Source organism: Schistocerca gregaria, unplaced genomic scaffold (assembly GCF_023897955.1).
Source record: "Schistocerca gregaria isolate iqSchGreg1 unplaced genomic scaffold, iqSchGreg1.2 ptg000177l, whole genome shotgun sequence".
Taxonomy (NCBI): Eukaryota; Metazoa; Arthropoda; class Insecta; order Orthoptera; family Acrididae; genus Schistocerca; species Schistocerca gregaria.
The window spans coordinates 376,264-448,352 of NW_026061727.1; positions in this window are offsets into that span (position 1 = coordinate 376,264).

Consider the following 72,089-nt stretch of genomic DNA (forward strand, 5'->3'; position numbering starts at 1 on the left):
TGCACTGAAAATCGTTCTGCTAAGGCCCCTCCACACGCACTATTATATCTGTCGGCCGACCGACCAACGGACCAATTTCGTAACCGCTTGCACAACGCAATCACGGTGCCTCATGTGATTTGCTCGTATGATAAATATCTACGCGATTCCGGTTGGTTTTACAAAGGAACAGAAACTGGAGTTTGCCAGCATTTATCTAGCATTTTCTGGCCTTGTTACTCAAAGCCAAGGCAAAGATGCGACTAATTGCAGGAATGAAATTTAACTACGTTGTTACTTAGACGGTAGCTAATGATATTCGTAATTATTTAAGAACTGCTGAGCATCAAACCGTTTTTAACCAAAAATGAATTCATCATAGGTTGTAAGCTCCGAGGAGAAACATCTCGCTACATTGCGATTTCTAGCCAATGGTAGGGTTTGAGCGCACCTCAAATTCAGGGCTGTTGTATCCCTACAATTGACTAAAGTGATTCATTTCCCTGCAAAGCGATTTATACTTGACTGAAGAAGTACAGCACGGTTAAGCAAAATAAAAGACGTTGACATAAACGTCATCAATTCCAATAAACAATGCGAAAGTAACTTACATACTTCGTAAGACAAATTACTACAGCAATTGTTATAAACAAATGCAAAAAGTATTTAACAGCTATACATTCATCAGGATATAATACTTATTAATACACCCTCACACCTTTTTATAAGGTTCTATCCTGCAGCCCTTTTTCCTGGGCGTAGACCGGTGACGAGAGATATGAAATCCTGTCGATTTGATTTCGGAGTTCTCTTCTCTACAGCCAACACAGTGATGCTTGACAGTGTCATTTGTCATTGTGTTGTGGAAGTAGGCTTTAACGCGTTTCAACGTACTCACGCTTGTTTTGCAAGACACGGTGGTTCGTGGAATTGCAAGAAGCAACGACAGTCATTTCACTCCTCCGGAGAACACGTTTTTTAAATCAATTGTTTACAATGGACTGAAGGATGTCATGAAGCTCCAGACATTTATCCTCACTGCTGTAAATAAAGTTTCTTCTCTTCAGTTTCTCATTGTCAAAGGATACATTTTAAGTAGCTTTTCAACATTACGTATAGGGAAATTGTTTCACGGTAGTCCTGGTTCAAATGGTTCAAATGGCTCTGAGCACTATGGGACTTAACATCTATGGTCATCAGTCCCCTAGAACTTAGAACTACTTAAACCTAACTAACCTAAGGACATCACACAACACCCAGCCATCACGAGGCAGAGAAAATCCCTGACCCCGCCGGGAATCTAACCCGGGAACCCGGGCGTGGGAAGCGAGAACGCTACCGCACGACCACGAGATGCGGGCACGGTAGTCCTGGAATCTAGTTTCCGTGTTTACTATTACTGTGTCGATTACCTCTAATACTAGCCTTCTCCATTTCTAAATACATATTTCTGTTTCGTTACACTAGTTCAAATACTCCTGCTGAAATTGTAAGACTCTTTCTTACCTTCCACTTTGCGTTTCATACATATTAGTCTCTCACTAGCCTTAATGCAGCTTTCTATTTCAGGCTTACAGATTTACTTTGCAAAATGTCGAACAAGATACTGGTATGCTGGAAAATCTATTTGTACACCTGCAGTAGAAAAAGAGAAGTCTGGTGATCAAGTATACAATTTAGCCCAATTGGTCGATGTGAAGAAATATAATCCCAGTCTTGCTTGTATTTCACATTCAATGCTGCTCATGTCCGTGTAGTGAAGAAAAATGGTTTTAACAGCGTGTGAATGAAAATACCTTGTTTCGCAAGGACCTTATAATTTAAATCCCCCTTCCCCCTGAAGTTAACTTGTTTTACCGCAACGGCTATGATTCGTGAAATACTGGTTTGCTATAAAAAATTTTAATTGCGTAATTTTTAGAAGCATAGAGGATGGTCCAACTGATGTGCACAGCAGTGGATACAGACTGCACGAGGGTGTGCCTCTTTCACTATAGGATGTACACAATTTTTCCGTGTTATTGCACTACAGCCGTCTTATGTTTGCGATACTAGTTTGTTTTTATCAATATTCTAACTGCTTAGCACTTGCAGCTAAACAGTGGCTATGCCTTGTGCACACCAGTTTTTAGCTAAGTCATAAAACCACATCCATCTCATATTTCTCCTTATTTGCAAAACGAAAAATTACTAATAGCTTACTTCAGACATCCGTTATTTCGTCGGCTTGTACTGACAAAGGACTTAATTTCACTTGAAACTTGCTCTAGAGGATTATTTTAACTTCACTTGAAATCTGTTCTTTAACAACATCCATAATACAAGTTGTTAAATGATTGTCAGAAAGTGGCTTCAAGTACTCCATGATGCTAAATAATCTTTCGTGAGTGTTCGTATCCAGCGAAGAATTTCAGAAGTTCTAAAAATTTTATTCACTCATGCCTCAGATTCCTCACGAGTTCGGAGACAACTTTTGCCATGCTGAAAAGCAGATAGTCGTAATGCATCTATTCCGCTTCTGTTTCTGTAACCTTCTCGTTGTGTTTCAATGTTCCAATCGTGCTGCTTGTGAAAGAGCATGGTCAATTCTTACTGTGCTTAGCTGATTGTATTTAACAGTTGCTGTAACATGTGAAATTGAACCTTGGTCCTTTTTAGCATTCGAAATAAAATTTTGATGCCTCTTCGCCTAGTCCCCACTTACGCGATCAACCGTCAACCATTCCAAATAACGCACAGTAAGAACAAAAGTTGTTCCTTACAACGCTGCCACTTTACCACCGTTTTGAATTTTACTATTGTGTTTGAAAGCTTCTTACAAATTTTCCCTAAAATTTGATAGACAAACTGCGTCAGCTTTCTTTCTTACACTCTTGCAAACACCACAATTGCATTGTGTGTGTATTTGGAAGAAAAGCGGTAGAGAAACAGTAAACACTTGAATGAAGCCCTAGGTATTACGTCAAGATAGTAAAAGAATTCAGCAAAATTTGTTACGAGAGCTACAAGAGGAGGAATTCAAGTCTTAACATATAAATTACTTATGAATGGATGAGATTATTTCAGTATTTGCTCAGTAAAGTGGATTCTCATGTTACAAAACAGAATGTCTTCTGGACATACAGCATTTCTAAGAATAAACTGTGTCACTGCGATTTCTTGATACATGAGAGCTACTCTGGTTTATGACACGGCACATTAATATCACATTGTAATCAACCAAAATAATTTCAGAAACGTGTCAAGCGATTTATAAACCGGTGAAGGTAAATAAACGTTTAGTACACTTTATGGGGACTATAAGAACAATTTTTAATTTTAAATAGTGTTACCACATCGGCAAAATTAATACAAAGTTCGAAACAGATGAAGCGCTTTTTAATTTGTCGCATCCAGAATCTAAAAACAGACAAAGTAGAAAGGAAAGCTAAGAAAGAATTTTTGAGTGTGACCACATCCTCTATTCCGGTTTGCTGCATGTATGTTTCCAGATGTAGGGATGGATGGCTGTAGCTGTGATTGTGGACATGAAGTCAAGTGCAGTATATTCCACCTCCCATCAACACACAAATGATAGCATGCATTATGCCCCTTGCCCCCCCCCCCTCCCACCCATAGCCCAAGCTACTTTATTTTTAAAAATTCGACGAAACTAACTTTGAAGCCATATTTACAAACACACTCCAGACACGTCCAACAGCTGTAGCGACGCCAGCGCTCGAAGGTGAAAAGAAAGCTTCACGCCACAAGCCCGAAGTGCGGCACTCAATGTTACGAGCGTTAATGGGTAACATCGTGTGACAGATACCACGTGTAATCTACTCTAGCGCCCTCCGTACCAGCAATCGACGTGGATCACTTCTGGATATTAGACAGACTCACAATCTACAAGTCGACAGAGAACTCTCAGGGCGGACTTTCCAGCAATTAGCTGGGATAGGGAAAACAGTTTCAGTTAAGCTATCAAGGAAATTTAATAAACGCGATATTCCACTTCAGCAAGAAAGATGGCACACTAGCGTCCACTGTAACGTTTCTTTCCTTATGGGTAGTTAAAAGTGAGAGAAATATTCAAATAAATGAAAAGAAATAATCTGCGCATAATTATGAGTTTAACCCCACCGTGGCATCATATTTGTAACGTGTCCTTCCTGTGGCAGTATCTGTACGCGCATATATATATAATTAACCTTTGTAATCTACTGGACCATTACTATTATTTACCCTCTATGCCAACTCTGTTACATTCTTTCAATGTATGAGATCCTGGTGTTACTGAACACCATCGTCAACCGCTGTTTTAAGGCTCGTTGACTGCACGACACTGCTGTCAATGATCTACTGGTCTTCCTGAAAGCAGGCCTTCAGGTCCGACCTATGGAGAATAATTGCTTATCGCAATGTGCCGCTTAAGTATGTCGTTCATCTTGCTTTCAAATAACGTGACCACAATTTCATGATACATCTACCTAAAAAGTATAAAATCATTTAAGTAGTTCAGTGCGGTAGTATTAAAAGGTTCACTACAATAACTGCAGAGACCGATATTTATGAATGATAATCTTATTATTCCATAAAAAAAATAAGACGTAGGAATTTCGGCAACCCTCCTCTTAGTACATCGAATGTCAAAACAGAAGTGAATCATAAGAAGAGAAAGTCTTCGTTTCTTTACAAAATCACTTGGTTTTTTCGAAAACTTAATTTGTTTTTCCTACAGAGGTCTCCTTTTACGTTTCATACATACAAGCTCTGAGTTCTCATCAACATCTGTTACTAAATCAATTGCTTTATATATATTATTCGTGACACAAGAGTTTTTAATATTGGATAGTTCCTCTTTTTTTTTTTTAGATACACTTCAGTAACCTTATGAATTCTGGAAGCTACTGTATAACAGTATCTCATTCTAGCATTCAGGTAAAATTGGAGTGGTTACTTGACTAGACTACACACCAATTCCTTCCTTCACATATACTTGCAAGTTAACAAAAAATGACTATTTTGGGCAAAACGTTTGTGCCTTCGTTCCAGAAGTGTGGAAATATTTTGTCCTTGTTCCGGACTGATATATTGGTTTGATCACCAAGTTGTTGAGAAAATCGGACCTAAAAAACCAATCTGAACATTTGGACTTACTTAATTTCAATGTGTCTGATTACTTGAATTGTACTGCTTCTTACAGTCTATTACATCAACTTAGAAACTTCTTCTGTGTTCTACTATGGTGCTTTTAGTGTTTCCGCATACCGCAGCACGCAACATGGTTTTGCAGACGATAAGTGAAACTGTTTCTTAGAGAAGAGAGGACAAAGAGACGATCTGGCATTAAGTCGATTCGATAGCAAATGACAAAAACGGGCGGATTTCTCAGGTTTTTACTACATATGAACACTTTTCACATTCTCCCGTGCAACGCGGCTGCTTGTCCTCCTTTCATGCAAAATCTTAAGGTCCTAGCTCATGTCCAAGGCACCACAGCCGGCTAAAAAGTCAATAATCGTTAACTAAAACTTGATTTGTACTGCTTCTTACTGGGTATTACATAAACTTAGGAGCTTCTTTTGTGTCAAATTATTATTTTCAAATCAACAGCTCATTGCATACACTCCTTACTAGAAACATGAATAATCTCCACAAAAATTTGGAAGTTAATTACTTTGGTGCAATAAAGTCTCGATCATTCAGGAAAACGGATTTTCAATAACTTATCAGCAGCCATAAAAGTTTTACTACTGTCAAAATTCATTTTAAGTGCAGCCTAAAGGATTTATTTAACCATCTCCTCCGACACCATTAATGAATTGAATTTTTTAGTAGAACTAGGGCGTGCGCGATTGAGAGTGAGTGAGGAGTGAGTGAGTTAGAATAAGAGAGAGAGAGAGAGAGAGAGAGAGAGAGAGAGAGAGAGAGAGAGAGAGAGAGAGAGAGAGAGAGAGAGAGAGAGAGAGAGAGAGTGGGGGGGGAGGGTGTCAAATAATACGAGTACGATCAGAAGTACGTTTAAATTTTCATCCCTCATTTCACGTCGATGATCAGTCCACTTGCGATCTGTGGAAGGTAAATTAGCATATTAGTTTCCCCACTGAGCATCTCCTCATTATGGATCATTTGCAACAGAAACTACATATAGTCTAATCTAACCGTCTTGTCTGTCCTATCTCTGTTGAAGGGTACACATGAGACAGATGCCTTCTTATTGTTGTTGTTGTGGTTTTCAGTCCAGAGACTGGTTTGATGCAGCTCTCCATGCTCCTGTATCATGTGCAAGCGCCATCTCCCAATACCCACTGCAACCTACATCCTTCTGAATCTGCTAGTGTATTCATCTCCTGGTCTCCCTCCTCGACCTTTACCCTCCGCGTTGCCCTCCAATACTAAAATGGTGATCCGCTGATGCCACAGAACGTGTCCTACCAACCGATTCCTTCTTGTAGTCAAGTTGTGCCACAAAGTTCTCTTCTCCCCAATACTATTTAATACCTCGTCATTAGTTAAGTGATCTACCCATCTGATCTTCAGCATTCTTCTGTAGCACCTTATTTCTAAAGCCTCTAGTCTCTTCTTATCCAAACTCTTTATCGTCCATGATTCACTTCCATACATGGCTACACTCCATACAAATACTCGGATAACACACTTCCTGATACGTAAAGCTTTACTCGATGTTAACAAGTTTTTCTTCTTCAGAAACACTTTCCTTGCCATTGCCAGTATACAATTTATATCCTCTATACTTCGACCGTCATCAGTTATTTTGCTCCCCAAATACCAAAACTCCTTTACTACTTTAAGTGTCTCAGTTCCTAATCTAATTCCTTCAGCATCACCAAACATGTTTCGACTACATTCCATTATCCTCGTTTTGCTTTTATTGATGATCATCTTATATCATTCTTTCAGGACACTCCACTCCATTCAGCTGCTCTTCCAGGTCCTTTGATGTCTCTGACAGAATTATGTCATGAGCGAACCTCAAGGTTTTAATTTCTTCTCCATAGATTTTAATTCCTACTTCGATTTTTATCTTTTTTTCCTTTACTGCTTGCTCAATAAACAGATTGAATAACATCGGCGATTGACTAGAACCGCATCTCACTACCTTCCCAACCACTGCTTCCCTTTCATGCCCCCTGACTCTTGCAACTCCCATCTGGTATGTGTACAAATTGTAAATGGCCTTTCACTCACTGCATTTTACCACTGCCACTTCAGTATTTGAAAGAGTTTTCCAGTCAACATTGTCCAAAGATTTCTCTAAGTCTACAAACGCTAGAAACGTAGGTGTGCCTTTCCTTAATCTAGCTCTTAAGAGAGGACGTAGGGTCAGTATTGCCTCATGTGTTCCAGTATTTCTACGGAATCCAAACTGGTATACCCCGAGGTCGGCTTCTACCAGTTTCTCCATTCGTCTGTAAAGAATTGGCTTTAGTATTTTGCGCCTGTGACTTACTAAACAAATAGTTCGATAATTTTCACATCTGTCAACAACTGCTTTCTTAGAGATTGGAATTATTATATTCTTCTTGAAGTCTGACGGTATTTCGCCTGTCTCATACATCTTGCTCATCAGATGGTAGAGTTTAGTCAGGGCTGGCTCTCCCACGGGTGTCAGTAGTTATAATGGAATGTTGAATACTCCCGGGGCCTTGTTTCGGCGTAGGTCTTTCACTGCTCTGCCAAACTCTTCACGCAGTATATCATCTCTTATTTCATCTTCATCTACATGCTCTTCCATTTCCAAATTCTGTTTTCAAGCCCATTGCCCTTGTATAGATCTTCTATATACTCCTTCCACCTTTCTGCTTTCCCTTCTTCGCTTATAACAGGGTTTCCATCTGAGCTCTTGATATGCATACAAGTGGATCTCTTTTCTCCAAAGCTTTTATTTTTATTTATTTATTGTTCCGTGGGACCATATTAAGGAGAAATCTTCATGGTCATAGAACGAGTCAATACATGAAATTATAACACGATAGTAGAAACAGATAAAATGAAATATAAAAACATATTAAGGCGACAAGTCGTAAGTTTAAATAAAGAAAATTAACTACGTAACACTGAAATTTGCATAATTTTTTAGCTCTTCCAGGAGCTCCTCGACAGAATAGAAGGAGTGAGCCATGAGGAAACTCTTCAGTTTAGACTTAAAAGATTTTGGGCTACTGCTAAGATTTTTGAGTTCTTGTGGTAGCTGATTGACAATGGATCCAGCAGAATACTGCACTCCTTTCTGCACAAGAGTCAAGGAAGTGCATTCCACATACAGATTCGATTTGTGCCTAGTATTAACTGATTGAAAGCTGCTAACTGTTGGGAATACGCTAATACTGCTAACAATAAACAACATTAAAGAAAATATATGCTGTCAGGGCAATGTCAGAATTCCCAGACTATTGAATAGGGGCCAACAAGAGGTTCTCGAACTTACACCCCATATAGCTCGAACAGCCCGTTTTGAGCCAAAAATACCCTTTTTGAATCAGAAGAATTACCCAAAGAATATAATACCATACGACCTAAGCGTATGAAAATATGCGAAGTAGACTATTTTCCATGTTGAACTGTCACTAATTTCAGATACTGTTCTAATGGTAACTAAAGCAGCATTTAGTTTCTGAACAAGATCCTGGACATGGGCTTTCCACAACGGCTTACTATATATCCGATCGCCTAGGAACTTTAACTGTTTCGTCTCGCTTATAACATGCCCATTCTGTCTGATCAAAATATCGGTCCTTGTTGAATTGTGAATTAGAAACTGCAAAAACTGAGTCTTACTGTGATTTAGCATCAAATTGTTATCCACAAGCCATGAAGTTAATCCATTAACTACATTATTTGATACTGTTTCAGTATTACACACAAGATCCTTCACTGCCAAGCTGGTGTCGTCAGCAAACAGAAATATTTTTGAATCACCTGTAATACTAGAGGGCATATCATTTATATAAGTAAGAAACAGCAGTGGCCCCAGAACCGACCCTTGGGGGAATGCCCTCTTAACAGAGCCCCATTGCGAATGATTATCACTACCACTCTCAATATCGCAGAGAATTACCTTCTGCTTTCTGTTCTTAAAGTAAGAGGGGAACCAATTGTATGCTACTCCCTTACTCCATAATGGTCCAACTTGTGCAGTAATATTTTGTGGTCAACACAGTCAAAAGCCTTCGTTAAATCAAAGAAAACACCTAGCGTTCGCAACCTTTTATTTTATCCGTCCAAAACCTCACAGAGAAAAGAGAATATAGCATTTTCAGTTGTTAAACCATTTCTGAAACCAAACTGTACATTTGACAGCAAATAATGTGAATTTAAATGCTCCAGTAACCTTGTATATACAACCTTCTCGATAACTTTAGCGAACTCCGATGGCATGGAAATAGGTCTAAAGTTGTCAACATTATCCTTGTCTCCCTTTTTATAAAGTGGCTTCAGTAGAGAGTACTTTAATCGGTCAGGAAACCGACCACCGCTAAAGGAAAAGTCACAGATATGGCTAAGTACTGGGCCAACATACACAGAACAATACTTCAGTATTCTGCTAGATAGCCTGCCATATCCATGAGAGTTCTTGGTCTTTAGTGATTTAATTATTAACTCAATCTCCCTCTTGTCAGTATCATGGAGGACCGTTTCAGGTAACAGTCTCGGAACACTTTTTTCTAAGAGCGCTATATGATTCCCTGTTGGGGCTAGGTTTCTATTTAGTTCACCTGGTACATTCAGAAAGTGATTATTAAATACTGTACATATATGCGACTTATCAGTAACACGAACATTCCCACTACGCACTGATTCTATATCGTCGACCTGTCTCTACAGACCAGCCACTTCGTTTACGACTGACCATATGGTTTTAATTGTATCCTGAGACGTAGCTATTCTATCTGCATACCACTTTTCCATACCAGTTTACATATGATTATATGAATTAAGGAGATCTACCAACATCCTTTTACTTGCACAATCACTTTACAATTAATATTGAAATCACCATATATAAATAATTTTTTGTACTTCCTACAAAGTGTACCAAAAACCTCCTCTAGCTTTAGCAAAAATGTTGTGAAATTGGCGTCTGTGCCTCTATAAATAACAATTAGAAGTTTAGCTCCATTAAATTTAACCATACCTTCACAACATTCTAACACCTTTTCAGTGCAGTACTTAGAAACATCAATTGACTGTAATGGGATGCTGCTTTTCACATACATGGCTACTCCCCCACACCGAAAAGAGCTCCTAGAAAAGCTGCCAGCCAACCTGTATTCTGGTAAAGGAAGCCTCTGAATTATCTCCTTATTTAAGAAGTGCTCAAATATACCAATAATTTCAGAGTCAACATCTATAAGCAGTTCACTAACTTTATCTCTAACATCTTGTATATTTTGATGAAATATACTAATTCTCTCATTACTTGGATACTTAAGCTTTGTCAAAAGTGGATCTTTTGTTAGAGAGACTTCCCTTAAGCAGGAACACCTATCAGCTGACTGGTACAGCTCTAACATCAACTACTGCAGGAATTTTCCCATGAGTGATCCCACCACCTCGATCTATGCTGTCACTTTAATTTTCCTGTAGGCGGTGTCTATCTTACCCATGGTGATTTTCGCCTCTACATCCTTACATTTGTCCTCTAGCCATCCCTGCTTAGCCACTTTGCACTTCATGTCGATCTAATTTTTGAGACGTTTGTATTCCTTTTCGCCTGCTTCATTTACTGCATTTTTATATTTTCTCCTTTCATCAATTGAATTCAATATTTCTTCTGTTACCCAAGGATTCCTACTAGCCCTCGGCTTTTTGCCTACTTGATCCTCTGCTGCCTTTACTACTTCATCCCTCAAGGCTACCCATTCTTCTTCTACTGTATTTCATTCCCCCATTCCTATCAATTGTTCCCTTATGCTCTCCCTGAAACTCTGTACAACCTCTGGTTCTTTCAGTTTATCCAGGTCCCATCTCCTTAATTTCCCACATTTTTGCAGTTTCTTCAGTTTTAATCTACAGTTCATAACCTATAGATTGTGGTCAGAGTACACATTTGCCCCTGGAAATGTCTTACAATTTAATACCTGGTTTCTTACCATTATATAATCTATCTAAAATCTTGCAGTATCTCCAGGTCTCTTCCACGTATACAACGTTCTTTCACGATTCTTGAACCAAGTGTTAGCGATGATTAAGTTATGCTCTGGGCAAAAACCTACCAGGCGGCTTCCTCTTTCATTTCTTACCACCATTCCATATTCACCTACTACGTTTCCTTTTCTTCATTTCTCTACTATCAAATTCCAATCACTTGTCACTATTCTATTTTCATCTCCCTTCACTATCTGAATAATTTCTTTTATCTCATCACACATTTCATCAATTTCTTCCTCATCTGCGGACTACTTTTAAGATTATGGTAGGTGTGGGCTTCATGTCTATCTTGGCCACAATAACGCGTTCACTGTGCTGCTTGTAGTAGCTAACCCGCATTCGAATTTTTTTTTTATTCATCATTAGACCTACCCATGCGTTAGGTTCATATTGGCCTTCCTAATACTTAAATCTATATTCGATGTTAACAATGACGCCGGTGGATAGACTATATGAAATTACTGATCGTCGATAAAGTCGCGAATATAACCGACATGCTATTGGGCCCTTCGCAGGGAAAGGGTTTTCGCCGCAAAAAGCGGGAAACTGGAATCCAGCAAATGAGTAAAAAATACATATTCGGTGACAAAAAATTAGTGTACGTACACAACAATAGACTGGGATTTCTGTATTACATAAAGCAGTTTTTGTAATTGTATCTTGCAGCTTTAGTTATTTTTAATTAAAAGAGATTTTAAAAGGACAGAAAGAGCGTTTTGGTCTACGCTACACATCGTTCTGTTAGTATAGTCTTGACTTCGTAATCACTTTCGTGGACTTCTGCAACTCTTAATCAAAATATCCAACCTAATCGAGACAATACGCTACGATACAGCCGACATCATGACAAGAGAATGGGCTACATCAAACTCGAAGTAATTTTATATAGATAAGGATCTCAATGACCTGTGTACGTCTAATATAAAAGATCTCCTAACCATTCTCCTCAAATAGATCGCCATCTTCACTTGACCTTTAACTGAAACTGTTTCAGAATTAAAGACTGAATTCAAAGAAAATTTGGCTTCCAGTCACAAAACAAGAAAAATAAAAATAATAAAAGTGAGAATGTGAAACAGGTTAGCAATAACCACAAACAGGAGATTCTACAGAAAATCAAAGTGAGAAAGGAAATTATTAATATTATCGACCGTTTAGGAACTCTATGCTACGAAAGGGATGAAACCACATATAGAATAACTGGTGGAAAAGTTAGTGTGTTTTAAGATTAAATCCAAACAACAATTAGAGAAAAATATATCGAAGCTAGGCCTATATTACGAAAAATTGCTAAATCTCGAGGCATATTGTGTCCTCCAGTATTTGATGAAGTGTTTGTGCCCCTAGCATGGATAAAACAGGATCTACAGCATCAACAGAAACTTCGGATATGTGTTTCATATTTCATCCAAGCCTACAGTCTATAAATACTAAAACAAAATACCACTACAGGGAAACTACCTACGAAGAAGTTCTTGGTAAAACTATGTAGCTGTAGTTGCCTTGGACTAACGACGTGTGATTATCAATGTAACCTGTACAGACTGTACGCTTTCCAAAGCTGTTATCCATGAAAAAGCTAAACGACGTTTCGTGAACAAAACACAATTTAAGACCGGACCACTAATAAAATTATCTGACAATAGGCACTGTTGAAAATTTGTGCCAGACCAGGATTACCACCCGAGTCTCCTGGTTACTAGGGAGAGGCAATGATCACTGTGTCCGAATTACGCAGTGGTCAACATAATAGCACGAACTGCCCGAGCATGCCGTTCGTCAGATCCAAATTCTCAATTTCTCCATAGACTGCTAATGCAGTGCTCCTTGAACATTATCCTCCTCGCCTTAATTAAACAGACACAGAATATATACAAGCTTGGCCTTACGAACATTGCAGACGCCGTCTATGCAACACGCGTCACACTTCAAAGAGTTTACCAATACATTGCATTGTTTACTATCGACCACGGATCAAGCAACGTAAAAAGCACTGCGTCTACTGAGATCATGATTCAGAGTTTTTTTTTTTTTAAAAAAAAAGAAACTAATAAGTCGCCTACATATTATAGTTGCTGCCGAAAGAGGAGAATCACTATTTTCCCACAAACGGAAATATAGTTAAAATTACGCTTCTAATTCGGCTAGTTTCGGCGGTTACTAAAATTTGTAGTGAAAGTTACATAGGGAACTCTCCCGTCCCCCCACCAGAAACGTAGTTTTCGTCGCTGTTGTGCGACTTTTGTACACAGCCAGAGAAAGTGTGTTAAACATGGCGCGGACGGAAACACTAGGCTACGCTACAAGGAAATCTGCTTACACAACGTTTACTCGGCATTAATAATCGTTGGCGTAAACATCTCTCAATCAAATTACCCCCTTCCAACCTAACTTAGATCTCGGGCTACACTGCCCATAGGCCTGTCATCACAACCAAAATTTCAGTGTGTGGGGGATATCCTGTATTTCTCGCTAATCTCTCTCTAGGCAAAAATGTCAGTTATTGTAGATTGGTGGCAGTCTCAACTACAAGATTTACTAATGATAAACACTATTGAGGCGGCTCGTAATTTTAGAATAGTTCTCTTCGTCTTACTTGGCATAAATTGTTCGCTGGCGTCCCAGCAGCTAGCTCCTTCAGTGTCTGCTTCTGCCATCGCACCACGCCAGTCTGTTGTTATCCTAGCAGACAGAACGCACCGCACATCCGACAACTTCGGAACCACTCAACTGGCCAGTTAGCAACTGAGCCGAACACTGTTTACACCGTCAAAGGAAAACTATGCAAAGATGTACACTCGAATGGCACGACTGAGTAGTACACACACAAACACACAAACAGTAATATCTGTAGAACGTCCATCGACACGCGCAGAACGAAATTCTTCTCGCGAACGTACAGCGTCTCCGAAAAAAATCTCGTGACTATATTCCGGCGTTACGGCCAGGTTCTCATTCAAATGAGCAAAAAATGTTATATATTTTTTTTGAGACAGTGAAAATACACTTGAAGGATCTGTTTGGGAGTTACGAGTGATCATACTATGAGCTTTATTTTAGATTTTCAGTAAAAAAAAATGGCGCCCGCAATTATGATTTGATCACGCGGACTGCGTGCAGTGTGGCCTCTCAGATGTTACCTGAAATCAAAAATGGATGACATCAGTTGATACTAAATTACTTCTCTGAAATTGAAAATGGAAAACATCAGTCGATGGTACATAAAATTTATGGGAGCGCATACCTAACCGCAATGAAACAACCGTAAATTTAACGATACGGTACTAATTCGAACTCTGAGTTCGATTTTTTGGGTGGTTTGTTTCACTCCTTATGCCTTCACAAAAATTACTTAATATTAATCAGTGTCATATATTATAGGTATAAGCTCCTAAGAAAATTGTTTACTTTTCTGGGTAAGAGGTAGAAGTTAAGAGATTGAACCATTTTTAGTTAATGCTGCATGCCGTTCTGAGAAAATTGTTTCTCCAAAAAAAAAGAGTTCAACGTCTAGGGAAACCTTTTAGTTATATTATTACTTCGATTTGCATGAACTGAGGGTTACATGTATATTTTTAATGTCGCTGAACACGAATCTGCAGTAAGATTTTCAATATTCAAAACGGCTAATGCAATACGGAGAGCACAGGATTATGCTTTGTCCAATTTTTACCAAAAATGCATTTTCGTTATTTACGTTTAGTGTGCAATCCAAGGAGCACTTTTCAACCCTTCCTCTGGCTGGAATTGTTCCTAGATAGCAACTCCCTGTTCTTCTTGGCAGGAAAAGCCGATCTGTCTAACCTGGATATGCAGCACTCGTTATTCGTCAGTGTTATCGGCGAGTATGTTTGCAGTATGAATCATTTTGTGGACGTGCGTCACGGGACGAGCTTTGATCTACATCTATATGGATACTCTGCAAATCACATTTAAGTGCCTGGCAAAGGGTTCTTCGAATCCCCTTCACAATTGATAGTTAATTGAAACCCTCAGCTGCCGACAGGTGTTGTTGATACACTTCGATGGGGACAGCTGAAAATGTGTGCCCCGACCGGGACTCGAACCCGGGATCTCCTGCTTACATGGCAGACGCTCTATCCATTTGAGCCACTGAGGACACAGATGAATACCGCGACTGCAGGCATTTATCCCTTACACGCTTCCCGTGAGACTCACATTTCCAACCGGCCACAATCCACAAACGTAATGTACGTAATAGGTGTTTGCCCATCCACTCAATTCTGGCCCACACTAAGGTGACGATTCCCGTAAGATTTCGGGCAATCTGTGCGCATTCGCACAGACGAAGGTCAATGGCTGGGTAACGTTTAACCATATATATGAAGATAGTAACTGTTCTCGAAAGAACAGGCGCCACTGACGACCGGGCAGCTTCTCTAGAATACATGGTAGACCGGCCTATGTGGCCGAGCGGTTCTAGGCGCTTCAGTCGGGAGCCGTGCGACCGCTACGGTCGCAGGTTCAAATACTGCCTCGAGTATGGATGTGTGTGATGTCCTTAGGTTAGTTAGGTTTAAGTCGTTCTAAGTTCTAGAGGACTGATGACCTCAATTGTTAAGTCCCATAGTGTTCAGAGCCATTTGAACCATCAGTCCCTGTGCTTACACACTACTTACATTAACTTATGCTAAGGACAACAAACACACACAACGATGCCCAAGGGAGGACTCGAACCTCCAACGGGGGGAGCCGCGCGAACCGTGACAAGGCGTTTGAGACATGGCGGATACCCCGCGCGGCTCATGGCAGTCGTGACACTGCTTCAAACAATGGGCTGTAGAAACTTTTTTAAAGCACGGATTAAAAAAAAAAACTTTTCCGTTCCAAGAGTCTGGACAAGTACACCTTAAAAAAAATGCAACTACAAAGAAATTGAATTTTCGAACTTTTTGGATGAGAACCTGTCCCTATGGAACACCGTTGATAAAATGTCACAGGGATTATGTACTCAGGTTTCACATGTGGATTAACAATTCCTAATCGAGGAATTTGCATCTCCCACCTTGGAATTCTCAGTACAGAATTTTTATCCATTACGAGATTCTCAGCCACTTGCAGAAGTGATTTCCCGTGATTCTGCAAAACTTTTCCGTTAGCCAATCGTAGCAACTATAATATTTGGTTCCTGGTGCATGACATGTGTCTTAACTTAAAGTGACCAACTCATTTGCATAAAGAGCTAACTTATCATCCGCTTCTTTACTTGCGTAGACCGTTTATGGTCTTCAAAGATTTTTTTTCTTTAATCGTTTTTATATGTCTTTTATCAACTGCAACACTTTCTAAACTTAACGCCATTGAAGCATGGTCTTTTACTGAATGACCAAAAAACAATGCCGACAGCTGGAGTCGAAGGTTTTTGTTAATCAAGCCGTTTGTATTCTTGTGGTGATATCTCCATAGAATCTTTCATTCCGCAACACATATTTCTTTTATATAACTGAGAAGTGAAATACCGGTTTTCATAGATGCCGATTTAACATATTTTAATATAACGCAATAAATATTTCATTAAAATTTTCATCCCCTTACTATCGAAGTTCCAAAACCACTGAAACACATAGTTTTTAAAAATTCTAACAGAGGAGCCGAATACGAATTGTCAGATATATTTAGTAATGCTTTCATAATGAACCATTTTGAGAAACATCTCACACCCTTTAGGAGTTAGGTTTTCAAAAACAATTAAACATGTATTCTTCTATTTAGAACCAAGGAGCCAAATTCAAATCTTCATCCATTTAATTCTAAAAATGCTTTCATAGTGAAATATTTCATAAAACTTTTCATCCCCTATTTCACTCTATTAATGAGTTAAATTTCCAAAAGCAACGAAACACATTCTTTTTACATCCAACTGAGAAGTCAATTACCTATTTTCATAGATGTAACTTTAACAATGCTTTAGTAGTTCTTTAATAATGATTTATTTTCAAAAAACCTTCACTATTTATTCTATCCCCCCCCCCAATGAAAGAATTTCGGAAAATGATAAAAACCTTTTTTTTTTTTGTTTCTGGCTGAGAAACCAAATGTCAATTTTCGTAGTTTTGTAGTTCTAGCTTCAACAGTGACATAGGGACATATTTTTTTTAAAAAAACTTTTCAACTCATATTTCACCCCCTTAGGAGTGGAATTTCGAAAAATCTCTTCTTAAATGGCGCTTTCAGCGTAATATTTACACCTTCATCAAATTTCAAGTCTGTATACTTTGCAGGTTGGGCTGGAAGGCGATGAGTGAGTGGATACATGTGCCCCTATCGCATCTCCTTGGAGGTTGTAGTTCCAAAAACAGTGAAACACGTATATTTCAATAACAGAATTTCCATAGATTTATCTTTAAAAATTCTTTCACACTGAATTATTTTCATAAAACATTTCATCCTATATTCCCTCTCCTTATGAATTGAATGTATCAAAAACAGTGAGACATGTAATTTTTTTTTTATTTTTACTTCAACCGAGAAGCCAAATTCAGGTTTAAATATATTTAGCTTTAAAAATGCTTTCATAATTAAATATTTCATGAAACATTTCATCCTCTATGTAATGGGATTGTGGTAGTGACACACCAAAATCACAATAGTAATCCGTTGTAGTTGCTACACATTTTATTACAATCAAAAGCATTATAAAATCACAATCACAAAAATACAAGAGATTGCCTTATAAGGCCAGATCAGATGGACAAATAATAAATAAATTTCTTTACGTGGAACAAGACCCGTTAATCTTCAAATTTGGATATGACTAGGTAAATATACTTAGGAAAGGCTTTACTTAAATAGTACAAATGTGCATAGAATGCGCAGCAGAACTCTCATTACTTCCAATCAGCAGAGAAACAGATTAAGCCTAAGAAACAGATTTTTTAACGTTTGGCTACCCAACTTTCCATAACAAAACTATATACAAATGATTAAAGCAATTAAGGAGGTACTTTAATTTTGACCAAACCGACCTTCAAATTTACTTACTCAATTGATTAATCAACAATATTCTTAGAATGATTACAACTAGAACATGACCATATGACAATTCCCTTAAAATAAGGTTGCTTCAATATTTCGTGTGAATTGGCGATAGACGCGAGCAGACCAAGGATTCAAATCAATACGAGAGATCCACGAGACAGGGAGTGACATAGAAATATACTCAACTTGACAATGCAATTGAACTTTGGATGCTATAGTTCTCCACCGGAACGATGGAATCACGCGAAAGTGACAACATAACCGAATATGTAAAGGAGAGGACATGGCCTTAAACATCTCTCTGCCGCCGTGGTGCTCTGTTCCCAGTATGCTAGCGTCGACCGCTGCCAGTTATCTCTAACACAACACACATCAAGGGTAGAGAGTTTTCTGAGACATATACTACACAACCTTATCTGGAGAGAAGGTGAGCATTACAACTGAACTGAAACAAATGAGCCTCCGTCAGTTACTTGCCCAGTGCCAGCCCTTAAACTTTGATTAATAAGTTCGCTAAAAGTCATGCCGAAGTTAAGATGACAAGATTTATCTCCAGGTTCCGCATATTAGGGGCAGAGACAATGAATTGGCGACGCTCTTAGCCGTATGTTCGCGGGAGAGTCTGGGGAAGGCAAGGGCCACGTGGAGCCGGATCTTGGAGCGAATTTCCTTCTCTCCGAGACACCCGGTTTCTTCTGCGACTCAGCCGGCAAACAGGCTGTGGACCCCGGGTGGGGACCGAATAGGCAGCAGTAGGCGGATGGCGACGTCGTTACTGGCTGTTGCCCTGTTGCCTTCGGGGGGGCGGGGGGCTCTTGTGTAAAGGGGGAGACAACCGTGGTGAAGTGAAGGTCTCTATTCCACAGGAACGAGTTAGCATGATATATCCACGATTCGGTGGTCGGGGGTCATTTGGCGCTATACAAGACCTAGAACCGAGTTCGGGAACACATGTTTTGGCCCAACCTATATCGCGATGTCAGGAGATTTGTTGGCAACTGTGTCCAGTGTAAGCGCGGTAAGCCCGATGTGGGTCCGTGCAGAGAACTACTACAGTCGCTTAGGGAGCAGTGTCCTCTGGACCGCGACTCAAAGATCGAAGCAACGATCGATGGAAACTGGCGCCAGAAACGCACCAGCTCACTCTATTTCATCCCCTTAGGGGTTGAACTTCCAAAAACACTAAAACACGTATTTTCTTATTTGTAACCTTGAAGTCAAATACCAATTTTCGTAGATGTAGCCTTAAAAATACTTTCATAGTTATTCCATAATTATTTATCTCAAAATAAAATGTTCACCCGCTATTTCACTTCATTCCCAGTAATAATGGAACACATATTTCTTTATTTCTGACCTAGAAACCAGATACAAATTTTCGTATGCCTAGCTTCAAAATTACCTTAATAGCTACATGTTTCAAAAATCCTATAATTTCCTGTGTCTCCCCCTTTCAGTGTAGGAGGGATAGTGTCGTACAAGAGACAGTATACTCAGTAGACAACGAACTGCTAGTTGTGAAATCAGCGACATAGGAACCGAGACTGACACAGAAGGTGCTGAAGGTGAAGCACACTAGACTCGTGTCTACCACGGCTTCTAATAATATCGATTTACCATGAACGGAAGTTCCGAAAAGTGAGCAAGTAATTTTACAGTAAATTCAGTACCGATGGAGAGGATATACAACGAAAAACATTTCTATAAAATTTCAGAAATAATGAAATATTCCACTCAAGTCGCGCGGCAGAACACGCAATGGATATGCTTGCACTTAAGACGGAAAGCCCCACGTGCTTACGCAGGCTTACGACAGATCGCAAAATTCGGCAGTAGGCGTAAGCCAACCTCGTGTGCTGCTACCTGTTGTTGATGCCAGGCATCAAGGTCTCAGTAGTACGGCCATGCACTGGAGAGTAGTTGCTTTGTAAGCACTCCGTCTTCAGTCCACGAGTGGCCTACTGGGACGGGACCATCCGACCGCTGCGTCATCATCCGTGGAGGATGCGAACAGGAGGGGCGTGGGGTCAGCACACTGCTCTCCCCGTCGTTATGGCGGTTTTCTTTGACCGGAGCCGCTACTATTCGGTCGAGTAGCTCCTCGATTGGCACCACGAGGCTGAGTGCACCCCGAAAAATGGCAAGAGCGCATGGCGGCCTGGATGATCACCCATTCAAGTGCCGACCACGTCCGACAACGCACTTAACTTCGGTGATCTCACGTGAACCAATGCAACCTCAGGGGCAAGGTCGTTGCCGCAGATATTTTAGAGTAGTTGCTAACGTTTCATAATTATCTAGTTTACGGGGAAAATGTAAAAATGGCGATTGTCACCAAAGCTACAAGTAATCTGAATTTCTGGTTAGTTATCAAGTGGTCTTGTGTGCGAGCCTGAATTTTTCATCCTTTGCGGTGGGAATGATTCAAACCTGTCATGTTCTTCTTATGAAGTGTTCTATTTATTTTACACACAATGATCATTTGTAGTTGTGTTGAGTTACTACCTTGATAAATTTTTGGATGGCGCACGTATCATAACTGAGATCTGCGCTTGCGCTTAATGGCTGAAGGTGAATTAGCGTAATGAGTAGTAGCGAATGTTATAGTAACATGTTTGTACATTATTTCAGGTAAATTACGTTAGTCGTGTAATATTATCCGTATACCAGTATAGTATGTGGGCCAATTACGTTAGTCATGGAATACTATCTGTATAAGACTATGTCACCTTGATGTCCCGGAATTTGCTTCAATTTTGGAATCCACGAAAGAACTGGAAATTTTCCTTTACACAGCTTTCCATATAACTTCTATTATAGTGATTCAGTCTTGTCTGACACTCGACTTTTCTGATCGGGAAATAAATTCTATCGCTCAGATGCTTATTACCTCTTCGTGTTTCTATTTGCCGATATTGCTCATAAACACTTACATATCTCAAAGTTGCTATGGACAGTGATGGAACGACACACTTTTCTATGGCGACACTGCACTTTAGAGATAGAAAAACCGATCGGTTAAAACGATATGGGTATTTTAGTTCTGAATAACCCATGTCTTTCGGTATTTGTTTGCTCTCGGTTATAACAAGTATCTTTTTTTTTCCCTGATAACCACATAAAAACAGATATATCGATTAGCCACAGCAGCCGCCGTAAAATTTTTAGTTTTCAAGTAAACCTTTTTTTAAAAAAGACGAGTAATTTTTATTCGTAAGATTTCCATAGCTCTGAAATACTGCGTTATTACAGAAAAATGGGAAAAGTGATGTATGCCACTTTAATAACACTGCTGACAGAAACGAGCAACAAATGGATTGGTCCAGCATTGCCGAGACAATATTGTGCCTGTTATACAAGCAGTGCGCGAGACTGGACGCAGTTTCTCGCTGTTGTCGAACGTCAGTTGTAACACAGAATGGCACCATCTGGAAATCTGGAAGTATTTTACGATATGCGGTAACGAGTGAAGCACATGGGTTGATTTGGTCGACTTGAAACATCATACAAGGAAAAAAGTTAAAATTTCCGGGATAGAAATAGAAAGTGCCTGATCTGCTGCCTGTGTCTACGTAGTATGCCGTTATCTGCTTGTAGCCCTTGAAAACAGAGAAATTAAAACGAAAAAGAGTTCTCCAGCCGAAGTATTCACCCTTTATTGCAGGACTATACGTAACTCCCGCATAGTGCTGTGATAACCGATTACAATATAATTTTTGAGCAGAGCTTCTAAAAACTAAAATCAGTAGGAGAATACTGGCAGTTTTCTGTAGTACGGAAGCACTCGCCATATTTTGAGAGAAGCAGCGAACAGCTGACAAAGTTTTATTTGACTATTTATTTTAAATTATGTCCGAAAGAACAGACACTATATCCATATACGTATATGGTTCTGGCAATACCAGCCATGACCTTCTTCTGTGAAGATGCACACGTATTCCCCGAACTGTTACGGCACTTGGTAAGAATGTCTTCCACGAGTAATGAGTGTGTTGGTGTGGGACACTACGAATGTAGTGTGTGCACATACTATGTGAGTCTCGCGGGAGGCCTGTGCGAGATAGTCCCTGCAGTCTGTGCCCTCGGTGGCTCAGATGGACAGAGCGTCTGCCATGTAAGCAAGAGATCCCGGGCTTTAGTCCCAGACGGGGCACACATTGTCACCTGTCCCCGTTGATGTATATCGACACCCGAGAGCAGCTGACCGTATTAATATAATTCTAATTTCGTTCTGGACGGCTGCAGGTCATCATAAAAGTATTTAATTTTACGTGTTGATTCCATTTATCAAGAAACTGAGAAAGTCAATTTTTTTAAATCTTTGTAGGATTCCTACGTTTACTAGAGGAAATAATGTAAATAAAAGACTGAAAATCGGTTATTACAAGCACTGGAATAGTGACGGGCTTTAACAATTAGGTTAAAGTGAGCCGAAAACCAGTTGTTTCAGCGATAACCGACATTCCCACTGGAGTTCTGCGTGGTAAGATTGACGCGCAATTGACGCATGGTGCACGGAATGGCAATTGAATCTCAATGTAGACAAGTGCAATCCGACAACAGAGGAAGTGGGTTACAATACGCTTGTTCGCCCACTGCTTGAATACTGCTCAGCAGTGTGGGATCCGTACCAGATAGGGTTGATAGAAGAGAGAGAGAAGATCCAACGGAGAGCAGCGCGCTTCGCTACAGGATCATTTAGTAATCGCGAAAGCGTTACGGAGATGACAGATAAACTCCAGTGGAAGACTCTGCAGGAGAGACGCTCAGTAGCCCGGTACGGGCTTTTGATAAAGTTTCGAGAACATACCTTCACCGAAGAGTCAAGCAGTATATTTCTCCCTTCTACGTATATCTAGCGAAGAGACCATGAGGATAAAATCAGAGAGATTAGAGCCCACACAGAAGCATACCGACAATCCTTCTTTCCACGTACAATATGAGACTGGAATAGAAGGGAGAACCGATAGAGTACCCTCCGCCACAGACCGTCAGGTAGCGTGCCTAGTATGGATGTAGATTTAGACATCTAGAACAGTTTTTCAGGAAGGTTACTGCAGCTCTGATGTTCTCAAAATGAACGGGCCAGCCATTGGCGTCCTCGAGGGGGAGGGGTGGAGGTGGGGAGGGGAGAAGAGGCAAAGGGGCACTTTCACCCATAGCCCCCAACCCTCCCTGGAATCTGGAGTAAAGAGGTTTTATTCGTTACAGTATACTCATACTCTTCCAGATAAGACTTCTCCACAATACTGCTAAACCTTAGCTTTGACCAGTTGTAGCGCTTATAGAGTTAGGGTCATGCAGCTTGTTGCATCTCGTAACTGACCAGCTGATTTGTACACACAGTGCCAGTTTCAAAATCATGCACTCCAGCCCCGACGCGCCTCCCGCACTCCCCTCCACTGGAAATATTTCTGCAGATTCCAGTCTGCCACTGTGCATATGTTTTGATAACATCCTGGTTTTAATAGCATCGAAGGAACAGCATTGTGCAGTAAAGGGTAGACCTAGCACAGACCACACCATTCACATTGAAACGCATCACTTAGTAGACGGTGAAGTACTCTGAAGCTAGCCAGATAGAAACAGAAGTTCCTGGCACTATATTTGACCCAAATTCTAATCTTACACTAATCTCTTGTATCTACCTACCACGCCCTCAAAAAGCCAACGATTTACTATTATCAGAAGTTCCGAAAAATGAGGAAGAAATTGGCCCACACTTTTTTCCGTTGTGTATTATTTCGATTCCCCCATAAAGGGAATGGACTTGTAGCCACAGGCTACACAAGCGATAGATGGCTTAAAATACATAAAAAGAGATGACAATAAGAGACGATTTTTAAAAACACAATGGTACACGGTATTTTCGATTTTTACAGGAAAATAATGGATGACAAAATAAAGGTTTTTGAAAAATACGCTGGTGGACAATATTGGGGATTTTTTATCTTTATAGATGACTAGCGGAAAAGCATGGCGTTGACCAGGCATTTATTTACAGCTGTGCGTCCACGCCCGTACAATGCAGCGTCTGGCCTTGTCCTGAATTTTTATAACGTATCTCCTGAAACATGTGTCGTACAATGATATAATTTTGTAGGTACGTTCAGCGTCATATGCGGATACTGTCTGCGAAATTTATTGCGAATATAGTAGCAAAGAAGTAACAAAACTAAATGTCACGAATGCTGTGATGCCCACACACTTGGGTGCAACTAATGTACACGGAATGCTTGGCACGATCATTATAGCTACCATCACCTATGGTCGAAATTGGACCATTTGTGTCGACGTAGTGAAAATATAAATGTGCATAACATGGTAAACGTCCATTCTTTCGAGCCATCGGACCTGATCTACGATCAAAAATATCTTGTAAATGTGGTAGGGGCCACGGCCTTGCCGCAGTGGATACACCGGTTCCCGTCTGATTACTGAAGTTTAGCACTATCGGGCGAGGTCGGCACTTGGATGGGTGACCATCTGGGCCGCGATGTGCTGTTGCCATTTTTCGGGTTGCACTCAGCCTTGCGATGCCAGTTGAGGAACTACTCGACCGAATAGTAGCGGCTCCAGTCAAAGGAAACTACCACAACGAGTGGGAGAGCCAGCTCCTCCTCCACCCTCAGTGAGGATAACGTGGCGGTAGGATGGTACTGATTGGCCACTTGTGGCCTGAAGACGGAGTGCTTTTTTAAAGTAGTGCTGCCTAGATAAAACTGACAGTCTAGGCTCAGGGACTGTCCACGGTAAATGCTGCATTGGACCTACGAATACTATTAAAATAACAGTTTGAGTTCTCTTTAATTGTCCAATCATCTGAAGTGAGTCCTTATTACAGTGCGCTGAAAAATAGATTTTACGTTAATGGAAGATAAATTTTATGTTTCCAGAATGAGATTTTCACTCTGCAGCGGAGTGTGCGCTGATATGAAACTTCCTGGCAGATTAAAACTGTGTGCCCGACCGAGACTCGAACTCGGGACCTTTGCCTTTCGCGGGCAAGTGCTCTACCAGCTGAGCTACCGAATCACGACTCACGCCCGGTACTCACAGCTTTACTTCTGCAAGTATCCGTCTCCTACCTTCCAAACTTTACAGAAGCTCTCCTGCGAACCTTGCAGAACTAGCACTCCTGAAAGGAAGCTGTGAGTGCCGGGTGTGAATCGTGCTTCGGTAGCTCAGATGGTAGAACACTTGCCCGCGAAAGGCAAAGGTCCCGAGTTCGAGACTCGGTCGGGCACACAGTTTTAATCTGCCAGGAAGTTTCATATCAGCGCACACTCCGCTGCAGACTGAAAATATCATTCTGGAAACATCCCCCAGGCAGTGGGTAAGCCATGTGCCCGCAATAACCTTTCGTTCAGGAGTGCTAGTTCTGCAAGGTTCGCAGGAGAGCTTCTGTAAAGTTTGGAAGGTAGGAGACGGATACTGGCAGAAGTAAAGCTGTGAGTACCGGGCGTGAATCGTGCTTCGGTAGCTCAGATGGTAGAGCACTTGCCCGCGAAAGGCAAAGGTCCCGAGTTCGAGTCTCGGTCGGGCACACAGTTTTAATCTGCCAGGAAGTTTCAAATTTCATGTTAATGGCGGCAAATTAACTTTACCCTAATGACACACAAGGTCAATGCCGTTCTATCACATAAAGTATTCTCAGATCGAAATGTTTAGCATTACAAAATCTCCAATGTAGATTCATCATGCCACAATTATAATTCTCAAAATAATTTGGAGCTACGTTCAATGCATATTTAAATGCATCTTTCAAAACAATAACAGAATTCTCATTAGATCATCATTACCAGTGGCTAGAGAATTCCTATTATTTCGTCTACCAAAAACCGCGTCTCACTATGGCTACTTCAGTACAGTTTTGTTTTCCACTGCTGACAATAGAAACGATCTGGTAGATGTGGCATTGTAGATGCCCAGTATGCGTGTCTTAATGGAAATAAACCGTCTGGAACGTTTACCCTTGAACGTCCCTGGAATGGGATTTCATGGAACGTTATTACTTTCCTGTGTCCATTTCTATCACACCAGCTGATCGCCATGACTGGGGAGGGGGAGGAGGGGGTGAATTTAAAGTTGGCAGCACTTTGAGTGGCAGAAAAACCGAAGAAAACCTAACGTTTTCGTCATTTGTTTGACGTAGTGCCAGTTCGTCACATAGGACGCTTTTCTTTCGGAAACGTTTACATTCATCGTCTGGCAATCAATGTCGCCTGCCGAGGTATGCAGTCGCACCACTCTGTACGAAACAGAAGCTTAAGTTGATGGAGTCGACAGAAGCTTAAGTTGATGGAGTCGACAAGTAAGGAGCAGTGTCTGTCTTGTTTTAGATATGGAAAATTCAATTATAGGCCTTATTTTCTGCCTTGTAGTTGACATAGGACCTTGCGATTTTGCACGACCGAGGTCCGGTAGCCACACCACACGGGAAAATGCGAGGAGTGTTAATGTGTAGTAAAAACCGAAGAAAACCTTACGTTTCCTACATTTGTTTTCCTAATAACGAAATGGGAAATCGTCAGAATGAACGCTTTTCTCTCAGAAACGTTTACATTTATCGTCTGGCAATTAATGTCTCGTGCTGAGGTATGCAGTCGCACCACTCTGTACGAAATACAGTAGGTTCTAAGGTGATTCAGTCGACAAGTATGGTCGCAATATATTGTCACCTCGAAATACATCGACACCTCGAAATAAATCAACACCTCGAAATAAATCGTCACCTCGAAATAAATCGCCACCTCGAAATAAATCGCCACCTCGAAATAAATCGAAACCACGAAAGAAATCGAGACCCAGAGATAAATCAAAACCTCGATATAAACCGACACATCCAAAACAACCGACACATCGAAATGAGTCGAAATATCGAAATGTATAGACATCAAGATGCATTACGACGTACGAAATGGATCGATAATTCGAAATAATTCGAGGTCTCGATATGATGCGTGGTCTAGAAACACATCGATATCTGGAAATATATCGATACCTCGTAATACAAAGATTTCTCTAAAAAGAGGGATATCTAGAAATTTATGGTTACTTGAGATATAGAGATATCTCGAAATATATCGATATCTCGAAAGAAATCGCTATCTGGAGTACACCTATACATGGAAATATATAGATACCTCAAAAAATATAGACAACCCGTATTGTGTCGGTATATCAAAATAAATCGATATCTCGACATAACCGGATACACAGAATCAATCGATATCTCGAAATACGTCGACTACTCGATATAGACAGATATATAGAAATAAATCGACTGCTCAATACAAAACTGGGCCTCGAAATAAAATGGTATATCGAAATGAATCGATAATGTGATATGTATGGATGTCTCAAAATAAATCTGACCTCTAAGAAAACGATTCACGAAATAAATAAATAAATATCGAAATATATCGCTAACTCGATAAATAACGATATCTAGTGGTCAGATATATGTTTCAAGATGACAACACATATCAGTATAGTTCGATATACATGAAAATAGTTTCGATTTTCAATATAACGATAGCTTCCTAGACCTGGGGAAACAAAACGCCGATCCGACCTCGGGACAAAAACGCCGACCTCGGGGGAAAAACGCCGACCTCGGGGAAAACCGCCGACCTCGGCGTTATGACATGGTCATAACAGAAAAGACCCATTCTTTAGAAAGTTTAGAATGAGATGTTCTAAATATTACAGATAATCTATTTACAATAATCTACAAGTACTGCACAATGAGAAGAGACTTTGAAATAGTGCACAGCCAGGAAGACAGAGGTTGCATTGCTGTTTCTAATCTTCTGGTGTTTGAGATTCAGAATCTAGGATTGCCTATAATGAGAACAGCAGGAATGAATGTCCTGCACCAGTATAGAACATACTCTGAAACTCCATAGAAAATCACATGGCACAATTATTTTACATCATTCTCAGCAAGCTACAGAAGCCTCTAATGGACATAACAACGTCGTCACCTCCTTCACCAGTGAAAGATCTTAGTAGCTATTGAGTCATGACTAGGTGGCCAATTAATAATTTGTTGTTCAAAGCTAATTTCAGTATAAATGGGAATACTCAGTGGACATCTATTACAGTCATATTTTACTGTCTAAGATATATCAACTTTCCAGACTATAAGTATAAGCAGAGCTCGGTCTTTCCCATTCCGAGTTTGTTTAGAATGTATCAAGGGAATCAGATCCACTGGGCATTTAGAGCAACCTGCTTTAAACAATATGAGCAGGCAGTAGACACAGACACGGAATTTTTCATTTCTCTCTGAAACGGTTACCTTCATCGTCTGCAAACTTATGTTCCGTGCTGCGGTACGTGGAGGCACTTATAGCAATAAGGTAGAACACAGAAGAAGCTTATAAGTTGATGTAATCGGCCAGTAAGAAGTAGTACAATTGAAGTTTAGTTATCGATTATTGACTTATTAGCCAACTTTGGTGCCTGGGACATGAACAACGACCTTAAGATTTGGCATGAAACGAGACCTAGCAGCCACGTTACACGAAGAATGTGAAAAGTGTCCATATGTATTAAAAACCTGAGAAATCCGACCGTTTTCGTCATTTGCTATCGAATTGACGTAATGCCAGATCGTCACATTGGCCGCTCTTCTCTCGAAAACGGTTACATTTATCGTGTGCAAAGCTATGTCGCGTGCTGCGGTATGCGGAGACACTAAAAGCACCATAGTAGAACACAGAAGAAGCTTCTAAGTTGATGTAATAGACAGCAAGAAGCAGTACAATTCAAGGTTTGTTATCGATTATTGACTTTTTAGCCGGATTTGGTGCCTTGGACATGAGCTATGACCTTACGATTTTGTATGAAGGGAGGTCTAGCAGCCACGTTGCACGGGAGAATGTGAAAAGTGTTCATATGTAGTAAGAACCTGAGAAATCTACCCGATTTCTTCATTTGCTATCGAACCGACTTAATGCCAGATCGTCACATTGGCCGCTTTTCTCTATCAAACGATTACATTTATCGTCTGAAAACTTATGTGGGATGCTGCGGTATGCGGAGACACTAAAAGCACCACAGTAGAACACACAAGAAACTTTCTAACTTGATATATCGGTCAGTTAGAAACAGTACAATTCAAGTTTTAGCTATCGATTATTGACTTATTAGGTGGATTTGGTGCCTTGGACATGACCGACGACCTTAAGATTCTGCATCAAACAACGACTGGCAGTCACGTTGCACGAGAGAATGTGAAGAGGGTCCATATGTAATAAAACCCTGAGAAATCGCACCGCTTTCTTCATTTGCTATCGTATCGACGGATTGCAAGATCGTCACATTGGAAGCTTTTCTCTCTCAAACGGTTACATATATCGTCTGCAAACCTATGTGGCGTGCTGCGGTAGGTGGACACACTAAAAAGACCATAGTAGAACACAGAAGAAGCTTCTAAAATTATGTGATCGGCCAGTAAAGAGCAGTACAATTCAAGTTTCAGTTATCGATTATTGATTTATTAGGTGGCTTTGGTGTCTTGGACATGACCGAGGACCATAAGATTTTGCATGTAACAACGGCTGGCAGCCACGTTGTTGTTGTTGTTGTTGTTGTGGTCTTCAGTCCAGAGACTGGTCTGATGCAGCTCTCCATGCTACTCTATCCTGTGCAAGCTTCTTCATCTCCCAGTACCTACTGCAACCTACATCCTTCTGAATATGCTTAGTGTTTCATCTCTTGGTCTCCCTCAACGATTTTTGCCTTCCATCCTGTCCTCCAATACTAAATACGTGATCCCCTGTTGCCTCAGAACATTTCCTACCAACCGATCCCTTCTTCTGGTCAAGGTTTGCCACAAACTTCTCTTCTCCCCAACACTGTTCAACACTTCGTCATTAGTTATGTGATCTACCCATGTAATCTTCAGCATTCTTCTGTAGCACCACATTTCAAAAGCTTCTATTCTCTTCTTGTCCAAACTATTTATCGTCCACCTTTCACTTCCATACATGGCTATACTCCATAAAAATACTTTCAGAAATGTCTTCCTGACACTTAAATCTATACTCGATGTTAACAAATTTCTCTTCCTCAGAAACTCTTTCCTTGCCATTGCCAGTCTACATTTTATATCCTCTCTACTTCGACCATCATCAGTTATTTTGCTCCCCAAATGGCAAAACTCCTTTACTACTTTAAGTGTCTCATTTCCTAATCTAATTCCCTCAGCATCACCCGACTTAATTCGACTACATTCCATTATCCTCGATTTGCTTTTGTTGATGTTCATGTTATATCCTCCTTTCAAGGCACTGTCCATTCCATTCAACTGCTCTTCCAAGTCCTTTGCTGTCTCTGACAGAATTACAATGTCATCGGCGAACCTCAAAATTTTTATTTCTTCTCCATGGATTTTAATACCTACTCCGAATTTTTCTTTTGTTTCCTTGACCGCTTGCTCAATATACAGATTGAATAACATCGGGGAGAGGCTACAACCCTGTCTCACTCCCTTCCCAACCACTGCTTCCCTTTCATGTCCCTCGATTCTTATAACTGCCATCTGGTTTCAGTACAAATTGTAAATAGCCTTTCGCTCCCTGTATTTTACCCCTGCCACCTTTAGAATTTGAAAGAGAGTATTCCAGTCAACATTGTCAAAAGCTGTCTCTAAGTCTACAAATGCTAGGAACATAGGTTTGCCTTTCCTTAATCTTTCTTCTAAGATAAGTCGTAAGGTCAGTATTGCCTCACGTGTTCCAGTGTTTCTATGGAATCCAAACTGATCTTCCCCGAGATCGGCTTCTACTAGTTTTTCCATTCGTCTGTAAAGTATTCGTGTTAGTATTTTGCAGCTGTAACTTATTAAACTGATTAGTTCGGTAATTTTCACATCTGTCAACACCTGCTTTCTTTGGGATTGGAATTATTATGTTCTTCTTGAAGTCTGAGGGTATTTCACCTGTCTCACACATCTTGCTCACCAGATGGTAGAGTTTTGTCAGCACTGGCTCTTCCAAGGCTGTCAGTAAATCTAATGGAATGTTTTCTACTCCTGGAGCCTTGTTTCGACTTAGGTCTCTCAGTGCTCTGTCAAACTCTTCACGCAATATCGTATCTCCCATTTCATCTTCATCTACATACTCTTCAATTTCCATAATATTGCCCTCAAGTATTTCGCCTGCGTACAGGCCCTCTATATACTCCTTCCACCTTTCTGCTTTCCCCTCTTTGCTTAGAACTGGGTTTCCATCTGGGCTCTTGATGTTCATACAAGGGTTCTCTTATCTCCAAATGTCTCTTTAATTTTGCTGTAGGCAATATCTATCTTACCCCTAGTGAGATAAGCCTCTACATCCTTACATTTGTCCTCTAGCCATCCCTGCTTGGCCACTTTGCACTTCATGTCGATCTAATTTTTGAGACGTTTGTATTCCTTTTCGCCTGCTTCATTTACTGCATTTTTATATTTTCTCCTTTCACCAATTAAATTCAATATTTCTTCTGTTACCCAAGGATTTCTACCAGCCCTCGTCTTGTTACCTACTTGATCCTCTGCTGCCTTCACTACTTCATCCCTCAGAGCTACCCATTCATCTTCTACTGTATTTCTTTCCCCCATTCCTGTCAATTGTTCCCTTATGCTCTCCCTGAAACTCTGTACAACCACTGGTTCTTTCAGTTTGTCCAGGTCCCATCTCCTTAAATTCCCACCTTTTTGCAGTTTCTTCAGTTTTAATCTACAGGTCATAACCAATAGATTGTGGTCAGAGTCCAAATCTGCTCCTGGAAATGTCTTACAATTTAAAACCTGGTTCCTAAATCTCTGTCTTACCATTATATAATCTATCTGATACCTTTTAGTATCTCCAGGGTTCTTCCATGTATACAACCTTCTTTCATGGTTCTTAAACCAAGTGTTAGCTATGACTAAGTTGTGCTCTGTACAAAATTCTACGAGGCGGCTTCCTCTTTCATTTCTTAGCCCCAATCCATAATCAGCTACTACGTTTCCTTCTCTCCCTTTTCCTACACTCGTTTTCCAGTCGTCCTTGACTATTAAATTTTCGTCTCCCTTCACTACCTGAATAATTTCTTCTATTTAATCATACATTTCTTCAATTTCTTCGTCATCTGCAGAGCTAGTTGGCATATAAACTTGTACTACTGTAGTACGTGTGGGCTTCGTATCTGTCTTGGCCACAGTAATGCGTTCACTATGCTGTTTGTAGTAGCTTACCCGCATTCCTATTTTCCTATTCATTATTAAACCTACTCCTGCATTACCCTTATTTGATTTTGTGTTTATAACCCTGTATTCACCTGACCAAAAGTCTTGTTCCTCCTGCCACCAAACTTCACTAATTCCCACTATATCTAACTTTAACCTATCCATTTCCCTTTTTAAATTTTCTAACCTACCTGCCCGATTGAGGGATCTGACATTACACGCTCCGACCCGTAGAACGCCAGTTTTCTTTCTCCTGATAACGACATCCTCCTGAGTAGTCCCCGCCCAGAGATCCGAATGGGGGCTATTTTACCTCCGGAATATTTTACCCAAGAGGACGCCATCATCATTTAATCATACAGTAAAGCTGCATGCTCTCGGGAAGGATTATGGCCGTAGTTTCCCCTTGCTTTCAGCCGTTCGCAGTACCAGGACGGCAAGGCCGTTTTGGTTATTGTTACAAGGCCAGATCAGTCAATCATCCAGACTGTTGCCCCTGCAACTACTGAAAAGGCTGCTGCCCCTCTTCAGGAACCACACGTTTGTCTGGCCTCTCAACAGATACCAATCCGTTGTGGTTGTACCTACGGTACGGCTATCTGTATCGTTGAGGCACACAAGCCACCACACCAACGGCAAGGTCCATGGTTCATGGGGGGGGGGGGGGGGGGGGGGGGGGGCAGCCACGTTATGCGAGAGAATGTGAAAAGTGTCCATAAATAGTAAAAACGTGAGAAATCGAACCGTTTTCGTCATTTGCTATCCTATAGTCGGAATGCCAAATCGTCACATTGGAAGCTTTTCTCTCTCAAACGGTTACATATATCGTCTGCAAACCTATGTGGCGTGCTGCAGTATGCGGAGACACTAAAAGCACCACAGTAGAACTCGCAAGAAATTTCTAAGTTGATGTTATCGGTCAGTAAGAAGCAGTACAATCAAGTTTTAGTTATCGATTATTGACTTATTAGCCGTGTCCATAAGTAGTAAAAACCTGAGAAATAGCACTGTTCTCGTCATTTGCTATCGTATCGACGTAATGCCACATCGTCCCATTGGCCGCTTTTCTCTCTCAAACGGTTACATTTATCGTCTGCAAACTTGTGTGGCGTACTGCGGTATGCGGAGTCACTAAACGAACCCCAGTAGGACACAGAAGAAGCTCCTAAGTTCATGTAATCCACCAGTAAGAAGCAGTACAATTCCAGTTTTAGTTATCAATTATTGACTTATTAGCCGGGTTTGGTACCTTTGACATGACCAACGACCCTACGATTTTGCATGAAACAACGACTGGCAGCCACGTTACGCGAGAGAATGTGAAAAGTGTCCATAAGTACTAAACACCTGAGAAATTGCACCGTTTTCGTCATTTGCTATCGTATCGACGCAATGCCAGATCGTCACATTGGCCGCTTTTCTCTCTCAAACGGTAACTTCTATCGTCTGCAAACTTATGTCGCGGAGACACTAAAAGCACAACAGTAGAACACAGAAGAAGCTTCTAAGTTGATGTAATAGCCAATAAGAAGCAGTGAAATTCAAGTTTTAATTATCTATTGTTTACTTTTAGCCGGCTTTGGTGCATTGGACATGAGCCAGTACCTTAAGATTTTGCATGAAGGGAGGTCTAGCAGCCGCGTTGCACGGGAGAATGTGAAAAGTGTTCATATGTAGTAAAAACCTGAGAAATCGCACCGTTTTCGTCATTTGCTATCGTATCGACGTAATGCCAGATAGTCACATTGGAAGTTTTTCTGTCTCAAACGGTTACATTTATCGCCTGCAAATTTAAGTGGCGTGCTGTGGTATGCGGAGACGCTAAAAGAATAACAGTAGAACACACAAAAAGCTTCTAAGTTGATGTTATCAAACAGTAAGAAGCAGTACAAATCAAGTTTTATTCATCAATTATTGATTTATTAGCCGGCTTTGGTGTCTTGGACATGATCGAGGACCATAAAATTTTGCATGTAACAACGGCTGGCAGCCACGTTACAAGAGAGAATGTGAAAAGAGTCCATAAATAGTAAAAGTCTGAGGAATCACACCGTTTTCGTCATGTGCAATCGTATTGACGGAATGCCAGATCGTCGCATTGGAAGTTTTTCTCTCTCAAACGGTTACATATATCGACTACAAACCTATGTGGCGTGCTGCGGTATGCGGAGGCACTAAAAGCATAACAGTTGAACACACAAAAAGCTTCTAAGTTGATGTTATCAAACAGTAAGAAGCAGTACAATTCAAGTTTTAGTTATCGATTATTGACTTATTAGCTGGCTTTGGTGACGTGGACATGACCAACGACCCTAAGATTTTGCATGAAACAACGACTGGCAGCCACGTTAAACGAGAGAATGTGAAAAGTGTCCAAATGTTGTAAAAACCTGAGAATTCGCACCGTTTTCGTCATTTGCTATCGTATCGACGTAATGCCAGTTCGTCACTTTGGCCGCGTTTCTCACTAGAACGGTTACATTTAACTTCTGCAAACTTATATCGCGTTCCGCGATATGCGGAGACACTAAACGCTCCACAGTAGAACACAGAAGAAGCTTCTAAGTTGATGTAATCGGCCAGTAAGAAGCAGTACAATTCATGTGCTAGTAATTGATTATTGACTTATTAGCCGGCTTTGGTGCCTTGGACATGACCGACGATCTTTCGATTTTGCTGGAAACAACGACTGGGAGAAACTTTACAGGAGAGAATGAAAAAAATATCCACATGTAGTGAAAACCTGAGAAATCGCACCGTTTTCGTCATGTGGTATCGAATCGACTTATACCCGGGCCGTTGAAACATTGCACTTGACGTTTGCGTATGAAGTTGGCAGTGTAACAGAGTAACAAGTGAAGAACGATAGGCACTAGGCGTTCAGCGTGGGGCGCCAGCCAATCACAGCGCAGTGAGCACTGCTGTTACTCACGTGCTGTGACGTTAAAGTTACCGCGTTGCCGGCTTTGTTTAGTGAATGTGTATACAACGTGAGTTGTGTGTTGTTTACCGCGTATTTTCGTTGTACTGTGTGCTATATCGTTGTGACTTTTGTTACGTTGTGAGTTTACGTACTTGGAAAATGCCACCGAAAAGACTTCGTTCACCTAGTGACAATCCTTTGCGTCGAGGGGTGCCGCTAAACAGCCAGGCACTGGAGTTGCTACGCAGAACTCGTGAGTTTTACGAGCAGGAGAAAAGCTACGTAAGAATTCATGGACAGCCATCAATTCCTGCCGACAAAGTGGTGGAACGTACGTCGAAAACTCTTGGTATTAGTGCAAGAACGGTAGTAAGTAAGGGAGTATTACTACAAAACTTTGAAGATACTGAAGTGAGCCGTAACGACTCCGAGCTGTCTGGATCAAATAATACATTTTTATCAACCCCGGGAAAGAAGAAAAAGCGGCGTAGTCCTATCACAGATTTAGATTCTTTCCAGACTGATGCAGTTCGTAGGCATGTTTATGCTTACTACAGCAGAAAAGAGTATCCGACTGTAGCTAAGTTATTAATCTCTTTAAAAGAAAGTGAACTCTTCAGGGGTGGTAAAACATCACTAAAATTTGTGCTAAAAAATATGGGTTTCCGTTACAAAACGCTAGACGGACGCAAAGTACTGTTAGAGAGGGCACATATTGTTACCGCTCGTAGCATTTTCTTGCACAAAATTGTGGGCAGAGACATTCATTCCATAATTTGGCTAGACGAAACGTGGGTTAATGCCGGGGAAGCTGTCAGTAAATGTTGGAGGGATAACACACCCAGCAGTACCGGCCATCAGCCGAAGGGAAGAGGAGCTAGATTAATTGTGGTCCATGCAGGCTCCTCCAGTTGTTTTGTCCCTGACGCACTTTCAGTTTTTAGATCAAAAAAGACTGGTGATTACAATGAAGATATGGATCACGCACGATTTGTTGAGTAGTTCAGGAACCTTTTAAAACAATTTCTTGTCCCTACAACAATTGTAATGGACAATGCTCCATATCATTCGGTGATACAGAACAATGCCCCAACTACAAATGATCGGAAAGAAATTATGGTGCAGTGGTTACAGGCTCGAAATATTGCAGCGGATATGGGTATGACAAAGGTTCTGTTATATTCTCTCGTTAAAGAAAATAAGCCTACGACACCTACATACGTAGTAGACGAAATTGCCAAGGAGCAGGGTCATACTGTAATAAGGCTGCCACCATATCACTGCCATTTCAACCCTATTGAGTTAGTATGGAGTGACGTAAAAATGTATGTAAGGAACAACAACAAGTCCTTTACAATAGCAGAGGTGGAAAAGCTGTTGCGTGAAGCTCTTGTGACTGTGGATGCAGCCTCACGGAGAAAAAAAGTAGAGCACGTCGAGAAGCTTATACGAGCAGCACAGACAATAGAAGGCATTATCAGTGGCCTGAACAATTAATGATTTGTCTTGCCGATGACGACGATGAAGACGGTTTTAGCGATGAATCGGACAACAGTGACGATGGCGAGCTGGATGGAATTGCGCCATTATCGCTGTAAATTGGTGAGTGAAAAAATTCTAATATTGGTTATTTATTGCAATCTCGGTTATTATTTATTTTGTAAACTACGTACATTATTGATTTTAAAGTACCAGTCGTCAGTTGCTTGTTTTTTGTATTTCTATGCTCCGTTATCGAAAGGGTGCGCATTGTTATGCTTTTACATGCATTATTATACGGTTGTTTACTTCCTGTCATTGTAGTACAACTAAAAACGAGTTTTTATATACATTGCAATTGCTCAATCGCTTGCATTTACGAGACGGGACGGAAAACTGTATCGTCTGCTGTGTGTATAGAGGCTGCTGTTACAACATCGCTATTACAGTATAGCCAACCTAGCTAGACAAAAAGCGAACTGTCAAGTGCATTGTTTCTCCGGCGGGGGAATAATGCCAGATCGTCAGTTGGGCCGCTTTTCTCTCTCAAACGGTTACATTTATCGACTGCAAACTTATGTCGCGTGCTATGGTATTCGGAGACACTAAAAGACCACAATAGAAGACAGAAGAAGCTTCCAAGTTGATGTAATCGGCCAGTAAGAAGTTTTAGTTATCGGTTATTGGCTTATTAGCCGGATTTAGTGACTTGGACATGACCGACGACCTTAAGATTTTGCATGAAACAGCGACTGGCAGCCACGTTACACGAGGGAATATGAAAAGTGTCCATATGCAGTAAAAACCAGAGAAATCGCACCGTTTTCGTCATTTGCTATCGTATCGACTTAATGCCAGATCGTCTCTTTGGCCGCTTTCCTCTTTCAAACGGTTACATTTATCGTCTGCAAATTTGTGTGGCGTGCTGCGGTATGTGGAGACACTAAAACACCACAGTAGAGCACAGAAACTTCTAAGTCGATGTAATCGGCGAGTAAAAAGCAGTACAGTTTAAGTTTTAGTCGTCGATTATTGACTTATTAGCCGGCTTTGGCGCCTTGATCATGAGCTAGGACCTTGCGATTTTGCATGAAACGACATCTGGACGCCACGTTGCACGGGAGAATGTGAAAAGTGTTCATATGTAATAGAAACTTGAGAAATCCGCCCCTTTTCGTCATATGCTATCGAATTTACTTAATGCCAGATCGTCACATCGGTCGCTTTTTACTCACTGAAACGTTTACATTTATCGTCTGCAAAGTTATGTCGCGTGCTGCGGTATGCGGAGACACTAAAAGCACTATAGTAGAACACAGAAGAAGCTTCAAAGAAGATGTAATCGGCCAGTAACAAGCAGTACAATTCATTTTTATTTATCGGTTATTGACTTATTTCGCTGCTTTAGTGCCTTGGACATGAGCTTGGACCTTGCGATTTTGCATGAAACGACGTCTGGACGCCACATTGCACGGGATAATGTGAAAAGTGTTTATATATGGTAAGACTTGAGAAATCCACCCTGTTTCACCTTTTGCTTTCGAATCGACGTAATGCCATATCGTCACATTGTCCCCTATTCTCTCTGAAACGTTTACATTTATCGTCTGAAAACTTATTTCGCTTGCTGCGGTGTGGGGTGACACTTCAAGCAACAAAATAGGAGCTTCTTAGTTGATGCAATCGGCCAGTAAGAAGTAGTATAAGTGAGATTTTTGTTACTGATTGATGAATTATTGGCCGGCTTTTATTGCCTTGCATGTGAACGAGGACCCTATGCTTTAGCATGAGCCGAGGTCAGGCAGCCACGTTACACGCAAAAATGCGAAAACTTTTAATATGTATTTAAAAACTGTAGAAGAGCACCCGTTTGCGTCACTTGCCTTATCACGTATTGCTAGATAGTCACATAGGTATCTTTTCTCTTGGAAACGTTTACATTTATGGTCTGGAAACCTATGTCACGTACTGAGGTATCCAGTAGTAACACAAGGAACAAAATAGAAGCTTCTAAGTTGTTGCAATTGACTAGTAAGAAGTAGTACAAGACTAGTTTCGGTTACGGAATGTCAATTATTGGCCAGTTTTGGTGTCTTGCAGTAGATTGAGGACCTGGGAACTTATCTGTCTACTTACGCTCCCCCCTCCCCTCCCGTCCGGTAGATTTCTGTCTACCTATCGCTCTTCCGCTACCGCTACTCTCGTATTAGGTCTGCCTACCTACCACCCCTTGGAAGATCTCTCTCTACCTACCTCACCCATTTGTCTACCTACTCCCCTCCATGGAATATGTCACTCTACCTTCCTCCCATCAGAAGATGTCTGTCGACCTCCCCCTTTCCAGAGATGTCTGATTACCCACCCACGCAATCGGAAGATGTTTGTCTTCCTACCCCCTTGGAAGATGTCTGTCTACCTACCCCATGCCAGGATGTGTCTATCCCCCCCTCCTTGGAAGATGTCTGTCTACCCCCTCTTGGAACATGTCTTCCTACTCCCCCTCGGAAGATGTCTGTCTGCCAACCCTCCCCACAGAAGATGTCTGTCGACCTTATCCCTCACTCGGAAGATGTCTTTCTACCATACACACTGCTTTGGAAGATGTGTGTCTATCTACGCCCTCCCCCCTCCCGTCTTGGAGGATTTCACTCTACCTACCACCCCTAGGAAGAAGGCTATCTAACCAACTGTCGGAAGATGTCTCCCCCCTCTCGGAATATGTCTATCTACCACCCTCTCAGAAAGTATCTAACCCCCTCGGAAGATGTCTACCACCACTCGGAAGATGTCTACCTACCCTCGGAAAATGTCTGTCTACCTACCCCTTCAGAGGATATCTGTCCACCTACCTCCCATCTGAAGATGTCTGTCTACCTACCCGCACCCTTGGAAGATGTCTGTCTACCTACCCCACTTGGAAGATATCTGTCTACATACTCACTCTCTATGAAGATGTATGTCTCCCTACCCACCCCTCGGAACAGGTCTGTCTACCTACCCCTCCCCCCCCCCCCTGGGAAGATGTCTGTCTACCTACCCTATACTTTGAAGATGTCTGTCTGCCTACCTCCCCTCGTAAGGTTCTGACTACCTTTTTGTTTAGCCCATCCAGTACTTCACAGAGAAAAGAGAATATACCATTTTCAGTTGCCAAACGACTTCTAAAACCGAACTGTGCATTTGATACAAATCGTGTGATATAAAATGATCAACTAACCTTACATGCACAGCCTTTTCGGTAACTTTTGCAAACACTGATGGCATAGAAATAGGTCTAAAATTTTCTACATTATCCCTTTCTTTTCATAAAGCGGCTTTACAGCTGATTACTTTAATCGCTCAGGAAACTGACCGTTCCTAAAGAAAAATTACAAATTTGGCTGAATACAGGACTAACATGTGCAGCACAGTACTTTAATATTATGCAAGACACTCCATCATAACCATGAGAGTCCTTAGTATTCAGTGATTTAATTATTGACTCAATCTCCCCCTTGTCTGTATCACAGAGGAGTATTTCAGACATCAATCTCAGAAAGGTATTTGCTAAGAAATTTGTATGATTTCCTGTTGAAACTAAATTTTTATTTAGCTCGCCAGCAATGCTCAGAAAGTGATTGTTAAATACCGTACATATATCTGATTTATCACTAACGAAAATATTATTACTTAGAACTAACTTTATATCATCGACCTTGTGCTGATGACCAGTCACTCCCTTCACAACTAACCAAATGTCTTTAATTTTATCCTGTGAATAAGCTATTCTATTTGCATATCACATACTTTTTGCCTTGCTAATAACATTTTTAGGCACCTTATAATCCTGTTTGTAAGGGGCTATGGTAGCTCGATTGTGACTACTTCTAACATTTTGATGTAATTCCCACTATGTTCTACATGATATCCTTATCCCACTAGTCAGCCAACCGGGTTGTCCATGACTGCTAGTACCCCATTTAGAATGTTCTAATGGAAAACAACTCTCAAAGAGCATGAGAAATGTGTTATGGAAAGCATTGCATTTATCCTCTGTATTATTGGCACTATAAACATCTTGCCACTCTTGTTCCTTGACAAGTTTTAAAAAACTCTCTATTGCTGTTGGATTGACTTTCCTATGTTCTATGTAACTAAATATGACATTGGTTGGAGTAAAAAAACCTTTTAGTGTTAAAATTTGTGCATTATGGTCTGAAAGGCCATTCACTCTTTTACTAACAGAATGCCCATCTAGTAATGAAGAACGAATAAAAATATGGTCTATGACTGTGCTACTGTTCCCCTGCACCCTAGTTGGAAAAAAACACAGTTTGCATCAGATCATATGAATTTAGGAGATCTTCTAACATCATTTTTCTTGGGACCGAGCGAGGTGGCGCAGTGGTTAAGACACTGGACTCACATCCGGGAGGACGACGGTTCAGTCCCGCATTCAGCCATCCTGATTTAGGTTTTCTGTGATTTCCCTAAATCACTTCAGGCAAATGCCGGGTTAGTTCCTCTCAAAGGGCATGGCCGACTTCCTTCCCCATCCTTCCCTAACCCGACGAGACCAATGACCTCGATGTCTGGTCTCCTTCCCCAAACAACCCAACCCCCCTTTTTCTTGCACAATCATATACAAAATTAATATTGAAGTCCCCACATATAACTACTTTCTGGTACTTCCTACACAAGTGAATCAAGAACCCTCTCTAGCTTAAGCAAAAATGCTCTGAAGTTGGAGTTAGAGGCCCTATAAACAACAGCAATTAGAAGTTTAATTTCACTAAATTCAACAAATGCTGCACAACTTTCAAATATCTGTTCAGTGCAGTGTCGCAACAAGTCTATGGACTCAAATAACATACTGTTTTTTTGTGTACAGAGACACTTCCCCACCCCGCAAGGAACTCCTTGAGAAACAGCCAGCTAATCTGTAGCCTGGTAAAGCAAGCCTATAAATTATCAATTTATTGAAGTGGTGCTCTGATGTACCAATAATTTCAGCATTAACATCTATTAGCAGTTCACTATCTTTATCTCTAATAAATCTTATATTTTGATGAAATATGCTAATTCCTTCTTTACTTGGAAACATTACATCCTCTGGAGGAGAGCCCTTAAAGGCACTTCCTTTAAGCAGGTATACCTATCAGCTGACTTCAGTATTAAAAAGGTGCAGCTCTAACAGCAACTACTACAGGAACTTTTCCATGAGTGACACCACTACCGCCACCACCACCCACTACACTGTCACCTATAAGCTTAGGTAGCCTCCCCTTCGCATACCTATTGAGGTGCAGGCCATCCTAGTGAAACCCAATTTACTGATAGACCCAACTGGTACCACTGAGATGTGATCCATGCCCTCTGTCATCAGTGCACCCTCCAGCCCCACATTAACGCGCCTAACAGCCGCATTAAGGTGTGGCCGATCATGATGCTGAAACAGTTTCACGAAAAGCACATTAGTGCCACCAGTTTGAGTAGCTATCTTAACCAAGTCACCACTGACATCATACCCCCTGTCCCTATTGCGACTGCTCCCAGCTCCATCCACTATCACTACCTTATCCTCCTTTGTAAAATTCTTACATAACTCCCCTACGCTTTCAGCCACCTGAGCCAACCCTGCACTAGGCTTCACAATGCTTGTGACCTGGTACTGACTCCACAAAACTTCCTGCAAATGCTGGCCCACACCTCTACCGTGGGAACTACCTAGCAGCAGAACCTAGGCCTCCTAATTGCTGAGGACTGCTGCAAGTTACCTACATATACAGCTTCACGAGGCTCCTCTCCGCTCTACTCTGACAGTTTGTCGTATCTATTGCATGTATGCAAAGTAAAACTGTCTGACTACCTCCTTTTCCTAGCTATCTTCCTGCCAACTGCCAGTTCCCATTCCCTAGCACCCTTCACCCTCCTCAACTTATCTAGTTCCTTCTTTGCGCATTGTAACTGCACCTGAAGGGCACAGATCTTACACTCCTGCTCCTCTATTAACTTGTTTCTACTACAGATTCTACATTCCCAGGACAGGATCACCCTAAAATTACCACTGGCTTCCCCAATGCATTTCCCGCAATGAAAACACTTTGAACAAATCCCACAGTGTAATCCACTACTCACAAACCTACGACAGAACCCACACTTCTCACTCATGATAAAATTTTACAGTTACTAAAAAAAACTATACGTCTACGTTACCAAAGTTCAGTTACAAAAGCAGCACTGTTTAAGAACTAACAACTATGGTCTCGAAATTCTCTAACTACTAAGAAAGCAGCTACTTGTATTAATACTACTACAACACAGCCGATACCAATACCAGCAAAACTTCACAAAATTATTGGCTAAAACCAAAAAATTAAAACTAAACGCCAGTTCAAAACTAAAGCACGAAATTTACTGAAAACTCTATAAAACACAGCGAGCGAACGATTACAAAAGTTTATTAAGTCATTATTTCACCACAAACGGCAAGCAACACCACTGTAATCCATTCAATTTAATAACTGTATTACAGAGCACAAACAAGTTCGTCAGTACTTAGCTTATAACCGCTACAGATGCAGTGCACGCCGCAAAATGTAAACACACTGATGAGGCGCGAGGCTTAGACGAACCACGAAAGCACACTCACAAATAATAGACCACTCGAGTCAATGCAACAGGAAGAAAGACGGAGGTAAATGAATATCCACTAATAAGTTGCTTTTACGGCTAAAATAATAACACAAACAAACTATAAAATACGTAAATGAAGCCTAAAAGTTATAAAACATTAACAACCTATTTCAACAGCAGTGCAGCTCACTTGACGTCACACCCATGACCATCTGCCCCCCCCCCCCCTGGGATGGTGCCTATCTACCCCACACTCGAAATATGCCTATCTATCCCCCTCAGAAGATATCTGCCTAGCTACCCCCCCCCCCCTCGGAAGATATCTGTCTACCTACCCCTCCTCGGAAGATCTATGTCAACCTGCACCTACCTCCCCACCCCCTCAGATGATGTCTGTGTACCTACCCACACCCTTGGAAGATGTCTGTCTACCTAACCCCCCCCCCCTCAGAATATGTATGACTACCTACCACTCCCCTCGGAATATGTATGTCTACCTACCCCACCCCTCGGAAGATATCTACCTACACCTCCCACATCGGAAGATGTCATTCTACCTCTCCTCATTGAAAACTGTCTGTCTCTCATCGCCCCACCACCTAATATGTCATTCTACCTACTTGCCTCCTTAGAAAATATCAGTCTACATAACCCCCCCACAGGCGATGTCTGTCTACCTGCCCCGTGAAATACGTCTATCTACTTAACCCCCTCGGCAGATGTCTGCCTACCTCAACCCCCTAAGGAAGATGTTTGTCCACCTACCTCACCCTCTGAAGATGTCTATCTACATCCCCCAGAAAAACTTTCTCCCCACCTCGTAAGATGTCTATCACTCTGGAAGATGTCTCTCAACCCTCCACCCCCCCCCCCCCACTCGCTACGCAGATGTCTATCTACCTACCTGCCCTCTCGGAATATGTCTGTCTACCTATCCCAACCCCCATCCAGCCCCCCGCTCAGAAGTTGTTTACCCCTATCATGGAAGATGTCTAGAGACCCCCAAACTTCAGAAGGTGTCTTCCAGCCCTCATCACCATTCGAAGATGTCTACCCCCTTGGAGGATGTCTACTCCCCCTGGAAAATGTCTGTCTACCCATGTTGGATGATGTCTGTCTATCTACTCAGCCCCCCTGGAAAGATGTCTGTTAAACTACCACCCCTTGGAATATGTTTATCTATTATTACCAGCACAAAAGATGTCCATCAACCTACAATCGCCCTCTGAAGATGTCTGTCTACCTGTAGCTCCCGCTTGGAAGATGTCTGTCTACCTACACCCATCAGAAGATGTTGTCTACTTACCACCATCGGAATATGTCTCTCTACCTATCCCCTCTTGGCAAATGTCATTCTACACCAACCCTCTGAAGAGGTCAGTTTACCTACAACCCCCCAGAAGAAGTCTGTCTACCTACCCCCCCCTCTCGAAAAATGTCTATAGTCACCCTACCTCGGACAATGTCTCTCTACCTATGCCCCATCATGGAAGATGTCTGTCTACCCACCCACCCATCAGAAGAAGGCTGTCTACTACCATCCCCTCACAGAAGATGTCTGCCAACCAACCCCCTATTGGAAGATGTCTGTCTACCTACCCCACCCCACCTCTGAAGATGTCTGTCTACCAACCCTCCACTTGGAAGATGTCTGTCCTCCTACAACCCCTCAGAAGATGTCAGTCTACCTAACCCTCTCTCAGACGTTATCTGCCTAAATACCCCTCCTCAGATGGTTTCTGTCTACTTACACCCACAACCCCTCATAATATGAATGTGTACCTAAACCCCTCAGAATCTGTATATTTACCTACCCAACGTCGAATGATTTGTGTCTATCTTATCCCTATCCCGGAAGATGTCTGTCTCCCTACCCACCCCCTCTGAGGGTGTCTGTATACCTACCCCCCTTCTCAAAAGTTGTCTCTCTACATTCACCACACATTTGAAGATGTCTATCTATGTACCTCCTCTCGAAAGATATCTATCTATTGCCACCATGGAAGAAAAGTATCTCTCCCCTCTCGGAAGATGTCAGTCTACCACTCCTCTCAGAAGTTATACACTCCCCATCTGAGAATGTCTACACCCCTCTCGGAGGATGTCTGTCTACCAAACTACATCCTTTAGAAGCTGTTTCCCACCCCTTGGAAGATATCTGTCTTCCAACACCCCCATCCCCCCATGGAAGATGTCTGTCTACCAAACCCAGCCTCAGAAGATGTCTCCATACCTACCACCACTCAGAAGATGTCTGTCTACCTACCCACCCCCATCAGAAGATGACTGTCGACGTTATCGCCTTCAGAAGATGTCTGTCTACATACCCTCCCTCAGAAGATGTCTGCCTACCTAAGACCAGTGGATGATGGACAACTACCTCCCTCTCGGAGGATGACTACCTCCTCTCTGAAGATATCTGTCTATGTACCCTCCCCTCGAAAGATGTCTCTTCCCCCTCAGATGATGTATGTCTACCAATGCCCACATGGAAAGTGTCTGTCCTTCTAACCCCTTCGGATGATGTCTGTGTACCTACCCACCTGGAAGATGGCTGTCTACCTACCCCCAATCGGGACATGTCTGTCTACCTTCCCACCTAGGCATATGTCTGTATACCTACAGACGGCCGTGGTGGTCTCGCGGTTCTAGGCGCACAGTCCGAAACCGTGCGACTGCTATGGTCGCAGGTTCGAATCCTGCCTCGGGCATAGATGTGTGTGATGTCCTTAGTTTAGTTAGGTTTAAGTAGTTCTAAGTTCTAGGGGACTGATGACCACAGCAGTTGAGTCCCATAGTGCTCAGAGCCATTTGAACCATTTTTTTTATACCTACACCCTTTCGGAAAATGTCTGTCTACCTACCCCATCACCTCAGAAGATGTAATTCTACTTACCACATCTCGGAAAGTGTCAGTCTACTTATGCCCCACCCTCAGAAACTGTCTGTCTACCTTGCCCCTTTGGAATATGTCAGTTTACCAACCCCACTCAAAAGATGTCTGCTTACCTACTCTCCCATCCAAAGATATCTGTCTACCTACCACCTCTCGGAGGATTTTGTCTACCCCCCCTCTGAGATGTCTTCCTACATCCCCTTGGAAGATGCCTATCTAAACCCCTAGGAAGATATCCCTCCCTCTAAAAATGCCTACCTAACCCCTTCCACATCGGAAGATGCCAATCTCGCCCCTTAGGTTGATGCCTACCCACACCCACCTCATAAGATTATCTATCCATTCCCTCCAAAGATGCCAATCTCCCTCCTCGGAAGAGGTCTATCTACACCCCTCAGAAGATGTGTATCTACCACTAATCTTGGAAAATGTCTATCTACCCCCCTTAGAAGCTGTCTCCCTACCCCCCATGGAAGATGTCTACCCCCTTCTGAAGATGTCTATCTACCCAGCCCAGGCGGAAAATATCTATGTATCCCTCCACTCGGATGGTGAAAATCAACCAACAGCTTGGAAGATGTCTATCTACCCCACCCTCAGATGACATCTACACCCTCTGGAAGATACCTATCCCCACCTCAGAAGATGTATATCCCCCAGGAGGATGTATATAACCCACCTCATGAAAGATGCCTGTCTACCAACCCCCTCCTCTTGGAATATGTCTGTCTACCTACCCCACCCCTGTAAGATTTCCATCTAGCCCCTCCCCTCAGAGGACGTTTATCCTACACTCAAAAGATTTCTACAGCCTTCCTTCATTTGGAATGTGTCTACCGCCTATTCTGAAGATGTCTGTCTACCTCCAAATTCTAGGAACATGTCTGTATGTCTGTCTTCCTCACAAACTCGGGAAAAGGCTATCTATCCCCCCTATGGAAGAAATCTATCTAACCCTCTCTCGGAAGATGTATACCTACCCTCCTTGCCGAAGATATCTACACCCCATCTTCGAGGAGCTCTATCACCCCTTCACGGAAGATGCCTGTTTATCTACCAGAACCCATTGGAAGATGTAAGTGTACATACCATCACTCCCCACAGAACATGTCTGTCTACTTACCGACCATTCTTGGAAGATGTCTGTCTACCCCCCTCCCCCTTTGAAGATGCCTGACTACTCACCTCCCCCCATGGAAGAATACTATCTCCCCCCCTCCCAGAAGATGTCAATCTACCTCTCGAAAATATCTACCTCCCCCCCCCCCCAGAAAAATGTCAACCCTCTCTCTCGAAGGATATCTGTTTACCTATCCGGCCCGAATCGAAAAATGTCTCCCCCTTGGAAAATGTCTGTCTACCAAGCTCCCTCCTGGAAGACGTCTGTCTAAGAAACAACCACTCAGAAGATGTCTGTCTATCTACCCCTCCTCGGAATTGTTTGTCTACCATTATCACCACAGAAGATGTCTACTCCCTCCCCCCTTGGAAGATGTCTGTCTACCTACCACCCCCTCAGAAGATGTCTGACCACATACCCTGCTTCGGAATATGTCCGTCTACTTACCCCTCGCAGAAGATGTGTGTCTTCCTACCTCCCCACAGAAGATGTAGGTAAACAGATATCTTTCGAGAGGGAGTAGGTAGACAGACATCTTGCAAGGGAGTGATATGTAGACAGAAATTACCAAGGGGTGGGGATAATTTAGACAGACTTCTTCCGGGGGGGGGGGGGGGGGGCGTGGGTATACATACATTTTCTGAGTGTATGTAGGTAGACAATCTTCTGAGGGAGTAGGCAGTAAGGCACCTTCCGAGGGGGGTAGGTAGACAGACATCTCCCATTGGTGGGTTGGTAGACAGCCAACTTCCGAGGGGCGTACTTAGACAGACATCTTCTAGAGGGGTAAGTAGACCAACATCTTCCAAGAGGGGGGGGGGGGGGGTAGGTAGACAGACATCCTCAGAGGATAGGGGGGGGGGGGTAGGTAGATAGACATTATCTGTGGAGGTGTGGATAAACAGACATCTTCTGAGGGGTAGGTAGACAGACATTTTCTGAGTTGTGTTATAGGTAGACAGATATCTTCCAAAGGGGGGTAGGTAGACAGAGACTTCCTTGGTGGTAGTTTGAGAGACATCTCCTGATGGGGGGTTGGTAAACAGACTTCTTCTGAAGAGGGGTAGGTACACAGACATCTACTGTTGGTGCAGGACAGATAGACACAATTCTTCTGAGGCTGGGGATAATAGAAATCTTCCGAAGGAGGGCACATGGACAGATATTTTCCAAGTTGGGCAGGCTGACAGACATCTTCCGGGGGGTAGAAAGACATAGATATTCCAAGGGTGGTAGGTAGACAGACATCATATGTGCGGTGGAAGGTTGATAGACATCATCTTAGTTTGGGTATGTAGACAGGCATCTTCCAAGGGGAGGGGGTATATAGGAAGATACCTTCTGAAGGGGATGATAGACATCTTATGGGAGTAGGTAAACAGACATCATTTGTGTGGATTTGATAGACATATATATTGGGATGGGGTAGTTAGACATCTTCCGAGTGGTGGAAAATAGACAACTTCCAAGGGGGAAGTAGGCATCTTCCTAAGTGAGGGGGCAGGTTGCCTGACATCTTCCATGGGGGAGGTAGCCAATCATCTTCCAAGGATGGGTTGAGTGGACAGATATATTCGATGGGGGGGAGGGGGGTAGGTAGAGAGAGACCTTCCTGGGGCGTAGTTTGACAGACTTCTCCTGATGGAGGGTTGGTAAACATACTTCTTCCGAGGGGGGCTGGAAATAGACATTTTCCGAGGGGGCGGGACAGATAGACACACATCTACTGAGCTTGGTGATGTTAGACATTTTCCGAAGGGGGCATGTTGACAGACATTTTCCGAGTTGGGCAGATAGACATATATTCTTTGAGGGGGTAGACAGACATACATCTACCAAGGGTGATAGATATACATTTTCTGAGGGGACGGGTATGTTGGCCGACATCTTCTGACGAGGGAGTAGATAGACAATTTCTGAGCTGGGGTAGAAAGGCATCTTCGAAGGTGGTTAGATAAGCATCTTTCAAGAGTGGATTGGGTAGATAGACAGACATTTCCCGAATGGGGGGGGGAGGGGGGTAGGTAGTGAGACATCTTACATACAGGGGTAGGTAGACTATCATTTTCTCAGGGTAAGATGGGTACACAGACATTTTGCGGGGGGTAGGTTGACAGACATCTTCAAGGGGGTAGGTAGACAGACAACTGGGGGGGGGGGGTGGTTGTTAGACAGACATGTTCCAAGGAGGGGTAGATAGCCAAACATCTTATGGGGGGGGCAGGTAGACAGACATCTTCCATGTGGGGTACGTAGACAGACATATTCTAGGGGTGAGACTGGCATATACCGAGGTTCGTTAGTTAGACAGACATCTTCCAGAGGGGTCCTAGGTAGACATACACCTTACGAGGGTAGTGATAGGAAGTCATACATCTTCCAAAGCGGTTTTTTCGGTTGTCAAATGACTTCCAAAAGGGGGGTATGTACACAGACATCCTCCAGGGATGGGGGAGGGTTTGACAGAGATCTTCAGAGGTGGGGTAGGCAGTTAAACATCTTTCGAAGTGGGGGTAGGTAGGCAGACACCTTCTAAATGGCGGTACCTAGGTAGATGGGCAGACATCTTCTGGGGGGGGGGGGGGGGGGGAGGTAGGTAGACAGGTATCTTCCAAGGGTGTGTACGAAGAAAGTCATCTTCTGATGGCGGGTTTGAGAACACGTTTTCCGGTTGAGGGGATAAGTAAAGAGACATCTCAGGGGGAAGTAGGTAGACAGACATCTTACGATGGGGGGTGGTGTACGTAGGCTGTCATCTTACGAGGGGGGGTGGTAGATAGACAGATATGTTCCAAGGTACTCTATCAACTGCGAAACACCAAAACCGACAAATAACTGAATTTTCTATTACTAAAACTAGACTTATAATATGTCTTACTTGCCTATTACATCAACTTAGAAGTTTCTATTTTGTTTCTTGTGGAGTCATCACATACATCAGCAGGCGAGAGAAGTTTTCAGATGATAAATGTAAACCTTTCCGGAAAAAAAGAGATCAATGTGACGAGATGTCATTACGTCATTACGAAAGAAAAAGACGAAATCGTGAGGTTTTCTCAGTTTTTTACTACATATTATCACTTTTCGCATTTTCTCGTGTAATGTGGGTGCCAGACCTCGGTTCATGCGAAATCATAAGGTCCTCGGTCAAATGCAAGGCACCAAAACCGGCCTACAGTTTAATTTTCGATACCTAAAACTTGAGTAGAACTACTTCTTACCTACCTATTGCATCGACTTAGAAGCTCATATTTTGTTGGTTGTGGTCCCACCGCATACCTCAGCACATGACGTAAGTATCCAGATGTATATGTAAACATTTCCGTGAGCAAAGCTGCCACTGCGACGATCTGGCATTACGATTAAGCGCGTGAGTGCGTGTGAAATCGCTCTCTAAGTTTTCATACATTTTTAGGTTTCAGATACATATTTTAACGGTTTTTGTGATAATATTTACTATATAAGTTGCTTATTAATGGTTTCTTCATTCACCTCCGCCTTTCTTGAGTTGTGACCCGATCTTTGTGAGTGTTTCGTATCGAGCACCTTAACTTCTTACCTGTGTTTACATTCCGCGCTGACCAGGTACAGCTGTAGCGGCGCATCCAAAGCTAAGTACTAATTACTTGTTTGTGTATAGTGGCTTATTTTGGAACTTTAAGAGTCTTCGTCCGGTGTTCTTATTGTCATCTGGTGAAATAATTTCAAACGAAATTTTCGCGAACTGTTTTCAGTTTCGTTACTGTGTCATTAGACGTTTGATTATCTTTCTGTTTTGTCTTTTGTTATATTTGCTGTTGATAAATACTGTTAATAATAGTAGCTACTTGATTTGTAGAGCAAGATTATGATTATTGTAGCCAGTTTCTTTTTGTACTGACGGAACTTAAATAAATGCGAAAGGTTTTCTCAGGTTTTTACTACATATTAACACATTTCACATTTCTCCGTGCAACGTGGCGGCCAGACCTCGATTGATGCAAAAGCTTAAGGTCCACGATCATGTCCAAGGCACCAAAGCCGGCTAATATGTCAATAATCGATAACCAAAACTTGAATTGTACTGGTTCTTTCTGGCCGATTACATCAAATTAGAAGCTTCATCTGTTTTATACTTTGTTGCTTTTAGTGTCTCCGCATACCGCAACACACGACATAAGCTTGCAGACGATAAATGTAACAGTTTCAGAGAAAAAAGCGGCGAATGTGACGATCTGGCATTACGTCGATTCAAAAGCAAATGACGAAAACGAAAGGTTTTCTTAGAATTTTACTACATATGAACACCTTTCAGATTCTCTCGTGTAATGTGGCTGCCAGACCTCGTTCGATGCCAAATCTTAAGGGCCTCGGTCATATCCAACGCACCAAAGCCAGCTAATAAATCAATAATTGATAGCTAAAGCTTGATTTGTACTGCTCCTTACTGTCCGATTACATCAACTTAGAAGCTTCTTCTGTGTTTTAATATGGTGCTTTTAGTGTATCCGCATTACCGAAGCACACGACATAGCTTTGCAGACGATAAATGTATCCGTTGTAGGGAGAAAAGCGGCCATTGTGACGATCTGGCATTAATTCGACTCGATAGCAAATGACTAAAACGGGCGGATTTCTCGAGTTTTTACTACATATGAACACCTTTCACATTCTCCCGTGCAACGTGGTCGACAGACCTCGTTTCATGCAAAATCTTAAGGTCCTAGCTCATGTCCAAAGTACCAAAGCCGTGTAATGAGTAAATAATCGATAACTAAAACTTTAGTTGTAGTGGCACTTGCTGTCCGATTACATCTACTTAGTAGCATCTTCTGTCTTTTACTGTGGTGCTCTTAGTGTCTTCGCAAACAGCAGTATGTGACATAGCTCTGCAAACGATAAAAGTAACCGTTTCAGAGAGAAGAGCTCCCAATGTGACGATCTGGCATTAGGTCGATTCGATAGAAAATGACGAAAACGAGCGGATTTCTCAGGTTTTTACTACATATGAACAGTTTTCACATTCTACTGTGCAACGTGGCTGACAGACTTCGTTCGATGCCAAATCTTAAAGGCCTCGGTCGTATCCAACGCACCAAAGCCAGCTAATAAATCAATCATTGATAGCTAAAACATGATTTGTACTGCTTCTTACTGGCCGATTACATCAACTTAGAAGCTTCTTCTGTGTTTTAATATTGTGCTTTTAGTGTATCCGCATTGCCGCAGCACACGACATAGCTTTGCAGACGATAAATGTATCCGTTGCAGGGAGAAAAGCTGCCATTGTGACGATCTGGCACTAAGTCGATTCGATAGCCAATGGCAAAAAAGCGCGGAATTCTCAGGTTTTTACTACAAATGAACACTTTTCACACTCTCCCGTGCAACGTGACTGGTAGACCTGCCTTCATGCAAAATCGTAAGGTCTTAGCTCATGTCCAAGGCACCAAAGCCGGCCAAAAAGTCAATAATCTTTAACCAAAATTTGAATTGTACTGCTTCTTACTGGCTATTACATCAACTTAGAAGCTTCTTCTGTGTTCTACTATAGTGTTCTCAGTGTCTCCGGTTACCGCAGCACGCAAAATAGCTTTGCCGACGATAAGTGTAACCGTTTCATAGAGAAGAGCAACAAAGTGACGATGTGGCATTAAGTCGATTCGGTAGCAAATGACAAAAACGGGCGGATTTCTTACGTTTTTACTACATATGAACACTTTTCACACTCACGTGCAACGTGGGTGCTAGATCTCCCTTCATGCAAAATCGTAAGGTCTTAGCTCATGTCCAAGGCACCAAGCCGTCACTAATCGAGAACTAAAACTTTAATTATACTGCTTCTTACTATCCACTACATCAACTTAGAAGCTTGTGTTCTACTATGGTACTTTCAGTGTCTCCGGATACCGCAGCACGCAATATAGCTTTCCAGACGATAAGTGTAAACGTTTCATAGAGAAGAGAAGCCAAAGTGACGATCTGGCATGAAGTCGATTCCATAGCAAATGACAAAAACCGGCGTTTCTCTCATGTTTTTACTACGTATGAACACTTTACACACTCTCCCTTGCAACGTGGCTGCTATACTTCCCTTCATGCAAAATCGTAGGGTCTTAGCTCATGTCCAAGGCACCAAAGCCGGCTTAAAAGTCAATAATCGATAACTAATACTTGAATTGTACTGCTTCTTACTGTCTATTACATCAATATAGAAGCTTCATCAATGTTCCACTATGGTGCTTTCAGTGTCTCCGGATACCGCAGCACGCAAAATAGCTTTGCAGTCGATAACTGTAACCGTTCCATAGAGTAGAGCCGCCAAAGTGACGATTTGGCATTAAGTGGATTCGATAGCAAATTACAAAATCGGGCGGATTTCTCAGGTTTTTACTACATATGAACACGTTTCACACTCTCCCATGCAATGTGGCTGTTAGACCGCCCTTCCTGCAAAATCGTAACGTCTTAGCTCATGTCCAAGACACAAAAGCTGGCTTGAAACTCGATAATCGATAACTAAAACTTGAATTATACTGCTTCTTACTGGCTATTACATCAACTTAGAAGCTTCTTCTGTGTTCTACTATTGTGATTTTAGTGGTTCCGCATACTGCAGCACGCAACATAGCTTTCCAGTCGATAAGTGTAACCGTTTCATACAGAAGAGCGGCCAAAGTGACGATCTGGCATTAAGTCGATTTGATGGCAAATGAGCTAAACGGGCAGATTTCTCAGGTTTTTACTGCATTGTAACACTTTTCACATTCTCCCATGCAACGTGGCTGGTAGTCGTCCCTTCATGCAAAATCGTAAGATCTTAGATCATGTCCAAGACACCAAAGCCGTCTAAAAAGTCAGTAATCGATAAGTAAAACTTGAATTGTACTTCTTCTTACTGGCTATTCCACCAACTTAGAAGTTTCATCTGTGTTCTACTATGGTGCTTTCAGTGTCTCCCGATACCGCAGCACGCAACATAGCTTTGCAGACAATAAGTGTAACCGTTTCATAGAGAAGAGCTGCCAAAGTGACGATTTGGCATTAAGTCGATTACATAGCAAATGACAAAAACGTTCGGTTTTTTCAGGTTTTTACTACATATGAACACTTTTCACACTCTCCCGTGCAACGTGGATGGTAGACCTCCCTTCATGCAAAATCGTAACGTCTTAGCTCATGTCCAAGGCACCAAAGCCGCCTAAGAAGTCAATAAACGATAAGTAAAACTTGAATTCTACTGCTTCTTACTGGTTATTACATCAACATAGAAGCTTCTTCTGTGTTCTACTATGGTGCTTTCAGTGTCTCCGGATACCGCAGCACGCAACATAGCTTTGCCGACGATAAGTCTAACCGTTTCATAGAGAAGAGCAGCCAATGTGACGATCTGGCATTAAGTCGATTCGATAGTAAATGACAAAAACGGGCGGATATCTGAGGTTTTTAATACATATGAACACTTTTCACATACTCCCGTGCAACGTGGGTGGTGGACCTCAATTCATCCAAATCATTAGGTCTTAGATCATTTCCAAGGCATCAAACCCTGCTTAATAGTCAAGAATCTATAGCTAAAACTTGAATTGTACTGCTTCTTACTGGCTATTACATCAACTTAGAAGCTTCTTCTGTGTTCTACTATTGTGATTTTAGTGTTTCCGCATACTGCAGCACGCAACATAGCTTTCCAGTCGATAAGTGTAACCGTTTCATAGAGAAGAGAGGCCAAAGTGACGATCTGACATTCAGTCGATTCCATTGCAAATGACAAAAACGGGCGGTTTTCTCAGGTTTTAACAACATATGAACACATTTCACACTCTCCCCTGCAACGTGGCTGGTTGACCTACCTTAATGCAAAATCGTAAGGTCTTGGTTCATGTCCAAGGATGCAAAGCCGTCTTAGAAGTCAATAATCGAGAAATAAAACTTGAATTGTACTGCTTCATACGATCTATTACATCAACTTAGAAGCTTCTTGTGTGTTCTACTATGGTGCTTTCAGTGTCTCCGGATACCGCAGCACGCAAAATAGCTTTCCAGACGATAAGTGTAAATGTTTCATAGAGAAGAGCGTCCAAAGTGACGATCTGGCATTAAGTCGATTCCATAGCAAATGACAAAAACGGGTGGTTTTCTCAGGTTTTTACTACGTGTGAACACTTTACACACTCTCCCGTGCAACGTGGCTGGTAGACCTCCCTTCATGCAAAATCGTAAGGTCTTAGCTCATATCCAAGGCACCAAAGCCGGCTAAAAAGTCAATAATCGAAAACTAAAACTGGAATTGTGCTGCTTCTTACTGGCTATTACATCAACTTGGAAACTTCGTCTGTGTTCTACTATGGTGCTTGCAGCGTCACTCGATACCGCAGCACGCAACATAGCTTTGCAGACGATAAGTGTAACCGTTTCATAGAGAAGATCGGCCAAAGTGACGTTCTGGCATTAAGTCGATTCGATAGCAAATGTGGAAAACGGTCGGATTTCTCAGGTTTTTACTTTTCACATTCTCCCGTGCAACGTGGCTGCTAGACCTCCCTTCATGCAAAATCGTAAGTTCTTAGCTCATGTCCAAAGTTCCAAAGTCGGCTTAAAAGTCAATAATCGTTAACTAAAACTTGAATTGTACTGCTTCTTACTGGCTATTACATCAGCTTAGAAGCTTCGTCTGTATTGTACTATGGTGCTTTCAGTCTCTCCGGATACCGCAGCAGGCAACATAGCTTTGAGAACGAAAAGTGTAACCGTTTCATAGATAAGAGCTTCCAAAGTGACGATCTGGCATTAAGTCGATTCGATAGCAAATGACAAAAACTGGCGGATTTCGCAGGTTTTTACTACATATGAACACTTTTCACATTCTCCCGTGCAACGTGGCTGCTAGACCTCCTTTAATGCAAAATCATAAGGTCTTAGCTCAAGTCCAAGGCACCAAAGCCGTCTAAAAAGTCAATAATCGATAACTTAAATTTGAATTTTACTGTTTCTTACTGTCCATACATCAACATAGAAGCTTCTTCTGTGTTCTACTATGGTGCTTTCAGTGTCTCCGGATACCGCAGCGCGCAACATAGCTTTGCAGACGATAAGTGTAACCCTTTCATAGACAAGATCGGCAAAACTGACGATATGGCATTTAGTCGATTCGATAGCAAATGACAACAACGGGCGGATTTCTCAGGTTTTTACTACATATGAACACTTTTCACATTCTTCCGTGCAATGTGGCTGGTAGGCCTCCCTTCATGCAGAATCGTAAGGTCTTAGCTCATGTCCAAGGCAGCAAAGCCGGCTTCAAAATCAGTAATGGGTAACTAAAACTTGAATTGTACTGCTTCTTACTGGCTATTACATCAACTCAGAAGCTTCGTCTGTGTTCTACTATGGTGTTTTTAGTGTCTCGGCATAGCGCACCACGCAACATAGCTTTACAGACGATAAATGTAACCGTTTCATAGAGAAAAGTGGCCAAACAGACGATCTGGCATTAAGTCGTTTCGATATCAAATGACCAAAACAGGCGGAATCCTCAGGTTTTTACTACATATTAACACTTTTCGATCTATCCCGTGCAACGTGGCTGGTAGACCCCCTTTCATGCAAAATCGTAAGGTCTTAGCTCATGTCCAAGGCACAAAAAACGGATTAAAAGTCAATAATCGATAACTAAAACTTGAATTGTACTGCTTCTTGCTGTGTATTACATCAACTTAGAAGTTTCTTCTGTGTTCTACTATGGTGCTTTCAGTGTCTAGGGATACCGCAGCACGCAACATAGCTTTCCAGACGATAATTGTGACCGTTTCATAGAGAAGAGGGGCCAATGTGACGGACTGTCATTAAGTCGATTCGATAGCAAAAGACAAAAACGGGCGGATTTCTCAGGTTTTTACTACATATGAGCACTTTCAACATTCTCCCATGCAACGTGGCTGCTAGACCTCCCTTCATGCAAAATCGTAAGGTCTAGCCCATGTCTAAGGCACCAAAGACGGCTAATAAGTCAATAATAATTCACTAAAACTTGAATTATACTGCTTCTTACTGGCTATTACATCAACTTAGAAGGTTCCTCTGTGTTCTACTATGGTGCTTTTAGTGTCTCCGCATACCACAGCACGCGACATAGCTTTGCATAGAGAAGAGCGGCCAATGTGTCGATCTGGCATTAAGTCGATTCAATAGCAAATGACGAAAACCGGCAGATTTTTCAGGTGTTTACCACATATGAACAGTTTTCACATTCTCCCGTGCAACGTGGTTGCTAGGCCTCGCTTCAGGCAAAATCTCATGGTCCAAGCTCATGTCCTAGGCACCAAAGAAGGCTACAAAGTCAATAATCAATAACTAAAACTTGAATTGTACTACTTCATACTGTCTGTTTCATGAACTTAGAAGCTTCTTCAGTGTTCTACTATGGTGCTATTAGTGTCTCCGCATACCGCAGCACGCGACATAGCTTTGCAGACGACATATGTAACCGTTTCATAGAGAAGAGCGGCCGATGTGACGATCTGGCATTAAGTGGATTCGATAGCAAATTAAGAAAACGTGCGGATGTTACAGGTTTTTACTACATATGGACATTTTACTCATTCTACCGTGCAACGTGGCTGCTAGACCTCCCTTCGTGCAAAATCTTAAGGTCCTAGCTCAAGTCCAAGGCACCAAAGCCGGCTAAAAAGTCAATAATCGATAACTATAACTTGAATTGTACTTCTTCTTACTGGCTATTACATCAACTTAAAACCTTCTTCTGTGTTTTATTATGTTGCTTTACGTATCTCCGCATTCCGCAGCACCCGACATAGCTTTGCAGAAGAAAAATGTAACCGTTTCATAGATGATAGCGGCCAATGTGACGATCTGGCATTAAGTCGATTCCATAGCAAATGAAGAAAACGGGCGGATTTTTCTGGTTTCTACTACATATGAACACTTTGCACATTCTCCCTTGCAACGCGGCTGCTAGACCTCCCTTCATGCAAAATCGTAACGTCTTAGCTCATGTCCAAGGCACCAAAGCCGGCTAAAAAGTCAATAATCAATAAATAAAACTTGATTTGTACTGCTTCTTACTTGCTATTACATCAACTTAAAAGCTTCTTCAGTGTTTTACTATGGTGCTTTTAGTGTCTCCGCATACCGGAGCACACGACATAGGTTTGCAGACGAAAAGTGTAACCGTCTCATAGAGAAGAGCAGCCGATGTGACGATCTGGCATTAAGTCGATTCGATAGCAAATTTAAAATCGGGCGGATTTTACAGGACTTTACAACATATGAATATTTTTCACATTCTACCGTGCAACGCGGGCTGCTAGACCTCCCTTCATGCAAAATTTTAAGGTCCTAGCTCAAGTCCAAAGCACCAAAGCCGGCTACAAAGTCAATATTCGATAACTGAAACTTGAATTGTACTGCTTCATACGATCTATTACATCAACTTAGAAGCTTCTTGTGTGTTCTACTATGGTGCTTTCAGTGTCTCCGGATACCGCAGCACGCAAAATAGCTTTCCAGACGATAAGTGTAAATGTTTCATAGAGAAGAGCGTCCAAAGTGACGATCTGGCATTAAGTCGATTCCATAGCAAATGACAAAAACGGGTGGTTCTCTCAGGTTTTTACTACGTATGAACACTTTACACACTCTCCCGTGCAACGTGGCTGGTAGACCTCCCTTCATGCAAAATCGTAAGGTCTTAGCTCATATCCAAGGCACCAAAGCCGGCTAAAAAGTCAATAATCGAAAACTAAAACTGGAATTGTGCTGCTTCTTACTGGCTATTACATCAACTTGGAAACTTCGTCTGTGTTCTACTATGGTGCTTGCAGCGTCACTCGATACCGCAGCACGCAACATAGCTTTGCAGACGATAAGTGTAACCGTTTCATAGAGAAGATCGGCCAAAGTGACGTTCTGGCATTAAGTCGATTCGATAGCAAATGTGGAAAACGGTCGGATTTCTCAGGTTTTTACTAAATATGAACACTTTTCACATTCTCCCGTGCAACGTGGCTGCTAGACCTCCCTTCATGCAAAATCGTAAGTTCTTAGCTCATGTCCAAAGTTCCAAAGTCGGCTTAAAAGTCAATAATCGTTAACTAAAACTTGAATTGTACTGCTTCTTACTGGCTATTACATCAGCTTAGAAGCTTCGTCTGTATTGTACTATGGTGCTTTCAGTCACTCCGGATACCGCAGCAGGCAACATAGCTTTGAGAACGAAAAGTGTAACCGTTTCATAGATAAGAGCTTCCAAAGTGACGATCTGGCATTAAGTCGATTCGATAGCAAATGACAAAAACTGGCGGATTTCGCAGGTTTTTACTACATATGAACTCTTTTCACATTCTCCCGTGCAACGTGGCTGCTAGACCTCCTTTAATGCAAAATCATAAGGTCTTAGCTCAAGTCCAAGGCACCAAAGCCGTCTAAAAAGTCAATAATCGATAACTTAAATTTGAATTTTACTGTTTCTTACTGTCCATACATCAACATAGAAGCTTCTTCTGTGTTCTACTATGGTGCTTTCAGTGTCTCCGGATACCGCAGCGCGCAACATAGCTTTGCAGACGATAAGTGTAACCGTTTCATAGACAAGATCGGCAAAACTGACGATCTGGCATTTAGTCGATTCGATAGCAAATGACAACAACGGGCGGATTTCTCAGGTTTTTACTACATATGAACACTTTTCACATTCTTCCGTGCAATGTGGCTGGTAGGCCTCCCTTCATGCAGAATCGTAAGGTCTTAGCTCATGTCCAAGGCAGCAAAGCCGGCTTCAAAATCAGTAATGGGTAACTAAAACTTGAATTGTACTGCTTCTTACTGGCTATTACATCAACTCAGAAGCTTCGTCTGTGTTCTACTATGGTGCTTTCAGTCTCTCCGGATACCGTAGTGCGCAACATAGCTTTGCAGACGATAAGTGTAACCGTTTCATAGAGAAGATCGGCAAAAGTGACGATCTGGCATTAAGTCGATTCGATAGCAAATGACAAAAACGGGCGGATTTCACTGATTTTTACTACATATTAACACTTTTCAATCTATCCCGTGCAACGTGGCTGGTAGACCCCCTTTCATGCAAAATCGTAAGGTCTTAGCACATGTCCAAGGCACAAAAGCCGGATTGAAAGTCAATAATCGATAAGTAAAACTTGAATTGTACTGCTTCTTGCTGTGTATTACATCAACTTAGAAGCTTCTTCTGTGTTCTACTATGGTGTTTTTAGTGTCTCGGCATAGCGCACCACGCAACATAGCTTTACAGACGATAAGTGTAACCGTTTCATAGAGAAAAGTGGCCAAACAGACGATCTGGCATTAAGTCGTTTCGATATCAAATGACCAAAACAGGCGGAATCCTCAGGTTTTTACTACATATTAACACTTTTCGAACAATCCCGTGCAACGTGGCTGGTAGACCCCCTTTCATGCAAAATCGTAAGGTCTTAGCTCATGTCCAAGGCACAAAAAACGGATTAAAAGTCAATAATCGATAACTAAAACTTGAATTGTACTGCTTCTTGCTGTGTATTACATCAACTTAGAAGTTTCTTCTGTGTTCTACTATGGTGCTTTCAGTGTCTAGGGATACCGCAGCACGCAACATAGCTTTCCAGACGATAATTGTAACCGTTTCATAGAGAAGAGCGGCCAATGTGACGGACTGTCATTAAGTCGATTCGATAGCAAAAGACAAAAACGGGCGGATTTCTCAGGTTTTTACTACATATGAGCACTTTCAACATTCTCCCATGCAACGTGGCTGCTAGACCTCCCTTCATGCAAAATCGTAAGGTCTAGCTCATGTCTAAGGCACCAAAGACGGCTAATAAGTCAATAATAATTCACTAAAACTTGAATTATACTGCTTCTTACTGGCTATTACATCAACTTAGAAGCTTCCTCTGTGTTCTACTATGGTGCTTTTAGTGTCTCCGCATACCACAGCACGCGACATAGCTTTGCATAGAGAAGAGCGGCCAATGTGTCGATCTGGCATTAAGTCGATTCAATAGCAAATGACGAAAACCGGCAGATTTTTCAGGTGTTTACCACATATGAACAGTTTTCACATTCTCCCGTGCAACGTGGTTGCTAGGCCTCCCTTCAGGCAAAACCTCAAGGTCCAAGCTCATGTCCTAGGCACCAAAGAAGGCTACAAAGTCAATAATCAATAACTAAAACTTGAATTGTACTACTTCATACTGTCTGTTTCATGAACTTAGAAGCTTCTTCACTGTTCTACTATGGTGCTATTAGTGTCTCCGCATACCGCAGCACGCGACATAGCTTTGCAGACGACATATGTAACCGTTTCATAGAGAAGAGCGGCCGATGTGACAATCTGGCATTAAGTGGATTCGATAGCAAATTAAGAAAACGTGCGGATGTTACAGGTTTTTACTACATATGGACATTTTACTCATTCTACCGTGCAACGTGGCTGCTAGACCTCCCTTCGTGCAAAATCTTAAGGTCCTAGCTCAAGTCCAAGGCACCAAAGCCGGCTAAAAAGTCAATAATCGATAACTATAACTTGAATTGTACTTCTTCTTACTGGCTATTACATCAACTTAAAACCTTCTTCTGTGTTTTATTATGTTGCTTTACGTATCTCCGCATTCCGCAGCACCCGACATAGCTTTGCAGAAGAAAAATGTAACCGTTTCATAGATGATAGCGGCCAATGTGACGATCTGGCATTAAGTCGACTCCATAGCAAATGAAGAAAACGGGCGGATTTTTCTGGTTTCTACTACATATGAACACTTTGCACATTCTCCCTTGCAACGCGGCTGCTAGACCTCCCTTCATGCAAAATCGTAACGTCTTAGCTCATGTCCAAAGTTCCAAAGTCGGCTTAAAAGTCAATAATCGTTAACTAAAACTTGAATTGTACTGCTTCTTACTGGCTATTACATCAGCTTAGAAGCTTCGTCTGTATTGTACTATGGTGCTTTCAGTCACTCCGGATACCGCAGCAGGCAACATAGCTTTGAGAACGAAAAGTGTAACCGTTTCATAGATAAGAGCTTCCAAAGTGACGATCTGGCATTAAGTCGATTCGATAGCAAATGACAAAAACTGGCGGATTTCGCAGGTTTTTACTACATATGAACTCTTTTCACATTCTCCCGTGCAACGTGGCTGCTAGACCTCCTTTAATGCAAAATCATAAGGTCTTAGCTCAAGTCCAAGGCACCAAAGCCGTCTAAAAAGTCAATAATCGATAACTTAAATTTGAATTTTACTGTTTCTTACTGTCCATACATCAACATAGAAGCTTCTTCTGTGTTCTACTATGGTGCTTTCAGTGTCTCCGGATACCGCAGCGCGCAACATAGCTTTGCAGACGATAAGTGTAACCGTTTCATAGACAAGATCGGCAAAACTGACGATCTGGCATTTAGTCGATTCGATAGCAAATGACAACAACGGGCGGATTTCTCAGGTTTTTACTACATATGAACACTTTTCACATTCTTCCGTGCAATGTGGCTGGTAGGCCTCCCTTCATGCAGAATCGTAAGGTCTTAGCTCATGTCCAAGGCAGCAAAGCCGGCTTCAAAATCAGTAATGGGTAACTAAAACTTGAATTGTACTGCTTCTTACTGGCTATTACATCAACTCAGAAGCTTCGTCTGTGTTCTACTATGGTGCTTTCAGTCTCTCCGGATACCGTAGTGCGCAACATAGCTTTGCAGACGATAAGTGTAACCGTTTCATAGAGAAGATCGGCAAAAGTGACGATCTGGCATTAAGTCGATTCGATAGCAAATGACAAAAACGGGCGGATTTCACTGATTTTTACTACATATTAACACTTTTCAATCTATCCCGTGCAACGTGGCTGGTAGACCCCCTTTCATGCAAAATCGTAAGGTCTTAGCACATGTCCAAGGCACAAAAGCCGGATTGAAAGTCAATAATCGATAAGTAAAACTTGAATTGTACTGCTTCTTGCTGTGTATTACATCAACTTAGAAGCTTCTTCTGTGTTCTACTATGGTGTTTTTAGTGTCTCGGCATAGCGCACCACGCAACATAGCTTTACAGACGATAAGTGTAACCGTTTCATAGAGAAAAGTGGCCAAACAGACGATCTGGCATTAAGTCGTTTCGATATCAAATGACCAAAACAGGCGGAATCCTCAGGTTTTTACTACATATTAACACTTTTCGAACTATCCCGTGCAACGTGGCTGGTAGACCCCCTTTCATGCAAAATCGTAAGGTCTTAGCTCATGTCCAAGGCACAAAAAACGGATTAAAAGTCAATAATCGATAACTAAAACTTGAATTGTACTGCTTCTTGCTGTGTATTACATCAACTTAGAAGTTTCTTCTGTGTTCTACTATGGTGCTTTCAGTGTCTAGGGATACCGCAGCACGCAACATAGCTTTCCAGACGATAATTGTAACCGTTTCATAGAGAAGAGCGGCCAATGTGACGGACTGTCATTAAGTCGATTCGATAGCAAAAGACAAAAACGGGCGGATTTCTCAGGTTTTTACTACATATGAGCACTTTCAACATTCTCCCATGCAACGTGGCTGCTAGACCTCCCTTCATGCAAAATCGTAAGGTCTAGCTCATGTCTAAGGCACCAAAGACGGCTAATAAGTCAATAATAATTCACTAAAACTTGAATTATACTGCTTCTTACTGGCTATTACATCAACTTAGAAGCTTCCTCTGTGTTCTACTATGGTGCTTTTAGTGTCTCCGCATACCACAGCACGCGACATAGCTTTGCATAGAGAAGAGCGGCCAATGTGTCGATCTGGCATTAAGTCGATTCAATAGCAAATGACGAAAACCGGCAGATTTTTCAGGTGTTTACCACATATGAACAGTTTTCACATTCTCCCGTGCAACGTGGTTGCTAGGCCTCCCTTCAGGCAAAACCTCAAGGTCCAAGCTCATGTCCTAGGCACCAAAGAAGGCTACAAAGTCAATAATCAATAACTAAAACTTGAATTGTACTACTTCATACTGTCTGTTTCATGAACTTAGAAGCTTCTTCACTGTTCTACTATGGTGCTATTAGTGTCTCCGCATACCGCAGCACGCGACATAGCTTTGCAGACGACATATGTAACCGTTTCATAGAGAAGAGCGGCCGATGTGACGATCTGGCATTAAGTGGATTCGATAGCAAATTAAGAAAACGTGCGGATGTTACAGGTTTTTACTACATATGGACATTTTACTCATTCTACCGTGCAACGTGGCTGCTAGACCTCCCTTCGTGCAAAATCTTAAGGTCCTAGCTCAAGTCCAAGGCACCAAAGCCGGCTAAAAAGTCAATAATCGATAACTATAACTTGAATTGTACTTCTTCTTACTGGCTATTACATCAACTTAAAACCTTCTTCTGTGTTTTATTATGTTGCTTTACGTATCTCCGCATTCCGCAGCACCCGACATAGCTTTGCAGAAGAAAAATGTAACCGTTTCATAGATGATAGCGGCCAATGTGACGATCTGGCATTAAGTCGATTCCATAGCAAATGAAGAAAACGGGCGGATTTTTCTGGTTTCTACTACATATGAACACTTTGCACATTCTCCCTTGCAACGCGGCTGCTAGACCTCCCTTCATGCAAAATCGTAACGTCTTAGCTCATGTCCAAGGCACCAAAGCCGGCTAAAAAGTCAATAATCAATAAATAAAACTTGATTTGTACTGCTTCTTACTTGCTATTACATCAACTTAAAAGCTTCTTCAGTGTTTTACTATGGTGCTTTTAGTGTCTCCGCATACCGGAGCACACGACATAGGTTTGCAGACGAAAAGTGTAACCGTCTCATAGAGAAGAGCAGCCGATGTGACGGTCTGGCATTAAGTCGATTCGATAGCAAATTTAAAATCGGGCGGATTTTACAGGACTTTACAACATATGAATATTTTTCACATTCTACCGTGCAACGCGGGCTGCTAGACCTCCCTTCATGCAAAATTTTAAGGTCCTAGCTCAAGTCCAAAGCACCAAAGCCGGCTACAAGGTCAATATTCGATAACTAAAACTTGAATTGTACTGCTTCTTACTGGCTATTAAATCAACTTAGGAGCTTCTTCAGTGTTCTACTATGGTGCTTTTAGTGTCTCCGCATACCGCAGCAGCAGACATAGCTTTGCAGACGAAAAGTGTAACCGTTTCATAGAGAAGAGCGGCCAATGTGATGATCTGTCATTAAGTCGATTCGGTAGCAAATGCCGAAAACGGGTAGATTTTACAAGTTTTTACTACATATGAACACTTTTCACATTCTCCCGCGCAACGTGGTAATAGACCTCTCTTCAGGCAAAATCTTAAGGTACTAGCTCATGTCGAAGGCACCAAAGCCGGCTAAAGAGACAATAATCGATAACTAAAACTAGAATTGTAGTGCTTCTTACTGGCTAATACATCAACTTAGAAGCTTCTTCTGTGTTCTACTATGGTGATTTTAGTGTCTCCGCATACCGCAGCACGCGACATAGCATTACAGACGAAACGTGTAACCGTTTTATAGAGAAGAGCGGTCAATGTGACGATCTGGCATTAAGTCGATTCGATAGCAAATGACGAAAACGGGCGGATTTCACAGGTTTTTATTACCTACGAACACTTTTCACATTCTACCGTGCAATGCGGGTAGCTACACCTCCAATCATGCAAAATCCTAAGGTTCTAGCTCATGTCCAAGGCACCAAAGATGGCAAAAATGTCAATAATCGAAAACTAAAACTTGAATTGTACTGCTTCTTACTGGCTATTACACCAACTTAGAAGCTTCTTGTGTGATCTACTATTGTGCTTTCAGTGTCTCCGCATACCGCAGCACGCGACATAGCATTATAGACGAAACGTGTAACTGTTTCATAGAGAAGAGCGGCCAATGTGACGATCTGGCATTAAGTCGATTCGATAGCAAATGACGAAAACGCTCGGATTTTACAGGTTCTTACTACCTACAAACAACTTTCACATTCTACCGTGCAACGCGGTCTGCTAGACCTCCCTTCATGCAAAATCTTAAGGTTCGAGCTCATGTCCATGGACCAAAGCTGGCAAAATTGTCAATAATCGATAACTAAAACTTGAATTGTACTGCTTCTTACTGGCAATTACATCAACATAGAAGCTTCTTCTGTGTTCTACTATGGTGATTTTAGTGTCTCCGCATACCGCAGCACGCGACATAGCATTACAGACGAAACGTGTAACTGTTTCATAGAGGAGATCGGCCAATGTGTCGAACTGGCATTAAGTCGATTCGATAGCAAAGGACGAAAACGGGCGGGTTTTACGGTTTTTTACTACATATGAACACTTTTCACATTCTCCCGTGCAACGTGGATAATAGACCTCTCTTCAGGCAAATTATTAAGGTCCTAGCTCATTCCCAAGGCATCAAAGCCGGCTAAAGAGACAATAATCGATGACTAAAACTCGATTTGTACTGCTGCTTACTGGCTATCACATCAACTTACGAGCTTCTTCAGTGTTCTACTATGGTGCTTTTAGTGTCTCCGCATACCGCACCACTCCACATAGCATTGCAGACGAAAAGTGTAACCGTCTCATAGAGAAGAGCGGCCGATGTGACGATCTGGCGTTAAGTTGATTCGATAGCAAATTTCGAAAACGTTCGGATTTTACAGGTTTTTACTACATATGAACATTTTTCACATTCTACCGTTCAACGTGGCTGCTAGACCAACCTTCGCGCAAAATCTTAATGTCCTAGCTCATGTCCAAGGCAAAAAGCCGGCTTAAAAGTCAATAATCGATAACTAAAACTTGATTTGTACTGCTTCTTACTGGCTATTACATAAAGTTACAAGCTTTTTCTATGTTCTACTATGGTGCTTTTAGTGTCTCCGCATACCGCAGCAAGTGAAATAGCTTTGCAGACGAAAAGTGCAACCTTTTCATCGAGAAGAGCGGCCCATGTGACGATATGGCATGAAGTCGATTCGATAGCAAATGACGAAAGCAGGCGGATTTTGCAGGTTTTTACTACATATGTACACTTTTCACATTCTCCCGCGCAACGTGGTAATAGACCTCTCTTCAGGCAAAATCTTAAGGTACTAGCTCATGTCGAAGGCACCAAAGCCGGCTAAAGAGACAATAATCGATAACTAAAACTAGAATTGTAGTGCTTCTTACTGGCTAATACATCAACTTAGAAGCTTCTTCTATCTTCTACTATGGTGATTTTAGTGTCTCCGCATACCGCAGCACGCGACATAACATTACAGACTAAACGTGTAACCGTTTTATAGAGAAGAGTGGTCAATGTGACGATCTGGCATTAAGTCGATTCGATAGCAAATGACGAAAACGGGCGGATTTTACAGGTTTTTATTACCTACGAACAACTTTCACATTCTACCGTGCAATGCGGGTAGCTACACCCCATTCATGCAAAATCCTAAGGTTCTAGCTCATGTCGAAGGCACCAAAGATGGCAAAAATGTCAATAATCGATAACTAAAACTTGAATTGTACTGCTTCTTACTGGCTATTACACCAACTTAGAAGCTTCTTGTGTGATCTACTATTGTGCTTTTAGTGTCTCCGCATACCGCAGCACGCGACATAGCATTACTGACGAAACGTGTAACTGTTTCATAGAGAAGAGCGGCCAATGTGACGATCTGGCATTAAGTCGATTCGATAGCAAATGACGAAAACGCTCGGATTTTACAGGTTTTTACTACCTACAAACAACTTTCTCATTCTACCGTGCAACGCGGTCTGCTAGACCTCCCTTCATGCAAAATCTTAAGGTTCGAGCTCATGTCCATGGACCAAAGGTGGCAAAAATGTCAATAATCGATAACTAAAACTTGAATTGTACTGCTTCTTACTGGCAATTACATCAACTTAGAAGCTTCTTTTGTGTTCTACTATGGTGATTTTGTGTATCCGCATACCGCAGCACGCGACATAGCATTACAGACGAAACGTGTAACTGTTTCATAGAGAAGAGCGGCCAATGTGACGATCTGGCATTAAGTCGATTCGATAGCAAATGACGAAAACGCTTGGATGTTACAGGTTTTTACTACCTACAAACAACTTTCACATTCTACCGTGCAACGCGGTCTGCTAGACCTCCCTTCATGCAAAATCTTAAGGTTCGAGCTCATGTCCATGGACCAAAGGTGGCAAAAATGTCAATAATCGAAAACTAAAACTTGAATTGTACTGCTTCTTACTGGCTATTACACCAACTTAGAAACTTCTTGTGTGATCTACGATTGTGCTTTTAGTGTATCCGCATACAGCAGGACGCGACATAGCTTTACAGACGAAACGTGTGAGAGTTTCATAGAGAAGAGCGGCCAGTGTGACGATCTGGCTTTGAGTCGATTCGATAGCAAAGGACGAAAACGGGCGGATTTTAGGTGTTTTTACTACATTCGAACACCTTTCACACCCTTCCGTGCAACGTGGCTGCTAGACCTCACTTCATGCAAAATCTTAAGTTCCTAGCTCTTGTCCAAGGCACCAAAGCCGGCTAAAAAGTCGATAATCGACAACTAAAACTTCATTTGTATAGCTTCTTACTGGCTATCACATCAACTTAGAAGCTTCTTCTGCGTTCTACTATGGTCCTTTTAGTGTCTTCGCATACCACAGCACGCGACGTAGCTTTGCAGACGGAAAATGTAACCGTTTCTTAGAGAGGAGCGACCAATGTGACGATCTGGCATGAAGTCGATTCCATAGCAAATGACGAAAACGGGCAGATTTTACAGGTTTTTACTACATATGAACACCTTTCACATTCTCCCGTGCAACGTGGCTGCTAGACCTCCCTTCAGGCAAAATCTCAAGGAACTAGCTCATGTAAACGGCGCCAAAGCCGGCTAAAAAAACAATAATCGATAACTCGAACTTGAATTTTACTTCTTCTTACTGGCTATTACATCAACTAAGAAGCTTGTTTTTGTTCTACTATGGTGCTTTTAGTGTCTCCGCATACCACAGCAAGTGAAATAGCTTTGCAGACGAAAAGTGTAACCGTTCCATAGAGAAGATCGGCCAATGTGACGATCTGGCATTAAGTCGATTCGATAGCAAATAACGAAAACGGGCAGATTTTACAGGTTTTTAATACATATGAACACTTTTCACATTCTCACGCGCAACGTGGTAATAGACCTCTCTTCAGGCAAAATCTTAAGGTACTAGCTCATGTCGAAGGCACCAAAGCCGGCTAAAGAGACAATAATCGATAACTAAAACTAAAATTGTAGTGCTTCTCACTGGCTAATACATCAACTTAGAAGCTTCTTCTGTGTTCTACTATTGTGATTTTAGTGTCTTCGCATACCGTAGCACGCGACATAGCATTACAGACGAAACGTGTAACCGTTTCATAGAGAAGAGCGACCAATGTGACGATATGTCATTAAGTCGATTCGATAGCAAATGACGAAAACGCTCGGATTTTACAGGTTTTTACTACCTACGAACAACTTTCACATTCTACCGTGCAACGCTTGCTGCTAGACCTCCCTTCATGCAAAATCTTAAGGTTCGAGCTCATGTCCATGGACCAAAGATGGCAAAAATGTCAATAATCGATGACTAAAACTTGAATTATACTGCTTCTTACTGGCTATTACACCAACTTAGATGCTTCTTGTGTGATCTACGATTGTGCTTTTCGTGTCTCCGCATACCGCAGCACGCGACATAGCTTTGCAGACGGAAAGTGTATCCGTTTCTTAGAGAAGAGCGGCCAATGTGACGATCTGGCATTGAGTCGATTCGACAGCAAGTGACGAAAACGGGCGGATTTTAGAGGTTTTTACAACATTCGAACACCTTTCACACCCTTCCGTGCAACGTGGCTGCTAGACCTCACTTCATGCAAAACCTTAATGTCCTAGCTGTTGTCCAAGGCACCAAAGCCGGCTAAAAAGTCAATAATCGACAACTAAAACTTGATTTGTAAAGCTTCTTACTGGCTATCACATCAACTTAGAAGCTTCTTCTGCGTTCTACTATGGTCCTTTTAGTGTCTTCGCATACCGCAGCACGCGACATAGCATTACAGACGAAACGTGTAACTGTTTCATAGAGAAGAGCGGTCAATGTGACGATCTGGCATTAAGTCGATTCGATAGCAAATGACGAAAACGCTCGGATTTTACAGGTTTTTACTACCTACAAACAACTTTCTCATTCTACCGTGCAACGCGGTCTGCTAGACCTCCTTCATGCAAAATCTTAAGGTTCGAGCTCATGTCCATGGACCAAAGGTGGCAAAAATGTCAATAATCGATAACTAAAACTTGAATTGTACTGCTTCTTACCGGCAATTATATCAACTTAGAACCTTCTTTTGTGTTCTACTATGGTGATTTTAGTGTCTCCGCATTCCGCAGCACGCGACATAGCATTACAGACGAAACGTGTAACTGTTTCATAGAGAAGAGCGGCCAATGTGACGATCTGGCATTAAGTCGATTCGATAGAAAATGACGAAAACGCTTGGATTTTACAGGTTTTTACTACCTACAAACAACTTTCACATTCTACCGTGCAACACGGTCTGCTAGACCTCCCTTCATGCAAAATCTTAAGGTTCGAGCTCATGTCCATGGACCAAAGGTGGCAAAAATGTCAATAATCGAAAACTAAAACTTGAATTGTACTGCTTCTTACTGGCTATTACACCAACTTAGAAACTTCTTGTGTGATCTACGATTGTGCTTTTAGTGTATCCGCATACAGCAGGACGCGACATAGCTTTACAGACGAAACGTGTAAGAGTTTCATAGAGAAGAGCGGCCAGTGTGACGATCTGGCTTTGAGTCGATTCGATAGCAAAGGACGAAAACGGGCGGATTTTAGGGGTTTTTACTACATTCGAACACCTTTCACACCCTTCCGTGCAACGTAGCTGCTAGACCTCACTTCATGCAATATTTTAAGGTCCTAGCTCATGTCCAACGGACCAAAGCCGGCTAAAAAGACAATAATCGGAAACTAATACTTGAATTGTACTTCTTCTTACTGTCTATCACATCAACTTAGAAGTTTCTTCTGCGTTCTACTATGGTCCTTTTAGTGTCTTCGCATACCGCTGCACGCGACATAGCTTTGCAGACGGAAAGTGTATCCGTTTCTTAGAGAAGAGCGGCCAATGTGACGATCTGGCATTGAGTCGATTCGACAGCAAATGACGAAAACAGGCGGATTTTACAGATTTTTACTACAAATGTACACTTTTCACATTCTCCCGTGCAACGTGGCTGCTAGACCTCCCTTCAGGCAAAATCTCAAGGAACTAGCTCATGTCCACGGCACCTAAGCCGACTAAAAATTCAATAATCGATAACTAAAATTTTAATTGTACTCCTTCTCACTGGCAATTACATCAACTTAGAAGCTTCTTTTGTGTTCTACTATGTTGCTTTTACTGTCTCCGCATACCGTAGCAGCAGACATAGCTTTGCAGACAAAAAGTGTAACAATTTCACAGAGAAGAGCGGCCAATGTGACGATCTGGCATTAAGTCGATTCCATAGAAAAAGACGAAAACGGGCAGATTTTACAGGTTTTTACTACATATGAACACTTTTCACATTCTCCCGTGCAACGTGGCTGCTAGACCTCCCTTCAGTAGCTCATGTCCACGGCGCGAAAGCCAGCTAAAAAAACAATAATCGATAACTCGAACTTG